This window comes from Heptranchias perlo, chromosome 40, assembly GCF_035084215.1.
Source record: "Heptranchias perlo isolate sHepPer1 chromosome 40, sHepPer1.hap1, whole genome shotgun sequence".
Lineage (NCBI taxonomy): Eukaryota > Metazoa > Chordata > Chondrichthyes > Hexanchiformes > Hexanchidae > Heptranchias > Heptranchias perlo.
The window spans coordinates 13,460,834-13,532,112 of record NC_090364.1 but is presented as its reverse complement, the minus strand read 5'-3'; the positions used below and the strand labels follow the sequence as shown (position 1 = coordinate 13,532,112).

The 71,279-nt window shown below is 47.7% G+C and overlaps 3 protein-coding genes across 5 annotated transcripts in view; 1 reads left to right on the top strand and 2 right to left on the bottom strand.

The window, feature by feature from the left end:
* csdc2a (cold shock domain containing C2, RNA binding a) overlaps positions 1 to 14,878 on the top strand; it is a 54,169-nt gene extending 39,291 nt beyond the window's left edge. The window contains exons 2-4 of the mRNA XM_067974634.1: positions 5,221 to 5,421; positions 7,132 to 7,254; positions 9,118 to 14,878. Coding sequence (XP_067830735.1) covers positions 5,243 to 5,421; positions 7,132 to 7,254; positions 9,118 to 9,280 — 465 coding nt within the window. The 5' untranslated portion in view covers positions 5,221 to 5,242 and the 3' untranslated portion in view covers positions 9,281 to 14,878. The remainder of the gene's footprint in view (positions 1 to 5,220; positions 5,422 to 7,131; positions 7,255 to 9,117) is intronic.
* Positions 14,879 to 15,686: 808 nt separating this feature from the next.
* On the bottom strand, positions 15,687 to 53,108 carry LOC137305709 (phosphomannomutase 1-like). Of its 3 annotated transcripts, XM_067974631.1 has the most exons (9): positions 52,832 to 53,108; positions 47,995 to 48,112; positions 47,658 to 47,734; positions 43,323 to 43,403; positions 40,972 to 41,063; positions 36,895 to 36,994; positions 25,261 to 25,336; positions 21,020 to 21,135; positions 15,687 to 19,118 (listed from the first exon to the last, which is right to left on the bottom strand). In XM_067974631.1, exons 1-9 carry the CDS (start codon positions 52,904 to 52,906, stop codon positions 19,011 to 19,013), a joined length of 843 nt encoding a protein of 280 aa, XP_067830732.1. In that variant the 5' UTR covers positions 52,907 to 53,108; the 3' UTR covers positions 15,687 to 19,010. The 3 variants fall into 3 exon arrangements, with proteins under 3 accessions (XP_067830732.1, XP_067830733.1, XP_067830734.1); XM_067974632.1 differs by lacking the exon at positions 43,323 to 43,403; XM_067974633.1 differs by lacking the exon at positions 15,687 to 19,118 and having other exon boundaries at positions 21,026 to 21,135; positions 25,257 to 25,336.
* Positions 53,109 to 61,022: 7,914 nt separating this feature from the next.
* LOC137305708 (desumoylating isopeptidase 1-like) overlaps positions 61,023 to 71,279 on the bottom strand; it is a 19,848-nt gene continuing 9,591 nt past the window's right edge. Inside the window, exons 3-7 of the mRNA XM_067974630.1 lie at positions 71,051 to 71,072; positions 70,869 to 70,938; positions 68,548 to 68,657; positions 65,283 to 65,405; positions 61,023 to 64,784 (exon numbers count right to left, since the gene is read on the bottom strand). Coding sequence (XP_067830731.1) covers positions 64,694 to 64,784; positions 65,283 to 65,405; positions 68,548 to 68,657; positions 70,869 to 70,938; positions 71,051 to 71,072 — 416 coding nt within the window. The 3' untranslated portion in view covers positions 61,023 to 64,693. The remainder of the gene's footprint in view (positions 64,785 to 65,282; positions 65,406 to 68,547; positions 68,658 to 70,868; positions 70,939 to 71,050; positions 71,073 to 71,279) is intronic.

The window sequence follows — 71,279 nt, the reverse complement described above, 5'->3', positions numbered from 1 at the left end:
TTTGTGTGTGTGTGTCTCTCTCTGTCCTTTGTGTGTGTGTGTCTCTCTCTGTCCTTTGTGTGTGTGTGTCTCTCTCTGTCCTTTGTGTGTGTGTCTCTCTCTCTGTCCTGTGTGTGTGTGTGTCTCTCTGTCCTTTGTGTGTGTGTCTCTCTCTCTGTCCTTTGTGTGTGTGTGTCTCTCTCTGTCCCTTGTGTCTAGCTCTCTCTCTCTCTCTCCTTGTGTCTATCTCTCTCTCTGTCCTTTGTGTCTATCTCTCTCACTCTCTCTCTCTGTCCTTTGTGTGTGTGTCTCTCTCTCTGTCCTTTGTGTGTGTGTGTGTGTGTGTGTCTCTCTCTCTGTCCCTTGTGTGTGTGTCTCTCTCTCTGTCCTTTGTGTGTGTCTCTCTCTCTGTCCTTTGTGTGTGTCTCTCTCTCTGTCCTTTGTGTGTGTGTGTGTCTCTGTCTGTCCTTTGTGTGTGTGTCTCTCTCTCTGTCCTTTGTGTGTGTGTGTGTCTCCCTCTCTCTGTCCTTTGTGTGTGTGTCTCTCTCTCTGTCCTTTGTGTGTGTGTGTGTCTCCCTCTCTCTGTCCTTTGTGTGTGTGTCTCCCTCTCTCTGTCCTTTGTGAGTGTGTGTGTGTCTCTCTCTCTGTCCTTTGTGTGTGGGTCTCTCTCTCTGTCCTTTGTGTGTGTGTGTCTCTCTCTCTCTCTCTCTGTCCCTTGTGTGTGTGTCTCTCTCTGTCCTTTGTCTTTCTCGCTCTCTCTCTCTCTCACTCTCTTTGTCCATTGTGTCTATCTCTCACTCTGTCTCTTGTGTGTGTGTGTCTCTCTCTCTGTTCTTTGTGTGTGTGTCTCTCTCTCTGTCCTTTCTCTCTCTCTCTGTCCTTTGTGTGTGTGTCTCTCTCTCTCTCTGTACTTTGTGTGTCTTTCTCACTCTCTGTCTTTTGTGTCTATCTCTCTCTCTCTCTGTCCATTGTGTGTCTCTCGCCCTCTGTCTCTCTCTCTGTCCTTTGTCTGTTTCTCTCTCTCTCTCTACCCTTTGTGTGTGTGTCTCTCTCTCTGTCCTTTGTCTCTCTCTATCTCTCTCTCTCTGTCCTTTGTGTGTGTGTCTCTCTCTCTGTCCATTGTGTCTAGCTCTCTCTCTCTCTCTCCTTGTGTCTATCTCTCTCTCTCTCCTTGTGTCTATCTCTCTCTCTCTCTCTCCTTGTGTCTATCTCTCTCTCTGTCCTTTGTGTCTATCTCTCTCACTCTCTCTCTCTGTCCTTTGTGTGTGTGTGTCTCTCTCTGTCCTTTGTGTCTATCTCTCTATCGCTGTCCTTTGTGTGTGTGTGTGTGTGTCTGTCTCTCTCTCTCTGTCCTTTGTGTGTGTGTCTCTCTCTCTATGTCCTTTGTGTGTGTGTGTGTGTGTGTGTCTCTCTCTGTCCTTCGGGTGTGTGTGTCTCTCTCTGTCCTTCGGGTGTGTGTGTCTCTCTCTGTCCTTTGTGTGTGTGTCTCTCTCTCTCTGTCCTTTGTGTGTGTCTCTCTCTCTGTCCTTTGTGTGTGTCTCTCTCTCTGTCCTTTGTGTGTGTGTCTCTCTCTCTGTCCTTTGTGTGTGTGTGTCTCTCTCTCTGTCCTTTGTGTGTGTGTCTCTCTCTCTCTGTCCTTTGTGTGTGTGTGTGTGCCTCTCTCTGTCCTTTGTGTGTGTGTCTCTCTCTGTCCTTTGTGTGTGTGTGTCTCTCTCTCTGTCCTGTGTGTGTGTGTATGTGTGTCTCTCTCTCTCTCTCTGCCCTTTGTGTGTGTGTCTCTCTCTCTGTCCTTTGTGTGTGTCTCTCTCTCTCTGTCCTTTGTGTGTGTGTGTCTCTCTCTCTGTCCTGTGTGTGTGTGTGTCTCTCTCTGCCCTTTGTGTGTGTCTCTCTCTGTCCTTTGTGTGTGTGTCTCTCTCTGCCCTTTGTGTGTGTGTCTCTCTCTCCTTCTGTCCTTTGTGTGTGTGTGTCTCTCTCTCTGCCCTTTGTGTGTGTCTCTCTCTGTCCTTTGTGTGTGTGTCTCCCTCTCTGTCCTTTGTGTGTGTGTCTCTCTCTCCTTCTGTCCTTTGTGTGTGTGTGTCTCTCTCTGTCCTTTGTGTGTGTGTGTGTCTCTCTCTCTCCTTTGTGTGTGTGTCTCTCTCTCTCTGTCCTTTGTGTCTATCTCTCTCTCGCTCTCTCTGTCCATTGTGTCTATCTCTCTCCCTCTGTGCTTTGTTTCTATCTTGCTCTCTGTCTGTTCTTTGTCTATCTCTCCCCCTCTCTCTGTCCTTTGTGTGTCTCTCTCTCTCTGTCCTTTGTGTGTGTGTGTGTGTGTGTGTCTCTCCCTCTCTGTCCTTTGTGTGTCTCTCTCTGTCCTTTGTGTGTGTGTGTGTGTGTGTGTCTCTCTCCCTCTCTGTCCTTTGTGTGTGTCTCTCTCTGTCCTTTGTGTGTCTCTCTCTCTTTCTCTCTGTCCTTTGTTTCTGTCTTGCTCTCTCTCTCTGTCCTTGTGTCTATCTCTCTCTCTCTCTCTCCTTTGTGTCTATCTCTCTCTCTCTGTCCTCTCTGTATAAAAAATGGATTAAAAAAAAAATTCTCTTTGTACACTTTTATTTATTAGTTATAAAAATACCAGACATTGGGATAAAAAGGCTGTTTTGATGATTCTTTACTGTCAGTCAACCAGGTAATGAAGAATCTGTTCACGTTCCCATCGGCCGTGGGAGGGCGGGGCAATGCGAGGATGGACATGTCGGGCGAGTGTGGGGGGGCGGGGCGAACACACGAACAAAGAGCAGGAGTAGGCCATTCGGCCCCTCGAGCCTGCTCTGCCATTTGATAAGATCATGGCTGATCTGATTGTGACCTCAACCCTACTTTCCCATCTACCTACTATAGCCTTTGACTCCCTTGTTAATCAGGAATCTATCTAACTCAGCCTTAAAAGTATTCAATGACCCTGCCTCCACCGCTCTCTGGGGAAGGGAGTTCCACAGACTCATGTCCCTCTGAGAGAAAAAATTTCTCCTCATCTCCGTCTTAAATGGGAGACCTCTTATTTTTAAACTGTGGTCCCTAGTTCTAGTCTCTCCCACAAGGGGAAACATCCTCTCAGCATCTACCCCTTCAATCCCCTCAGGAAAACCTTCACCACACGGACTGCAGCGGTTCAAGAAGGCGGCTCATCATCGCCTTCTCAAGGGCAATTAGGGATGGGCAATAAATGCCGGCCTCGCCCACATCCCATCAACGAATAAAAAAATAGGATTTTATATGTTTCAATAAGGGCAGTTGGAGGTGAGAGGTCATGTGATGAAACCTCCAGGAATACGTCCAACCGGAGTTGGCAACCCCTAACATCACTGGATTTGAGTGTATCTGGGTCAAGGCAGAACCGTTTATGTTCAAACCCCGCCCTCCAGAAGAAACTTGTCCCTGATTGTGTCAGAGCTGGTGGAGTCATGGAGTGCTGCTAGGGGACTAACCTCCAATTTGTCCCCATCTGGATGGCAGGTGGCCTCAGATGGAATGAGCATCTAGGCCCTTTATTAAAGACATGTGGAGCTCCCCCTCATAGTTCAGTTGGATAAGTGTGCTGCTCTGTGCAGAAGTGAGCCATTGCAGACCGGGAGTGAGCCATTGCAGACCGGGAGTGAGCCATTGCAGACCGGCAGTGAGCCATTGCAGACCGGGAGTGAACCATTGCAGACCGGCAGTGAGCCATTGCAGACCGGCAGTGAGCCATTGCAGACCGGGAGTGAGCCATTGCAGACTGGGAGTGAGCCAGGTTCAGTTCCTGTCTGAGCCAAGTCACTTAGGCAGGGAGGAAAATAGCATCCAGGATTCCTGCTCCTAAAGGATGTTGAGTGAGAGCAGGTTTGGACTTGTCCGTGATCCTGCCCGTCACTCTCAGGTGTCTCACACATGATGAATGACCATTTGAGCAAGGTACGAGATGGTGACTGGTACGTGTTGATCTGCAGCTTAACATGAGTCTGCACTTTGGGACATGAGTGATGGGCAGGGTTGCCAACCCTCCAGGATTGTCCTGGAGTCTCCAGGAATTAAAAACTAATCTCCTGGGCACTGCTGCGAGCAACATTTAAGGAGAAAAATATCATTAGGGCATTAAAAAAATTGTGTGCTTTGTTTGTTTTCTTTTAACACCTTTATTTATCAGTCATAAAAATATTGGAGATGAGAAAAAAGGCTGTTTGACCGGGTGGGGCTATTAGAGGTGGGAGGTCATGTGATGAAACCTCCAGGAATAAGTCCAACCAGAGTTGGCAACCCTAGTGACGGGAGAAAAGGAGAGTGTAATACAGTGACTGAATTGGTCCTCTCACCTCTGGGAAATGAGTTTCAACCGAGCTCAGACCAAGGGATGAAAGTCACTTTGCTTTGTAGGTGGCGACATGTGTTTGAGTACGTCCCAGCCCGCTGGGCACATGCCCATCGCACAAATTGTCAGTCTGACTCGAGGGGCATTTACCTTTTGGTGGGTTCCTGGTCTCGGCAGATCGACCGACCGACCGACGTGTACCGCTTTCCGTCGTGGATGCACTGAACCGGTTCTGGCCTTTGTGCAGGCTCTGAAAATCAAAACCCGCTGCTCCGGGCTTGCCCAGTGTTGGCACCGAGGCCACGCTGTGCCAGCGTCGGGCCCACGCTGTGCCAGCGTCGGGCCCATGCTGTGCCAACGTCAGGCCCACGCTGTGCCAACATCAGGCCCACGCTGTGCCAATGTCGGGCCCACGCTGTGCCAATGTCGGGCCCACGCTGTGCCAATGTCGGGCCCACGCTGTGCCAACATCAGGCCCACGCTGTGCCAATGTCGGGCCCACGCTGTGCCAATGTTGAGCCCACGCTGTGCCAACGTCGAGCCCACGCTGTGCCAGTGTGAGGGAATCTGGGGTTGAGCTGGTTTGGTGCCTCGCTGTGTTTTTACATCATGACGTTGCCACGCGGCAGATTGGGGCAAATGGATCTCCACCACATTTGCCAGTGCCGGTAACGGTGTAAGACTTGCACACCGGGAGCCAAAAGCATTGGCAAGAGTGTCAGAGAGACCACAGGGAGAACGGGATTGGGAAGGTGAATAAGGATTTGGGCAATTGGTGGACATGGCACTCGAGCACCTCCTGGTGGCCAGTTACGGGACAGCCGTAGCAGAGAGCCGGGAACCACTTGCCTCTTGAGTATGAATGTTATGTGATTGGGTGGAGAGGAAATTGGATTCTAACATTGGCCCCTCTCGTTCTTTCACAGACAGGAATCCTCACAAGGCACCATGTCATCGGACCCGAGAGAGAATTCGCCCACACAGCCACTCCCCTCACCCCGATCTCCGGGGTCCCCGCCCTTGTTATTCTTTCGCGACAGCATCAAAACTTGGGAGCGGAGCAACTCTCTCCTCCTGGGGGATTTGCCCAGCCCGCTCCCCACCAAACGTACCCGCACCTACTCTGCGTAAGTACCACCCCCTCCCCGAGCACTGCCACTTTGGGGCTTTGTTAGAGATCGGTATAACTCCCTTACTTTGCCATCTGATCAATAATTTTGCTCTTGTTCCATAAAATTGCTATCTCACCAACTGAAACCCTTAATTATAAGTCTGTCACTGATTCTGAACCAGTCAATCTCCTGATTCTGCAGAGACCCCAAATTAAAAAGATGATGTATGCCCAGATGTTTTCTTTTTGCAGAAACTTAGGAACCAGTTTGCAATGGCAGGTCTTTAATTCCCTCGTTACTCGGGCGGTTACTTCATGCTGAAACTGGCCATTGGTGTCAGGTCAACCTCAGGTCAAAACCTCAATGATCACGACTTTGAAAATTGAATCATACTCCCCTCCTTAACCAAGGCCGAAGGCTAACATTATTGCGATATAAAGGAAAATCAATATAGCATTAGTATAACATTAGCAGACTTCAGGGCAGTCTGATTAACCCTTTCCTTACAGTTAGGCAAGGAGAGAGGAGATATGGCCCTTATTTAACTCTCCTCTCAGTGTTTGTATTAACAGCCCCGATTGTTGTGTGGTGCCTCGTGCATGGTGCACCGACGGGCCTGTTGTGTTGTTGCGGTTTCTGTACCCCCTCTAATCTTCTCTCTGTCTCTTTCCCCCCCTTGCCCAGAAGGTGCTGAGTCACCATGAGGTCCAGGCCCACAGTCCCTCACACAAGTACAATCCTTTGGAGTGAAAATTAGCCTGACTCCGCTCTGCGCGAGCAGCGTGCACCTGAGCCAAGGCCTGAAATTGGGCCTCCGGCCTCATCTTAATATTCCGGGTGAGCCTGTCGTGCTACTACAGAAGGCTCCGTCCTTCAGGAGGATTGAATTCCAGGCCACTTACCCCGCCGGCAGTAACTCCTACTCCTCCTGGGCCCACCTTTAAATTTATTATTCGTTTTAACTTCCCTTTTTGGTGGCGGCCGCTTGTTAGGCCTCAAGCACGCCAACAAAGCCTTAGCGGAGCAGGCCCGGCCCAGGCTCTGCCCAATTTCCCTCAGGAGTCCTGAATTGACATTAGGCCCCCCCCTCGCTAGCACAGGCAAGTGGCCCAGCGCCTGTTTCAGGCCACCGCCCCAGACGCCTGAAAATTGGCCAGGGCCAATCTAGCACTGGACGTTTTTCAGGCATCCTTGGCCCTGCGAAACTGGTCAAATTTGCCTCAGATTCCCACTCGGAAAACAGGGGGCATCGACGATCAATTTCAACCCCTTCGTTGTGCAGGCCCGGACAGAGAGTGAGAGGCAGGCGATCCAGTCCTGACCCAACACCTGTACACACACCACCCCCTCTTAGCAGGGGTGACTGGATTGTAATCAGGAGCAGGAACCGTGGCTGATTTCCCCACCTTCCCAGCCCCACTCAACCCCAAGGAGCACTGAAGCCAGTGAAAGCACCTCTGTTGCTACCTGCGCTGCCATCAGCTACCTCCAGCACAGCCCTGGGCCCACGTCGAGCGGCCCCTTCACCCACTGGACTGTCGGGAGGGGTTCAGCTCCCGCCTTCTACAAACTAACGGGACTTGCCAGTTCTGGCGGTTCATCGGCGGTCGATTGTGTAGCTGTTGCGTGATCTTCGCTGGCGTGTGAAACGTGAACTAATTATTTTGGCTTTAATACAAACAAACGTTCTTACTGCGGATGTTTACACTGGCTTTCCTGTTCCAGCACTGCCCGGGCAACACTTGGTCCCCTTTCTAAGGGAAAATGCAAATGCTTCTCCAGATCACAGGGGCATGGGTTCATCACACCCAACGACGGGAAAGAGGACATCTTTGTACACATCTCCGAGTGAGTAAATACAGCGTCAGATCTTTTGAAAGAAAAAGGCATCCTTAAAATAGGGGCAACTTTGGAGCTTTGTGCACTGGGGGTGGGTGGGGGTTCTCTGTCGGTGGGGCTAACTGGAGGTCTTATCAGGGTCTGGAGTTTGTGGCTAATTCCTCCGCCCAGTGTGAGAGGACATTTATGGTATTTTACAGGTCAGTTGTACGCCAAAGTTTGCATCGACATGACGGAGACCACCAGTAGGAGGCAGTCTTGTGCAGATTTTGGTTTCACACCCAGTGCGGCCTGGTGCAAAAGCCACACTTTCAAGGCAGATGCTGGAGAGACCACAGTGGGCAGTAGGGAAACGGCAGACGTGTTAAATTAGTAGTTTTTGTCCGTTTTCACAGTGGAGGAAGAAGACAAAATACCTAAAAAAAAAATAAGTCAAGGGGAGGATGACTCAGCCATGATGGCCCCCCCATGACAGAGTAAGTTGCCAACATTCTGGCCTCAGACACGAAGAGTGGTCAAGTTGGAAGAGGTACCAGAGGACAGTGTCTCAGCAAGGGTCAGCGCTCTTAGGAGAGGGGGGAGTGCGGAATATTGGCCAAAAGACCCAAAAAGACCTCTGGTACATCTCGGTTTTCAGGGCAGTACAAGAGTTTCACAAAAACAAAAATTTCTGGGTACCAAACAAAATCTAATGGATACCCAGGAGACTCCAGCAGCATCTTGTTGCTAATAATAGCTTGTTTTTAATCTCTCCTTCTGCACGGTAAAACCGTGTTTCTGAGGGAATGTTTTGCACTCCCTGAGAGTGGCAGCTAACTGCTGTGGGCCCACCATTTGTGTGAAGAGAGGCCCAAACCTTTATAAAACTGGTTAGGCCTCAGCTGGAGTATTGTGTCCAATTCTGGGCGCCACACTTTAGGAAGGATGTCAAGGCCTTGGAGAGGGTGCAGAGGAGGTTTACCAGGATGGTACCAGGGGTGAGGAACTTCAGTTACGTGGAGAGACTGGAGAAGCTGGGGTTGTTCTCCTTAGAGCAGAGAAGGTTAAGGGGAGATTTAATAGAGGTGTTCAAAATTATGAGGGGTTTTGAGAGAGTAAATAAGGAGAAACTGTTTCCACTGGCAGGAGGGGCGGTAACCAGAGGACACAGATTTAAGATAATTGGCAAAAGAGGGGAGATGAGGAGAATTCTTTTTATGCAGTGAGTTGTGCTGGCTCCTTCCAGCCCATTTAAATTGTTTTTCTCCCCTTTGATGATGGGGAGGCAGAAACTCACTGCACTGCATGGCGTTGCCCTTTTATCATAGTCAGCACAGAAGGAGGCCATTCAGCCCATCATGCCTGTGCCGGCTCTTTGAAAGAGCTGTCCAATTCATCCCACTCCCCCTGCTCTTTCCCCATAGCCCTGCAAATTTATCCCCTTCAATATTTATCCAATTCCCTTTTGAAAGTTACTATTGAATCTGCTTCCACCGCCCTTTCAGGCAGCGCGTTCCAGATCAGAACAACTCGCTGCGTTAAAAAAAAAAATCCTTCTCATCTTCCCTCTGGATCTTTCGCCAATTGTTGTAAATCTGTGTCCTCTGGTTCTTCTGCCATGGAAACAGTCTTTCCTTATTTATCAAAAACCTCTCATAATTTTGAACGCCTCTATTAAATCTCCCCTCAACCTTCTCTGCTCTACCTTTTTAGAGAGCTGGCTTAATGCGCTCTTTAGCGGGGAGATAAGGCCATCACCCATCGAGGCGCTCAGCAGATAAACTGTGCGGCGGAACAAAGTCACCCTTTCGCTGAATAAATATCGACTTTTGTTAATAGATGTCTATTGGAGCCAAACCCCTTAAGACCAATCTTTCCCTATCTTTCTTCAAGCATCGAGGGAGAGTACGTGCCGGTGGAAGGAGACGAAGTCACGTACAAAGTCTGCACCATCCCGCCGAAGAATGTGAAGTCTCAAGCAGTGGAGGTGATCATCACCCACCTGGCCCCGGGCACCAAGCACGAGACCTGGTCTGGGCAGGTCGTTAACTCCTGAGGAAGGGGCAGGGGGGGGCAGAGGAGGGTTTGGGGCCTACTGCGCCCAGAACAGGGCCGACTCCGTGGACGGGACTTTTTAAACCAAGAAAGAAACAAAAGAGAGAGAGAAAAAAAAATTGTGGGGGAGAACGTGTATATTTGTGAGGCGTGTATTGTTATATACTTTAAAGATTACGCATTTAAAACAAAAGGGGATTTCTACAGGGTAGGAGAGGGGGAGTGATTTGTGACTGCCCATTTTATGTTCACTGAAGTTCACTTGCGTCTCTGGTCATGAATCACTCCGACCTAATTTAGGGTTTTTGGTCAGATCATTTAGTTGAATTGACGTCAAGGCAAATAAATTCTACTCTATTAAGGCGGAATCCATTTTTTCCCCCAAGTAACAGAGGGGAATAATTTTATTTTAAAACGACTGCTGCAGCCGAGGAACATTGGAACAGGAGGAGGCCATTCAGCCCCTCGAGCCTGTTCCTTCATTCAATTAGATCATACCTTAACTCCATTTACCCGCCTTGGTTCAGTAACCTTTAATACCCTTGCCTAAAAATCGATCAATCTCAGTTTTGAAATTTTCAATTGACCCCCAGCCTCAACAGCTTTTTGGGGGAGAATGTTCCAGATTTCCATTCCCCTTTGTGTGAAGAAGTGCTTCCTGACATCACCCCTGAACGGCCTGGCTCTAATTTTAAGGTTATGCCCCCTTGTTCTGGACTCTCCCACCAGAGGAAATAGTTTCTCTCTATCTACCCTATCAAATCCTTTAATCATCCTAAACACCTCAATTAGATCACCCCTTAATCTTCTATACTCGAGGGAATGCAAGCCTAGTCTACGCAACCTGTATAAATATAATATAGAAGCCAATAGACACTGGATTCTCTCCGCCCGGTGTAACTTGTGGGAGGGGGGACCCATTTCTTGGTGGGTCTTGCTGGCAGATTAGCCGTCTCTGTTTCTGCCTGATGGAGAACGGCGCTGGAAGGAATCGTAAACGGGTCCTGAGGCTGGAATTGTGAAACCAGAAGTTAATTTGTCCAGTCCCCCATTTATATCACCACTGTAGCCCCAAAATTGGGAAACTCCCCAATGCAAAGCCGCTTTTCCTGTGTTCCTCGAGAGGCAAACCAAAATGGCTGCCACCAGTTGGATAGAACGGCTGCCATTTTGTTCTGGCAGCATTGGGGATGAGTTCTTGTTTCTTCCCCTTCGCCCCCTATTCTCAGGCCACCATTGTGGTTTTTGGATTACTGGTCTGTACGTAACTCCCCCCTCTCTCCACCACCCCCGCAACTAGTGTGTCAAGGCGCGGACATGGCTCTGGAGCAAGTGCACAAGCACGAATGGCGTGCGTGCTGTTGTCCTGGTGAAGTGTCTGTTGCTCTGAGTCCCGTCATCAGGGCAGATTCTGAGCACGGCCGGCCGGCCGGAAGGCATTAGGACATGTCGGTCAATCTCAGTTGGGGCGGGGGTGGGAATGGAGCCTCCCCCCCCCCTCAAGATTAGTGAGGAGGAATATTGGCCATGACCCCTGCCCCTCGTCAATATTCGGCAAACCCTCTTGGCCTCTGTTACGATGCCTCTACGTTCAAACAGTCGTTGTTGAGCCTGACGCATCCATTGGTCCTGTCTGTAAATTGGCACCACCGACTGACTGAAGGTAATCTGATATCTCTGTTATTTTACAAATTAGAGAGTGGGGGGGGGCCGGGAGGAGGGGGTTCGTGAAGTTTGAACTGAGGAACAATGTCCTTTTCTTCCACCTCTCTGCACTTCCCCTACTCCCCCTGTGTCAACCTTGGCTCAGTTGAACTCGCTATCAGGGGTCAAAACCCCACTCAACTGCGCTGGGACTCTTCTACCCTCTCCTTTCTGTGAAGATTTATCAGCGTTTTTGTCGTATTGGTTCAGGACGCTGTGATTTCCCCCTCCCCTCGCACCCTGTCCCTAACACTGTGACCTTGGAGAACTCTCTCTGGTCATCTTTAGTGACGGACTCAACACAACCCGATGGACCCCCCCCCCCCCTAGATCCCAACTGGACAACCTGGGGGCCGGGCCAGTCTGAAAAAAGTAATCGATTGGCCGTGAAGCCCTTTGGGACGTCCCGAGGATGTGAAAGACGCAATAAATAAATGGAAGGTCTTGCTGCCCTTTCTTCTTTACCTTGCTCGTAGAGCAGTCCCTTATTTACGCCAAGCCCAAGGAGCACACGGGAGTGGGTCAAGGCCTCAGCTTTTGGGCTCCATTATTTAGAATAATACTCAATGGCACAGATGATGCAAAGGAACACTTCAGCCTTTGCTTTTTACCCCTATTAAAATCACTTTGACCCCTGAGACTCCAGTCCTGTATAGAGCTGCCTATTGCCCCACTACACTGTCTGTTACATTTAATTGGTGCAAGAATTAAATTGCTGGTGATCCATTTACATTATCCTTGTGGATTGGTGTTACTGAGGGCAGGTAACAAGTGTTGTGATGTAGGCCAGTGAGTGACTAGTCTCCTGATTGTTTCTAAGGTCTATTTAGCCTGTGACCTACCGGGTTACTCTGATGTGCTGCGCATATTCGTAGATGCTGAAGACAACTTATCCCTGGATTCAGCCCGGCGTTCCTTTCCGTGGCCTTTTTTCACTTTTTTTTGCTGCTTTCAAAGGGTGATGCCGTAGAATTCTGAAATGCAGGATAGGGGTCGCCAACCCTCCAGGATTGGCCTGGAGTCTCCAGGAATTGAAGATTAATCTCCAGGTCACTGCTGCGAGCAAAACCCGGGAGAGAATAAAACAGTGGGGAGTCCAAATACTTGTGATTTCTTTTCTCGTTTTCTTTCAGCGCTCTTGTCTATTAATTCTAAAAATATTGAAGAACAGCTGGTCGACCGGCTGGGGCGGTTAGAAGCGGGAGGTCATGTGATGAATCCTCCAGGAATACGCCCAACCAGAGTTGGCAACCCCAGTGCAGGAAGCTGCCAAGCCTGTTGGAGACGGACAGAAAAGAATTTGAGGTCCCCCAATGGCCCAGTGGGTGAATGGACTGCCAGGTGTGGGCAACTGAGCTAAACAAGGCCAGGCAGGACCCGGGTTCAATCTGTGCCAAGAGAGCAGGTCCCAAGCGGGTTGGTAATTGGAGTGCCTACAGTTGGACGAGGTAGCCCTGCTTTTCCTAAGACATCGATAAATCAGCCAGGGTTCCTACTCTTGGTTCCCATCCAACAAACCATAAAGGTGGAAGGTGGGTCAGGAGGCTTTGCCTTTCGGTAACATGAGGCTGGGGTTTGAGGCCGGGCCTAGAGCTGGGGTTTGAGGCCAGGGTTGGGTCTGGGGCTGGGGTTTGAGGCTGGGCCTAGGGTTTGAGGCCAGGCCTGGGGCTAAGGTTTGAGGGCCGGCCTGGGGCTAAGGTTTGAGGGCCAGCCTCGGCCTGGGGTTTGAGGCCGGGTCTGGCTATTTTGTTTCCCAGCACTGAAAGTTCTTGGGGCTGGGGTTTGAGGACGGGCCTGGGGCTGAGGCTTGAAGTCGGGCCTGGAGTTTGAGGCTTGAGGCCGGGCCTGGGGCTGGGATTTGGGCCAGGGCCTGGGGCTAAGGTTTGAGGGCAGGCCTGGACCTGGGGCTTGAGGCCGGGCCTGGCTGTTTTGTTTCCCAGCACTGAAAGTTCTTGGGGTTGGGGTTTGAGGTCGGGCCTGAGGCTGAGGCTTGAGGTTGGGCCTGGAGTTTGAGGCTTGAAGCCGGGCCTGGAGCTGGAGTTTGGGGCCGGGCCTGGGATTTGGGGTCGGGCCTAGGGCTAAGGTTTGAGGGTGGGCCTGGGGTTTGAGGTTGGACCTGGGGCTGGCTATTTTGTTTCCCAGCACTGAAAGTTCTTACCATGAAGAACAGAAACTATTAACTTTCAAAACACACTATTTGGGGAGCTGGTGGTCTAGTGGATTGGACAAACGGGGTCTTGGTTTAAACCCAGCCCCATGTGATCAAAGTTTGCTTTCTGTATCTATCCGATGGACACGGAACAAATTTGGTGTCGGCCCAGCTCCTGGTGGGCATATGCCCACGGTGTAGCAATAAACTGGCACTAAATTGGTTATCTCAAACCTACAGAATAGCTGGTGTGGCAAATTTAAAAACTGTCATAAAGCTGTAGTTGGGGCAATAGTCTGAGATTGGGGTTGAAGTGGGTTGCTGGAGACTTTAATCTCTATCTAACCCGTGCTGTGCCTGACCAGGGAGTGTTTTATGGGGTAGCGTAGAGGGAACTTTACTCCACATCTGACTATGTTATACTTGATCTGGGAGTGTCTGATGCAGAAACAGGGGTGTCTGAAGTGGGTATGTGTTACATTCCCCTGCGCCAACATCCCTTCCTAAAGGAGCTTGAATATGAACTTAAAAAGAATCTTCTAGAACACAGATTCTGGCAGCAGACTGAACCTAAAAAACTCAACGATCATTTCCTGGGTACAGAAAGCGAGTCTCCCAGGACTGCACCCAATTATTTGGTGTACACGCTGCCTACTTCTAAAAGTTTGAAGTAGAATTTTTCAATTTGGTCTGGAATTTGTCGCTGTATGTATTGAGCTGTTTTGTTTCTTGGCGTGTTGGATTCTGTGTTTAACCTTTGTTGGTTGAGTCACCAAGGCCATTGATACAGAGAACGGGAGACTCACTTCTGTGCTTGACTGTCTCGTTGAGATGTGATATGGGTGGAAAGATTTGTTCGATGCCCGTTCACGTCACGTTCCCGAGGAAGGGGACACCACCAACTACTGGATGGTAAAGGCGGCCACTGGTAGGCCTGGTGATCCCTGCTGGAGAGGGCACTACCCACAGTCTTGCTGGTGAGGGTCACGAGCCGTTGGGGGTGCCCGGAGATTGCAACTGTTCTGTTTTGGAGTCTGAGGAGGTTTGCCAACTCTGGTTGGCTGTATTCCTGGAGGTTTGATCACATGACCATCCGCCCGACCCCCACACACCCGCCATTGGTCCATTCTCCAGGCACCACTGGCCAATTGGAAAGGGAACAAACTCTTTTGTTACCCAATTGGATTCATCTTAACTGTTAGTGAAACAGCCCTTTTGCAGGAATGTCCTAGAGATTAACCTTCAATTCCTGGAGACTCCAGGACAATCCTGGAGCATTGGCAACCCTAAGTCTGAGCTACTGCTAAAGGTAATTCTAAGACACAAGTCCAATTGTTTAATGGAGCGTTGCTGCCTTCTTGAAAGCTTCAGTTACCGGGGGAACAAGGGAGGACTGGGAAGGATAAATCACATTGCAAAAACCATGTATTGGGGGTGAGAGGAGGAAAATCAACAGGGAAAATTGTGTTTGAATTCAGAGAGGGTCATCCTCGGACTCTGGATTAACCCTTTCATTAGCTGTAGGACGAATCATTCTCATTTCAGACAGTGCTGTGTAATGTATTTTTTTTTCCTAATCACACTTTTTCTTTTGGGTATATGATCTACGTCAAACTGTGCTAATCTCCTTTGTTAATATTCACTGTTAATGCTGACTGAACATTGGTGTCGGAAGGAATCGGAAGCAATAATGGTTAAAGATGGTTTTCTTGGCAATAACTATCAATAAAATGCAATAATACCCACCCTGATTGTTGCGTCCACTGATTACATGGGCTCTTGCTCTTGTTCTGCTGGTCTGCCCAGGTGGGAACTGAGTTTGAAAATGCCTGAGGAGAAGTCCCAAGAAGGACGCCAAGAAAACCCTTGAATAAAGCCCCACCAACAGGCGTCAAGCAGGGGAGAAGGTCGAGGGAGGGGAGATACTCCATCGACAAGGTGATGAGGTAAGTTCACCCCCCGGACACCGGCATCTCCTCCAAAGCCATGAGAATCGTGAACTCCTTTGTGAATGGTATTTTCGAGCGCATGGTGGGGTGAGGCTTCCCATCTGGCCTCCGTTACCACGAGCGCCTTGACCATCAGCTCCCGGGAGATCCAGACCGCCCTGCGCCCACTGCAGCCCGGGGGAGCTGATCAAACACACGGTGTCGGAAGGGACAAAGGCTGAGACCGAGTACGCCAGCGCCAAGTAAAATTCCACAACTTCCCACCACCTGCTAGGAAGTCGTGGGTTCAACTCCCAATTCAGGGACTTGACCGCAAAATCTGGGCTGACGCTCCCAGCGCAGTACTGAGGGAGTGCTGCACTGGCGGAAGTGCCGTCCTTTGGAAGAGACGTTAAACCGAGGCCCCGTCTGCCCTCTCAGGTGGACGTAAACGATCCCATGGCTAGTCTGCTAATACACAGTCTGAGCTCACACAAGAATGGACATGTGGGTGAGGTGCCAGATGGCTGCCAGTGCACAAGGGTGGTACTTGGCACCAAGCATGGGCACCGACAGGAGAGAAGGGGGGAAAACAAGCCATTTGCAGACGACGCACACAATACCTGCTATTTTTATTGATTTTTAATTCGTTAAGTGATACTTTGATTCATTTCTCCAATGTAACGTAAAGACGACTAACAGGCATTACTTTTCATTGAGGTCCCTGTGTGTTCAGACTGGCAATAATAAAAATAATAATATATTACATATAACTCTACACATTATACACAGTCACATCTGTGCTGCAATGTTAATTCCTGATATTCATGATGAAGATCTTTAGTGTTGGGAGGGATAGGAGACGATGTCATTAAGGACAAGTGACTGTTTCCTTGACAATAACTGTCTGTCACAAAGCAGCAATGCGTCCCCTTTACCTACGCACGCACACGCTCCCACACGCACGCACGCACACGCTCCCACGCACACGCTCCCACACGCACGCACACGCTCCCACGCACACGCACTCACACGCACGCACACGCTCCCACGCACACGCTCCCACACGCACGCACTCACACGCACGCACACGCACGCACGCACACGCTCCCACACGCACGCACTCACACGCACGCACACGCTCCCACACGCACGCACTCACACGCTCCCACGCACACGCTCCCACACGCACACGCTCCCACACGCACGCGCACACGCTCCCACACGCACGCACTCACACGCACGCACACGCTCCCACACGCACACACACGCTCCCACACGCACGCACTCACACGCACGCACACGCTCCCACACGCACGCACTCACACGCTCCCACGCACACGCTCCCACACGCACACGCTCCCACACGCACGCGCACACGCTCCCACACGCACGCACTCACACGCACGCACACGCTCCCACACGCACACACACGCTCCCACACGCACACACACGCTCCCACACGCACGCACTCACACGCACGCGCTCCCACACGCACACACACGCTCCCACACGCACGCACTCACACGCTCCCACACGCACGCACTCACACGCACACACACGCTCCCACACGCACGCACGCACACGCTCCCACACGCACGCACACGCTCCCACACGCATTTAAAAATCTAAGACCGACCACGTCACAAACAGCTCATTGTCATGTTATTCATTCCTGTCCCGGCGGTTACCATGGTGACTTGTGCATTCTGGAACATTCTCCCTTCCTCCCCCATGGATAGCTTTGGCAGTGGAAGACTGTGGTGATTTATATTCTCGAATTCATTAAAATTAAAATTTGATTCAGTCCCCAGGAGACTAACTGCCTTTTCGAGCCAGCCGGTACGGGTATGCCCTGTACTGTATTAAACAGGCAGTACAGACATCGTAAAAGATTAATTTTGCTCTCTATGCACAACAGAAACACTATCCTTTCATTTGCGTCATGAATAATTCGATACTGTTGCACTGAGGTGACCGCATTATGACGTGGTTGGATCTCCCCAGTGACCATGTGGGGTTGGACCTTTCTTGGCTGTGTTTAGCCCTGAGAATAGTGACGATTGCTTTTTAAATGTTTAATTCAAAGCTTTCCCACCGGCTCAGTCGGTAAATGGACAGAACCGCAGACCAGGGAGGTGCCAGGATTCAATCTGAGCTGGGGCACCCGTTGAAATACTATGATTGGCCTCAGTGCTTCCAGAATCGGAGATGGAATAAATAGCCAGGGTTCCTGCTCCTAACCGCGTGTGTGTGTGGACATATACAGGACAAGGACGGCATTCAATCACTACTTTGGGGTTTTTTATAACCCAAACTTGGCATCGGCTAATCACCACCTCTCGATTTACCTCATCTTCTTTCATAGGAACAGGAGGAGGCCATTCAGCCCCTTGAGCCTGTCCCGCCATTCAATGAGATCACGGCTGATCTGTATCCTAACTCCATCCACCTTAATACCTTCGGCTAGCAAAAATCTATCGATCTCAGATTTAAAATGATTAATTGGGCGAGTATCTGCTGCTTTTTGTGGGAGAGAGTTCCACACTTCTCCCACCCTTTGTGTGAAGAAGTGTTTCTAACTTCTCTCCTGAATGGCCTGGCTCTGATTTTAAGGTTCTGTCCCCTTTGTCCTAGACTCCCCCACCAGCGGAAAAAGTTTCTCTCCATCTACCCCATCAATTCCTTTCAAAATCCTAAAAACCTCAATCAAATCCCCCCTTAACCTTCTATATTCCAGGGAATACAGGCCTAGTTTATTGAATCTCTCCTCATAATCTAACCCTTGGAGCCCTGGTAACATTCTGGTGAATCTGCACTGCACTCCTTCCCAGGCCAATATATCCTTCCTAAGGTGCGGTGCCCAGAACTGTACCCAGTACTCCAGATGTGGTCTAACCAGGGCTTTGTATAGCTGTAGCAAAACTTCCTCCCCTTTATACTCTAGCCCTCTAATTATAAAGGCTAACATTCCATTAGCTTTTTTGATTATTTTTTGTACCTGTATTTTAGTGATCTGTTGTCCATGGATCCCTAAATCTCTTTGGACCTCTCCCGTTCCTACTTTTTCACCATTTAAAAAATACTCGGATCGATCCTTTTTTGGTCCAAAATGGATGACCTCACACTCACCTGCGTTGAAATCCATCTGCCATAGTTTTGCGCACTCACTTAATCTATCTAAGTCTCTTTGTAATTTTATGCTCTCGTCTACACCACTTACTAAGCCTCCAATCTTTGTGTCGTCGGCAAACCTGGATATCTGGCTCTCTATTGTGTTATCTAAGTCATTAATAAATATAGTGAATAGTTGAGGCCCCAGCACAGATCCTTGTGAGACATCACTCATCACTTCCTTCCAATTCGAGGTCATACCCATTATCCCTACTCTCTGTCTTCTACACCTAACCAGGTCAATCATTTCTTACTCTGTGATGCTCATGGGCCCTTCACCAAGTTTCTTAATAATCTATAGATTAAGCAAAACCTTGTTTAGGATATGCTCTTCCTACCCTTTACTTCCTGTTGTCACAATTTTTGGGTCGTGCTTTTCTGTCACTACGTATCATTGTGAATGGCTATGTCAACAGTTCCCATTTGATTGTGCTATGTCAACCGTCACGATGTAGTGCCAGCTCTGGCCACTGGGTGGCTCTGTGGAGCGAATTTCTGAAGTCTCTTTCCCAACTCTGTTGCCGTCTTGTACACAAAAAAAAACTTAGATCTGACCGTGAGCAACTTACTAGTGATAAAATAATTCTGGTAATACCGTCATCACATACTGAGAAGGAATTGTATCAGTGCGGTCATGTAGTGACATCCCACAGGCCAGTGGAGTGGACATGACTCAGCTATTTATCCACCAGTACGCACTGTGGCCTGCTCTCCATGAAGTCCAGCAGCAGAAATCCTTGGATGGAGATCTTGGGGCAGATGGATGTGTCAGTGCCTCATTCATGCAGGAAGAGCTCTTTGCATTGTCTGACCGTGTCCTCCGGGGACACAACGGTGTAGCCAATCGTCCTGGGATCGTGAAAGATCTCGTGATCGTTCCCGCCCTGCGTGAAAAGCACAAAGTCCAGTCAGTGCTATTTACTCTCCCTCCTTCTCAGTCTTCTCCCTTGGAGTTGCTGGGTCATGCAAGGGTACAATTCCACAGGGACATCTCACCCAACCACGGAGGGCATCATGGCCTAATCCTGTCCTTACTCGATATCTACGTACATGCTCACACTGGTCACTGGATAGTAATCGGGGGGCAGAAAACCCAGGCTCATTTTGCTTCTCTCAAGCACAGGCTTCCTTCAACCACCCACAGCCCTGCCAGCCGAGTTTAGCAAACAGCACAGACCAGGGATCAAACTTGGCACCTCGCTGGTGGGTGAGGTCCAATTCCGCACTGACCACCACATATTACTGACCGAGCCAGCGAAGGAGCCCACCAGATTTTTTTTGGTGACACTTTTCCCTCATGGGCTCCTTTTTGACAGACTCTTACCTTTTGGTACGAGGAGCCTGCCTGTCAATCAATCAATCACCTGCCTGTCAATCAATCGATCACCCATCTGTCAATCAATCGATCACCCATCTGTCAATCACCTGCCTGTCAGTCAATCAAAGACCCGCCTGTCAGTCAATCACATGCCTGCCAATCAATCAATCAATCATCCACCTGCCTGTCAATCAATCACATACTTGTCAATCACCGAGCTGCCTGTCAACCAATCACTTGCCTGTCAATCACCTGTATGTCAATCAATCAATCACCTGCTTGTCAGTCAATCACCTGTCTGCCTGTCAATCAATCACCTGCCTGTCAATGAGCATGTCTGGTGTCTCCATAACTCAGCAGGAAATTCCCAATATGGAGTCAGAAAAAGGGGGGAGCGCGCATGATGGACTGAATGGCCTGAACCATTCCTGCGATTCGTTGGTGGGGGGTGGGGTTAGAGAACTATTTGCAGTCATAGAGGGGAGTCAGTACTGGGGAATTGAGCACTTTTCACAATGCCACCACTCTTGAATTGGGAAGCCACAGTTACGGTGCAGAAGAGGGTCCCCTTCACTCTGCCCCAAAAATGTCCCTTAACTGCCGCCTCAGATGAGTGACGATACTGTGCCCGAGTGGTATTTACATAGAATGTACAGCACAGCAACAGGCCATTCGGCCCAACTGGTCTATGCCACACGAGCCTCCTCCCGCCCCTCTTCATCTAACCCTATCAACAAATCCTTCTATTCCTTTCTCCCTCATGTGTTTATCTAACTTCCCCTTAAATGCATCTATACTATTCGCCTCAACTACTCCTCGTGGTAGTGAGTTCCACATTCTCACCACTCTCTGGGTAAAGTTTCTCCTGAATTCCCTATTGGATTTATTAGTGACTATCTTATATTAATGGCCCCTAGTTCTGGTCTCCCCCAGGACAGTCACTCTCTGAGTCAAACTGCCAAATTATTGCAGAATTGTGGACAAATTTTGTTCCGTAGACCATTGGGTTGAGACTACAGTCAGAGAGAAGAGATTCATCCCCTCAGTGTCGGGCTGGTTTTGAAGCCAGGCCCCAGCAGTCACTGTTTGACTGATTAATCCCACGTTGAGCTCCTCTTGCGTTGCTGTTGCGCTTGGCACAGTATGGTAGGCCGCACAGTGCCATTCATGTCATCGCACTGCCACAACTGGCGGGCATTGCGGACAGGGCTTCACCCACAACACCCTGAACCCTGGTCAACACTCTGAACCCTCCCCAACCCTGAACCCTCGTCAACCCTGAACCCTGATCAACACCCTGAACCCTCACACCCTGAACCCTCGTCAACCCTGAACTCTGGTCAACACCCTGAACCCTCACACCCTGAACCCTCGTCAACCCTGAACTCTGGTCAACACCCTGAACCCTCACACCCTGAACCCTCGTCAACCCTGAACCCTCCCCAACCCTGAACCCTCGTCACTTACCGGCTCGGTCTCGTTCCCAAAGAAGTGAATGGTTTTAATTCCATCCTTTTCCAAGATGTCCAGGCAATACCGCTTGTCCCAGCCCTCAGGAAAGATATCAAAACTTATCATCCCTCCTGTGGAAAGCAGGGAAGAAAGGGACACTGTCAATAATTATGACTCTTGGAATGACAGAGGCACTGAGCATGTTTTTTCTTTATTCGTTCATGGGATGTGGGCGTCGCTGGCAAGGCCAGCATTTATTGCCCATTCCTAATAAAATAAAACGCTGAGGTGCAGTTCCCTGGACTGAAGGTGCTGATTCATACATTCTCCTACAATCTACGGGATTTTTAAAGCCAAGCTTGAGATCAGCTACCTCCTGATTTACCTCATCTTCTTTCCTGCTCTTTGGTGGCTCAAGGCTGAGAGCACAAGAACATAAGGAATAGGAGCAGGAGTAGGCCATTCAGCCCCTCGAGCCTGCTCCGCCATTCAATAAGATCATGGCTGATCTTCGACCTCAACTCCACTTTCCCGTCCGATCCCCATATCCCTCAATTCCCCTCGAGTCCAAAAATCTATCGATCTCAGCCTTGAATATATTCAACGACTCAGCATCCACAGCCCTCTGGGGTAGAGAATTCCAAAGATTCACAACCCTCTGAGTGAAGAAATTTCTCCTCGTCTCAGTCTTAAATATCCGACCCTTTATCCTGAGACTATGCTCCCCTAGTTCTAGACTCTTCAGCCAGGGGAGACAATCTCTCAACACCTACCCTATCACGCCCCTCAGAATCTTATATGTTTCAATGAGATCACCTCTCATTCTTCTAAACTCCAGAGAGTATAGGCCCATTCTACTCAATCTCTCTTCATAGGACAACCTTCTCATCCCAGGAATCAATCTAGTGAACCTTCGTTGCATCGCCTCTAAGGCAAGTATATCCTTAGATAAGGAGACTAAAACTGTACACAATACTTCAGGTGTGGTCTCACTAAAGCCCTGTACAATTGTAGTAAGACTTCCTTAATCTTATACTCCAACATGCCAACTCTGGTTGGACATATTCCTGGAGGTTTCATCACATGACCTCCCACTTCCAACCCCCCTGCCCACTCAAACAGCTTTTTCTCCCCCCATTTCCAATTTTTTAATAACTAATAAATTGAAGTGTTCAAAGAAAATGAAAAAAAAAACACTTTGCTTAATGTCCCTATGATTTTTCTCCCGGGTGTTGCTCGCAGCAGTGTCCAGGAAATGAATCTTTAATTCCTGGAGGCTCCAAGACAATCCTGGAGCGTTGGCAACCCGGCCCTCATTCACTCTAACTTCTGGCAGGACAATCTGGCGCACAATAGCCGCCAACGGCAGGGCACTGGAGGGGGCGACCCCAACCTTTAAACCCCATGGTGACTGACTGAGCGCCTACGCTGTCGTCCTATTAACCCTGTGAAGACCACACAAGTCACAACCGTCCACCTTCTTCTCTGTGTCCCCAATGCCAAGGGGTTGATGTTCACTGGTTCATCGTCAGGCCCGCCTTTCCTGCAGATCCAACGCAGCACAGGAGGAGGAAAACGGATGAAGACGGTAATGACGGACCAAGCCGCCCAGAAGGCACAGCTGCCTGGTACTGCCGCCTCTCAGAACCGCAGAACATGTCAGGACTCCGACTACCCCCACACCCCCCTCCCCTCGTAGCACAACACCAGAGGAACCAGGGAGGCAACATTGAGCTGCCGAGGAGCAAGGTGACACGGGACCAGGGCCATCTCAGCCCCAAGGACTTTCTGTAGAGCAAAGAGCAGTCAAGCACTTCCCGTGATCCTGGCCCCCGTCAAGGGGGTACCTAGAAGATGCTGGAGAATAGGTAAAAATAAACAAAAATGCAAGTGGTGGCACGGTGTTCAAACAGAGTAGGGTGATTGAGCAGACTTTGAGATTCACTGTGATAAAATGGAACGTGCACCGACCTGCTGCTTTGCTCCTGGTGGAGGTTAGAGTCAGATAGGGAAGGGGGCCCTTACGCGGTGCTGGCGTCTTCACTCAGGTGACGATGATTGGCACGGTCACATGGGGCAGGGAGGGCCGATGTGTCGTCATGTGATAGGATGGGTCGAGGGAATGGGGGAGAAGGAGGTCAGGTGTCAGAAGTAGACTATGTTCTACAGAAGAGTAGACTTCGGTGATGAGATCTTAGTAAGACCACAGTGGGAGGACTGTGCGCCGTTTTGGGCTCCACACTATAGGAAGGAAATGGAGAGGAGGCAGTGGAGATTCACTGGTCTGAGGAGATACAAATGCAAAGAATAACTGGAAAAACTGGGGCAATTTTCTTCAGAACAGAGGAGATCAATGGCGATTTGATAGAGGCGTCTAAAATCATGAAGGGATGGGACAGAGTAGATAGAAAGAGATGGTTTCCAGTGATTGAGGGGTCATAGATTTGTGGTTAAATGTACCGCAGAGAGCAGGAGAAATGTTTTTACACAGAGGGTTGTGGAAAGTACAACCAGAGTTAGTGACTGAAGCAGAGACCATGTGAAGGTTTAAGAATACGTTAGATAGGTGGGTGAAAGAAAGGGGAATAAAAGGATATGGGAGCAGAGCAGGTAAATGGAATTAGGACTACTGTTTGTGTGGAGGATAAACACCAACACAGATCAGTTGGGCCGAATGGCCTGTTTCTGCCTTGTAAGTGCTATATAATTCGATGTAACTCAGTCTTTCTTGGGAATTAGGGGTTACGGGGAGCGGGCAGGAAATTGGACATGAATTTAGATTTGAGGTTAGGATCAGATCAGCCATGATCTTATTGAATGGCGGAGCAGGCTCGAGGGGCCGATTGGCCTACTCCTGCTCCTATTTCTTATGTCCTTATCTCACCTCCCTCAGTCCTTCCTTCTTCCTATAATTTACAAGCTCCTAAAATCTCTTTAATCATTTCTTGTTCATTTAGCTCACCTTCTCTCTTCTTTTCAAACATCCAGGTGCCTTGCTTTATGAGTCTTGCCCTTTCACCCTTAGCTCCCTGTGATTTGTATTCACACAGATAGTACAGAGTGGGAGAGGTAAATCTCTACACAGAGCTGTGCTCTAAAGTCCAACCTGTATCAGACTGAGAATGAGCCACTAGCCCCCGTTATCTGGTTGGAGGGAGGCCCGAGGGTCTGGTTATCGTCAGCCTGTGGTGTGATATGGGTGAAAGTGTGAGCTGTTTTTGCCAAAGGATGACAGCGATTGGCTGGTGCTGGGAATGTTTACGTTGCTGCCAGACCAAAGTTCATTAATTTCCAAATGAGCCAACAGCTGGAAATAAAACGTAATGGAAAAACAAAACTATCAGGAAACACACACAGATATACACAGATACACATACACACACAGATATACACACAGATACACACAGATATACACACAGATATACACAGATACACACACAGATACACAGATATACACACAGATATACACAGATACACATAGATATACACACAGATACACACAGATATACACACAGATACACACAGATATACACACAGATACACATACACACACAGATACACACAGATATACACAGATACACATACACACACAGATATACACAGATACACATACACACACAGATATACACACAGATACACACACACACACACAGATATACACACAGATATACACAGATACACATACACACACAGATATACACACAGATACACAAACACACACAGATACACACACACACACAGATACACACACACACACACACAGACAGATAGACACAGATATACACAGAAACACACACACAGGTATACACACAGACAGATATACACACAGACAGATAGACACAGATATACACACACACAGACAGACAGATATACACACACACAGACAGATATACACACACACAGACACAGATATACACACAGACAGATATACACACACACACACACACACAAACACAGATACAGACACACACATCTAGATACACACATAGACACATATACACACACATACAGATATACACACACTCACAAGCAGATACACACACAGATACATACACACACACACACAAACACACAGATCTAGACACACACACAGATATAGACACACACACACACAGATATAGACATACTCAGATACAAACGCACAAAGACAGCTATAAATACACACGCACAGACACATTTACAGGCACAGACGCACAGGCTCAGATACAGACAGACAAACACAGATACACACACACACACACAGATTGCTTACTTGCCTCTTGTACAGTTCAGCCCTTTGCCAGCGAACTCCTTCTGCAAAGCTGCAACAAACTTCTCTCTGATCTTTTCTTTCTGTTGCAAGGAGGAAAAGGTGAAAATTAACAAAATCTCTAGCCCATGTGAGTCTGTCACCACCCATTGAATCAGAGAAACTACAGCACAGAAGGAGGCCAATCAGCCCATCTAATCAGTGCTGGTGCTAGCTCATCAGGTGAAGCGGTCTACTCTAATCCCATTTTCCTACCCTTCCCCTGTATCATTTTATGTTCTCCCTTTCAACTACTTAGCTAATTCCCTTTTAAATGATTTAGTCTCCGCCTCAGAAGCCACTTTAATGAAAAACATTCCATGTTCTAATAACTGTGTGTGTGGAAAAATATTCTTCCAACCTCCTCCTTGGTTCTGCCAGTGATGATCCTGAGTTAAGCCCCTTGTGACCCTTTCGCTAATCAATCGAAACAATTACATAGAATTTACAGCACAGAAACAGGCCATTCAGCCCAACAAGTCTATGCCGGTGTTTATGCTCCACATGAGCCTCCCCCCTCCCTACTCTATCTAACCCTATCAGCATATCCTTCTATTTCTTTCTCCCTCATGTGTTTATCCATGTTATTCGCCTCAACTGCTCCTTGTGGTAATGAGTTCCACATTCTCACCACTCTCTGGATAAAGAAGTTTCTCCTGAATTCCTTATTGGATTTATTAGTGACTATCTTATATTTATGGCCCCTAGTTCTGGTCTCCCCTGAATTGTTGGATAATCCTTTGCCCTTCAAAGCTTTTCATAAATTTGGAAACCTCCATTAGATTCCCTTAACCTTCTCTATTCCAGTGAAAAAAAACTTCAATTTTTCTAGCCTCTCTTCATAAATAGAAATCTCTCATTTCTGCTATCGTTGTGATGAATTGTCACTATACCCTTTCATTCCTCTAATATCCACCAATAAAGGGAGCCTAGAACTGCACACAATACTCCCAACTGTGACCAAACAATGTAAAAATTCAACATCACTTCCTTGCTTTTATATTCTATGACTCTATCTATAAATCTCATTTAACAAAATTTTAAAATTCTCATCCTTGTATTCAAACCCCTCCATGGCCTTGCCCCTCCCTATCTCCGTAACCTCCTCCAGCCCTACAACCCTCCGAGATCTCTGCGCTCCACCAATGGTCTCTTGAGCATCCCTGATTTCCTTCTCTCCACCATTGGCGGCCGTGCCTTCAGCTGCCTAGGCCCTAAGCTCTGGAACTCCCTCCCTAAATCTCTCCGTCTCTCTCTTTCCTCTTTTAAGTCACCCCTTAAAACCTACCTTTTTGGCCAAGCTTTGGGTCACCTGTCCGAATAAAACTTTATGTGACTCGGTGTCAAAGTTTGTCTGATAGGACTCCTGTGAAGCACATTTTTACTACGTTAAAGGCGCTATATAAATGCAAGTTGTTATCTTCTTATGGCCTTTCCCAGCTGCACTAGCTGTACTCCCTTGACGATTGAGGGGTGATCTGATCCAGGTGTTTAAAATGCTAAAAGGATTCGATAGGATTCTCTAACCAGATAGATTCTGTTTTAGAATCCTCAACCACATCATCCCATTCCACAGCTGTAACAGCATCTTTAATCAATACTGCCACCTCCTTTTTTTCCTTTAATTTGTTCATGGGATGTGGGCGTCGCTGGCGAGGCCAGCATTTATTGCCCATCCCTAATTGCCCTTGAGAAGGTGGTGGTGAGCCGCCTTCTTGAACCGCTGCAGTCCGTGTGGTGAAGGTTCTCCCACAGTGCTGTTAGGGAGGGAGTTCCAGGATTTTGACCCAGCGACGATGAAGGAACGGCGATATATTTCCAAGTCGGGATGGTGTGTGATTTGGAGGGGAACGTGCAGGTGGTGTTGTTCCCATGTGCCTGCTGCCCTTGTCCTTCTAAGTGGTAGAGGTCGCGGGTTTGGGAGGTGCTGTCGAAGAAGCATTGGCGAGTTGCTGCAGTGCATCCTGTGGATGGTACACACTGCAGCCACAGTGCGCCGGTGGTGAAGGGAGTGAATGTTTAGGGTGGTGGATGGGGTGCCAATCAAGCAGGCTGCTTTGTCCTGGATGGTGTCGAGCTTCTTGAGTGTTGTTGGAGCTGCACTCATCCAGGCAAGTGGAGAGTATTCCATCGCACTCCTGATTTGTGCCTTGTAGATGGTGGAAAGGCTTTGGGGAGTCAGGAGGTGAGTCACTCGCCACAGAATACCCAGCCTCTGATCTGCTCTTGTAGCCACAGTATTTATGTGGCTGGTCCATTTGAGTTTCAGGTTAATGGTGACCCCCAGGATGTTGATGGTGGGGGATTCGGCGATGGTAATGCCACTGAATGTCAGGGGGAGGTGGTTAGACTCTCTCTTGTTGAAGATGGTCATTGCCTGGCACTTATCTGGCGCGAATGTTACTTGCCACTTATGAGCCCAAGCCTGGATGTTGTCCAGGTCTTGCTGCATGCGGGCTCGGACTGCTTCATTATCTGAGGGGTTGCGAATGGAGCTGAACACTGTGCAATCATCAGCGAACATCCCCATTTCTGATCTTATGATGGAGGGAAGGCCATTGTAGCAAGAAATATTAAGTGCCCATTCCCCCCCTTGTTTGAGCCAGGTCGCCGTTATTGCCAGGTCTCCGTTAATGCCACTATATCATAGCCCCACGTGGCAGCTCACCAACCTTATTTGCCACCCTCTGTGCATTTATGCACAAGCACTACAAACCCACCTTAGTCTGCTTTGCATTTCTCCCCTGTCTGATCCCTCCTCTTTCTTCTAATGCTGTTTGTCTCTCCCAGTCCTCTGTGCACCTTGTTTCTCCTCTCTGGTGCCTCTCCCCCAGCCAAATTAGTTTACAGCACCAGTGAACCTCCCCGTGAGGACATTGGTCCCAGCCCTGTTCAGGAACAACCTGTCCACCTATAACAGATCCCTCCTGCCCCAGAATTGGTCCCAATGCCCCCAGGAATCAGAAGCCCTCCCTCCTGCACTATTTCTCCAGCCATGCGTTAACCCACTTTTTCTTGCAGTTCCATTACTCACTAGCGTGTGGCACTGGGAGTAATCCAGAGATTACCATCGTTGAGGTCCTGCAATTTAGTCTCCTCCCTAGCTCCTGAAATTCTGTCTGTAGGACCTCAACCCTTTTCTTTCCTATGTCATTAGTTCCAACGTGGGCCATGACTTCTGGCTGTTCCCCACCTCCACCCCACCCTCCCCCGCAGAATGTTCTGCCCCCATTCCGTGACTAATCTACCCTCCAGTTATCTAAGAGACAAAAAGCTCTGAGGAAATTAAGTATGTTTTACAAAAACAATTGGCCAAAGCTGTCCTTGAGATAACACTATCTCAACAGTGATATCATATTCAAATAGCAAGACTGCACTCGAGAGGGAGGTCACAGCAATAGGGAATTTACAATGTATCCAGAGTTCCTCAGTTCAAGGTACATCCCAGAATTTGCAGTGTCTCTGAAACAATGGGAGGATCCCGACAGCTCAGTGGCTAAATTTAGACTACAGCCTTCAGTTCTGGGCCGTGCACCTCAGGAAGGATATATTGGCCTTGGAGGGGGTGCAGCGGAGATTCACCAAATTGATACCGGGGCTAAAAGGGTTAAAATCATAGAATCATAGAAAGGTTACAGCACGGAAGGAGGCCATTTGGCCCATCGAGTCCGCGCCAGCTCTATGTAAGAGCAATCCAGCTAGTCCCGCTCCCCTGCCCTATCCCCGTGGCCCTGCAAATTTTTTCCTTTGAAGTGTTTATCCAGTTCCCTTTTGAAGGCCACGATTGAATCTGCCTCCACCATCCCCTCGGGCAGTGCATTCCAGATCCTAACCACTCGCTGTGTGAAAAAGGTTTCCTCATGTCACCTTTGGTTCTTTTGCCAATTACCTTAAATCTATGTCCTCTGGTTCTTGACCCTTCCGCCAATGGGAACAGGTTCTCTCTATCCAAGGGGAACAACCCCAGCTCCTCCAGTCTATCCACGTAACTGGAATCATTCTAGTAAATCTCTTCTGCACCCTTTCTAAGGCCTTCACATCTTTCCTAAAGTGCGGTGCCCAGAACTTGGACACAATACTCCAGTTGTGGTCGAACCAGTGTTTTATAAAGGTTCATCATAACCTCCTTGCTTTTGTACTCTATGCCTCTATTTATAAAGCCCAGGATCCCATATGCTTTCTTAACCACTTTCTCAACCTGCCCTGCCACCTTCAACGATTTGTGTACATATACCCCCAGATCTCTCTGTTCCTGTACCCCTTTTAGAATTGTCCCCTCTGGTTTATATTACATCTCCTCGTTCTTCCTACCAAAAAGTATCACTTCGCATTTTTCTGCGTTAAATTTCATCTGCCACATGTCTGCCCATTCCACCAGCCTGTCTCTATCCTCTTGAAGTCTATCACTATCCTCCTCACTGTTCACTACACTTCCAAGTTTTGTGTCATCTGCAAATTTGGAAATTGTGCCCTGTACACCCAAGTCTAAGTCATTATTATATATCAAGAACACCACTGTACACCTCCCTCCAGTCCGAAAAACACCCGTTCACCACTACTCTATGTTTCCCGTTACTTCGCCATTTCTGTATCCATGCTGCTACTGCTCCCTTTATTCCATAGGCATCAATCTTGATGACAAGCCTATTATGCGGCACTTTATCAAATGCCTTTTGAAAGTCCACATACACCACATCAACCGCATTGCCCTCATCTACCCTCTCTGTTACTTCATCAAAAAACTCTATCAAGTTAGTTAAACATGATTTGCCTTTAACAAATCCATGCTGGCTTTCCCTAATCAATCCACCCCCATCCAAGTGACTGCTAATTCTGTCCCGGATTATTGTTTCTCAAAGTTTCCCCACCACTGAGGTTAAACTGACTGGCCTGTAGTTGCTGGGTTTATCCTTACACCCATTTTTGAACAAGGATGTAACATTTGCAATTCTCCAGTCCTCCGTCACCACCCCCGTATCTAAGGATGTTTGGAAGATTATGACCAGTATCTCCGCAATTTCCACCATTAATTCCCTCAGCAACCTAGGATGCATCCCATCCGGACCGGGTGACTTATCTACTTTAAGTACAGCCAGCCTTTCTAGTACCTCCTCTTTATCAATTATTAGCCCATCCAGTATCTGAACTACCTCTTCCTTTACTGAGACTCTGGCAGCATCTTCTTCCTTGGTAAAAACAAATGCAAAGTACTCATTTAGTACCTCGGCCATCCCCTCTGCTTCCATGAGTAGATCTCCTTCATGGTCCCGAATCGGCCCCACCCCTCCTCTTACTACCCGTTTACATGCCTGTAGAAGACCTTTGGATTCCCTTTTATGTTTGCCACCAGTCTATTCTCATACTCTCTCTTTGCCCCTCTTATTTCCTTTTTCACTTCCCCTCTGAAATTTCTATATTCAGCCTGGTTCTCACTTGCGTTAGCAACCTGACATCTGTCATATGTCCCTTTTTCCTGCTTCATCTTACTCTCTATCTCCTTTGTCACACAGGGAGCTCTGGCTCCTTTCTCCCGCGTGGGAATGTACCTAGACTGGACCTGAACCATCTCCTCCGTAAAGGCCGCCCATTCTTCAATTACAGTTTTGCCTGCCAATCTTTGATTCCAATTTACCCGGGCCAGATCTGTTCTCATCCCACTGAAATTGGCCCTCCTCCAATTGAGTATTTTCACTTTAGAGTGGTCCGTGTCCTTTTCCATAGCTAGTCTAAACCTTATGACACTATGATCATTGCTCCACTTGGCCCACCTCATTTTTTATTTTTTTTTATTCGTTCACGGGATGTGGGCGTCGCTGGCAAGGCCGGCATTTATTGCCCATCCCTAATTGCCCTCGAGAAGGTGGTGGTGAGCCGCCTTCTTGAACCGCTGCAGTCCGTGTGGTGACGGTTCTCCCACAGTGCTGTTAGGAAGGGAGTTCCAGGATTTTGACCCAGCGACAATGAAGGAACGGCGATATATTTCCAAGTCGGGATGGTGTGTGACTTGGAGGGGAATGTGCAGGTGGTGTTGTTCCCATGCGCCTGCTGCTCTTGTCCTTCTAGGTGGTAGAGGTCGCGGGTTTGGGAGGTGCTGTTGAAGAAGCCTTGGCGAGTTGCTGCAGTGCATCCTGTGGATTGTGCACACTGCAGCCACAGTGCGCCGGTGGTGAAGGGAGTGAATGTTTAGGGTGGTGGATGGGGTGCCAATCAAGCGGGCTGCTTTATCTTGGATGGTGTCGAGCTTCTTGAGTGTTGTTGGAGCTGCACTCATCCAGGCAAGTGGAGAGTATTCCATCACACTCCTGACTTGTGCCTTGTAGATGGTGGAAAGGCTTTGGGGAGTCAGGAGGTGAGTCACTCGCCGCAGAATACCCAGCCTCTGACCTGCTCTCGTAGCCACAGTATTTATATGGCTGGTCCAGTTAAGTTTCTGGTCAATGGTGACCCCCAGGATGTTGATGGTAGGGGATTCGGCGATGGTAATGCCACTGAATGTCAAGGGGAGGTGGTTAGACTCTCTCTTGTTGGAGATGGTCATTGCCTGGCACTTATCTGGCGCGAATGTTACTTGCCACTTATGAGCCCAAGCCTGGATGTTGTCCAGGTCTTGCTGCATGCAGGCTCGGACTGCTTCATTATTTGAGGGGTTGCGAATGGAACTGAACACTGTGCAGTCATCAGCGAACATTCCCATTTCTGACCTTATGATGGAGGGAAGGTCATTGATGAAGCAGCTGAAGATGGTTGGGCCTAGGACACTGCCCTGAGGCACTCCTAGAACCAAGTCCATCAATACCTCCTTCCTCGTTGGGCCGGAAACATACTGGTCAAGAAAGTTCTCCTGAACACATTTCAAAAATTCCTCCCCCTCTTTGCCCCTTTACACTATCACTATCCCAGTCTATATTAGGATAGTTGAAGTCCCCAGTTATCACTACTCTATGACTTTTGCACCTCTGTAATTTCCCTGCAAATTTGCTCCTCTATATCCTTCCCACTAGTTGGTGGCCTATAGAATACCCCCAGTGGCACCTCTATTGTTTCTTAACTCGAACCAAATAGATTCTGTCCTTGGCCCCTCCAGGACATCCTCTCTCTCCAGCACTGCAATATTCTCCTTAATCAATACTGCCACTCCCCCCTCCTTTCTTCCCTTCCCTATCTTTCCTGAACACTTTGTATCCAGGAATATTTAGTCCCCAATCCTGCCCTTTTTGAGCCAGGTCTCCGTTATCGCCACGACATCATATTCCCATGTGGCTATTTGCGCCTGCAGCTCACCAACCTTGTTTACCACACTTCATGCATTTATACACATGCACTGCAAACCAGTCTTAGACTTTCTTGTACTCTCTCTTAGTCTGGTCCCATCTAATACTGTACTATTTCTTGCTCTAGTGCTATCTTTCTCTCACAATCCTTTGTGCACCTTGTTTCTCCTTGTGCCCATTCCCCTGCCGAATTAGTTTAACCCCCCACCCCCACAGCACTAGCGAACCTCCCCACGAGGACATTGGTCCCAGCTCCCTTGAGGTGCAACCTGTCTGGCCTAAACAGGTCCCACGTCCCCCAGAACTGGTCCCAATGTGTTAAATTATGAGGACAGGTTGCATAGACCATGCTTGTGTTCCCTTGAGTATAGAAGATTAAGGGGTGATCTAATTGAGGTGTTTAAGATAATTAAAGGATTTGATAGAGTAGTTACAGAGAAACTATTTCCTTTGGTGGGGGGAGTCCAGAACGAGGGGGCATAACCTTAAAATTAGAGCCAGGCCGTTCAGGGGTGATGTCAGGAAGCACTTCTTCACACAAAGTAAATCTGGAACTCTCTCCCCAAAAAGCTGTTGAAGCTGGGGGTCAATTGAAAATTTCAAAACTGAGATTGATAGATTTTTGTTAGGGTATTAAGGGTTACAGAACCAAGGTGGGTAGATGGAGTCAAGATACAGATCAGCCATGATCTAATTGAATGGCGGAACAGGCTTGAGGGGTTGAATGGCCTCCTCCTGCACCAATGTTCCTAAATGCACTGCCTGTTACGGTACTGAGGTAGCTCAGTAGTTAAAGAGGGCGGTGGGTTCGAGTGGTAATGGGTAACAAAACAGGATTAATGAATGATCTCAAAGTAAAGGATCCCTTGGGAAGCAGTGATCATAACATGATGATTTTCACATCCAGTTTGAGAGCGAGGATCTTGGATCTGAAACTACTGTATTAAACTTAAATAAGGGCAATTATAAAGGAATGAGGGCGGAATTGGCTAAAGTGGACTGGGTAAACAGATTAGATGGTATGATGGTGGATAAACAGTGGTAAACATTTAAAAAGATATTTTATGACTCGCAAGAAAAATATATCCCTGTGAGGAGGAAAGACTCCACAAAAAGGGTGAACCAACCATGGCTAACTAAGGAAGTAAACAATGGTATCAGGTTAAAAGAAAAAGCATACAACATGGCAAAGATTACTGGTAAGCCCGAAGATCGGGAAAACTTTAAAAATCAGCAAAGGATGACTAAAAGAATAATAAAAAGGGAGAAAATAAATTATGAGAGTAAACTAGCAAGAAATATAAAAAATGACAGTAAAAACTTCTACAAGTATATAAAAAGGAAGAGGGTAACTAAAGTAAACATTGGTCCCTTAGAGGATGAGACTGGGGAAATAATAATGGAAAACAAGGAAATGGCAGAGGAATTGAACAGATATTTTGTATCTGTCTTCACAGTCGAAGACACTAATAACATACCAATAATAGTAGAAAATCAAGGGGCAAAGGGGAGGGAGGAACTAAAAACAATCACTATCACTAGAGAAAAAGTAGGTAAACTAATGGGTCTAAAGGCTGACAAGTCCCCTGGACCTGATGGCTTGCATCCGAGGGTCTTAAAGGAAGTGGCTACAGAGATAGTGGATGCATTGGTTGTAATCTTCCAGAATTCACTAGATTCTGGAAAGGTCCCAGCGGATTGGAAAACCGCAAATGTAACACCCCTATCCAAGAAGGGAGTGAGACAGAAAGCAGGTAACTATAGACCAGTTAGCCTAACATCTGTCATTGGGAAAATGCTAGAATCCATTATTAAGGAAGTAGTAGCAGGACATCTGGAGACTCATAATACAAACAAGGAGAGTCAACATGGTTTTATGAAGGGGAAATCATGTCTGACAAATTTATTAGAGTTCTTTGAGGAAGTAACGGGCAGGGTGGATAAAGGGGAACCAATGGATGCAGTATATTTGGATTTCCAAAAGGCATTCAATAAGGTGCCACATAAATGATTACTGCACAAGATAAGCGCTCATGGTGTTGGGGGTAATATACGGGCATGGATAGAGGATTGGCTAACTAACAGAAAACAAAGAGTTGGGATAAAAGGGTCATTTTCAAAATGGCAATCTGTAACTAGTGGGGTGCCGCAGGGCTCAGTGCTGGGGCCTCAACTATTTACAATATATATCAATGACTTGGATGAAGGAACAGAGTGTCTTGTGGCCAAATTTGCTGATGATACAAAGATAGGTGGAAAAGCAAGTTGTGATGAGGACACAAAGTGTCTGCAAAGGGATATTGACAGGTTAAGCGAATGGGCAAAAATTTGGCAGATGGAAAATAATGTGGGAAAATGTGAAGTCATCCACTTTGGGAGGAAAAATAAAAAAGCAAAATATTATTTGAATGGAGAAATACTACAAAATGCTGTGGTACAGAGGGATCTGGGTGTCCTCGTACATGAAACACAAAAAGTCAACATACAGGTGCAGCAGGTAATCCGGAAGGCAAAAGGAATATTGGCCTTTATTTCTAGGGGGACGGAGTATAAAAGCAGGGAAGTCATGCTACAACTGTACAGGGGCTGGTGAGACCACACCTGGAGTACTGCGTACAGTTCTGGTGCCCTTATTTAAGGAAGGACATACTTGCATTGGAGGCAGGTCAGAGAAGGTTCACTAGGTTGATTCTGGGTATGGAAGGGTTGTCTTATGAGGAAAGATTGAACAGGTTGGGTCTATACTCATTGGAGTTTAGAAGAATGAGAGGAGATCTTATTGAAACATACAAGATTCTGAGGGGACTCGATCGGGTAGATGCTGAGAGGATGTTACCCCTCATGGGGGAATCAAAAACTAGGGGGCACAGTCTCAGAATAAGGGGTCGCTGGTTTAAGACGGAAATGAGGAGGAATTTCTTCTCCCAGAGGGTCATGAATCTTTGGAATTCTTTACCCCAAAAAGATGTGGAGGCTGAGTCATTGAATACATTCAAGGCTGAGTTAGACAAATTTTTGATCAGCGAGGGAGTCAAAGGATGTGGGGAAAGGGCGGGAAAGTGGAGTTGAGGTAAAAATCAGATCAGCCGTGAGCTCATTAAATGCGCAGCAGGCTCGAGGGGCCGAATGGCTTACTCCAGCTCCTATTTCTTATGGAGTCCCGTTCTGTGCTGAGTCAGCTGATTTCAGCCAGGGCAAGCGTAAGGTTGTCGCAATGTGCCTCAACGCTGTTGGTCAGGGAGGGTCAAAAGCAGCCAGGGCTCCTGCTCCTGACTGCTGTCCGGTGACCCGTGCTGAGAAACTTAAGTGTGTGATATCAACAACAACAACTTGAGTTTAAACAGCACCTTTAACGCAGTAAAACGTCGCAAGGCGATTATCAAACAAAATTTGACACCCAGCCACGTAAGAAGATATTAGGACAGGTGACCAAAAGCTTGGTCAAAGAGGTAGGTTTTAGGGAGCGTCTTAAAGGAGGAGAGAGAGGTGGAGAGGTTTAGGGAGGGAATTCCAGAACTTAGAGAAGATAAAGGCAGGATTGGGCTCAGCTCTGGTGCTCATCGTGAGAATGATTATTGCAAACGTTCACTGTCAAAGCTGACAGATGAAGGATAAAAAGGGAAGTGATGCTTTAGTTGTACAGGGCCTTGGTCAAACCCTATCTGGAACACTACGTTCAGTTCTGGGCACCGCACCTCGGGAAGGACATACTGGTCTTGGAGGGGCTGCAGCGCAGATTCACCAGAACGATACTGGGGCTTAAAGGGTTAAATTATGAGGACAAGCTGCATAAACTAGGCTTGTATTCCCTTGAGCATAGGAGATTGAGGGGTGATCTGATCGAGGCGTTTAAAATGTTAAAAGGATTTGATAAGGTAGATACAATGAAACTCTTTCCTCTGGCGGGAGAATCCAGAACAAGGGGGCATAATCTTAAAGTTAGGCGTGAAATCAGAGAGCACTTTTTCACACAAAGGGTGGTAGAAATCTGGAACTCTCTCACCCAAAAAGCTGTGGACGCTGGGGGTCAATTGGAGCTTTCAAGACCGAGATCGATGGATTTTTGTTGGGTAAGGGCATCGAGGGATATGGGGTAAAGGTGGGAAAATGGAGTTGGGGTACAGATCAGCCATGATCTAACCAAATGGCAGAGCAGTTCCGAGGGGCCGAGTGGCCTCCTCCTATTGTTATTATATAAAGATATCCACCTGGAGCACAGCCGGTGGTCCAGAAAATGTGACTCACTTGACTCTCCCCACCCAGTGACAGCTCAGGAGAGCTCAGTGCCCGCTGAATCGCAGCACGATCGCACTGTACCCCCACCGTGTTACCTTGTCGATCTGAGAGAATTCAATGCGTTCCGCTAAGGTGCAGCTCCTGCCAATGGGACAGACGTTTAACATCCCGTTCCGGAACTCGATGAAGGTGCCCCTGAAAGAGAGCGTTGCACAGCGCGTCAGTGGCTGAGGGAGGCCGTCTGGTGTCCGATTACTATCCACCCTTAAGAACCGGCGTCGTCTGACCAGAGGCCAAGAGTTTCCGCGCAGAGAGAAAGAGGCAGAAAACCAGGCCCGGGATCACCCTCGCACATCGCCCGGCAACCAGTTAGCACCATGCCAACCGGGTCACCTGTTCACCCCACTGGTGGGGCACCGGTGCCTGGCACTAGTGGGAGGGGCCTAAAGAGAGGGATGAAAAAAAATAAATTGGAGTTGGGGCAAAATAATGACTCAGAAGTTCCCCGTTGGCTCAGTTGGTAAATGAACTTACCAATGTCAGTCTGAGCTTTAGAGAGAAAGAAAAAAGAAAGGCTTGCTTTTATACAGCGCCTTTCATGACCTCCAAAGAAGTACTTTTGAAGTGTAAGTCACTGTTGTAATGTAGGAAACGCAGCAGCCAATTTGCGCACAGCAAGATCCCACAAAACAGCAATGTGATAAATGTCCAGATAATCTTTTTTTTTTGTGATGTTGGTTGAGGGATAAATATCGGCCAGAACACCGGGGAGAACTCCCCTGCTCTTCTTCGAATAATGCGGTGGGCTCTTTGAAGAGTGGGGAGATGCCACATTTCATAGTCAGCCTTTGTTAATTTAGCTGATCTCACCCAGAGTAGCTCTGGAGGTGTAACATTGGCCTCTGCACTCCTGGGTTAAGGGAAGGCCGATATCAGCCAGGGTCCCGGGTCTCGGTCACTATGCACTGACCCCTGTCGGAAAGTCGGGTGAGGTCAGGATCGAGATCATCGGCCGGCGCTCACCGTCCAGGGTCACATGTGAAGAATGGTTACTCGGGTGAGGTAATGGAGGGCTACTGGGGGGGGTCAAGGAACCGCGCCCTTGAAAAGGAGCCAACACCTTCAGGAGAGGAGTGGAGGAAGAGGGAAGACTGGTGAGAATAAATAAACAGACACGAGGGCGTAAAATGGATGCAACTGCCCAATGCACGACCGGGCTCGTTCAGTTCAGACCATTTTGCAAGGTTAACAACCAGTCCAAAACCTTGCAACAGGATTTGCTGATGGATCTGTCCCAGTGAGATAACAACAGTGTCACAGAGAGGCCTTCACTCATCACAGGCTCTGTGTCCGTCACAACTGGGTGGGAGCTGCTGCTCTGAGTTATGGTGAGTCACTCTGTGGTGCAGGATGTGGGAGAGCCAGCTGTATTACCTCATGTTTTTCTCTAACTCTGAGGAGAAGAAAATACTCTGGGGGCAAATTACGGGGACGGGTTTCATAGACTAGGCTTGTATTACCTTGAGTATAGAAGATTAAGGGGTGATCTAATTGAGGTGTTTAAGATGATTAAAGGGTTTGATAGGGTAGATAGAGAGAAACTATTTCCTCTGGTGGGAGAGTCCAGAACAAGGGGGCATAACCTTAAAATTAGAGCTTGGCCGGTCAGGGGTGATGTCAGGAAGCACTTCTTCACACAAAGGGGAGTGGAAATCTGGAACTCTCTCCCCCAAAAAGCTGTTGAGGCTGGGGTTCAATTGAAAATTTCAAAACTGAGATTGATAGATTTTTGTTAGGTGGGGGTATTAAGGGTTATGGAACCAAGGCGGGTAAATGGAGTTAAGGTACAGATCAGCTGTGATCTAATTGAATGGTGGAATAGGCTGGAGGGGCTGAATGGCCTACTCCTGTCCCTATGTTTCTGTCCCTGTGTAGGCAGACACTTATCTTTAAGTGATTGTATCCCTTTCAATCTTTCCACAATGCGATGAGATCTCCATGACCTCACCCCCCCCACATTAAATCAACTGCCCATGTGAGGCACCATGAGTTTGGTGCCCAGTTATAGTGGCAGATACTTCAGAGCCGGGGCTGGACATGTCCCCCCCCGCCGCCGTTGTGGTTTACTCTGTTTCTCAGGTTTACGGAGATTCTGTCCCCTCGGGGTGACTCCAGGTTACAAGGCTGATCCACTGCTGCTCTTGAGAAGCTTTACTGCAGAGGAGATTGACCAGAATGGTACCAGGGATGAGGGACTTCAGTTATGCGGAGAGACTGGAGAAGCTGGGGTTGTTCTCCTTACAGCAGAGAAGGTTAAGGGGAGATTTAATAGAGGTGTTCAAAATCATGAAGGGTTTTGATAGAGTAAATAAGGAGAAACCGTTTGCAGTGGCAGCAGGTTCGGTAACGAGAGGACACAGATTTAAGATAATTGGCAAAAGAACCAGAGGCAACATGTGGAGAAATTTATGATGATCTGGAATGCGCTGCCTGAAAGGGCGGTGGAAGCAGATTCAATAGTAACTTTCAAAAGGGAATTGGATAAATACTTGAAGGGGAAAGATTTGCAGGGCTACGGGGAAAGAGCAGGGGGAGTGGGACTAATTGGATAACTCTTTCAAAGAGCCGGTACAGGCATGATGGGCCGAATGGCCTCCTTCTGTGCTGTACGATTCTACTGATTTTTAAAAATATTATTCAACTCCTCATCCCTCCCGAAAGCACTGAACCCCCCCCTCACCTTCCCCCTTCCTGACTGGGGTACCATCCCACAGGCTGTGCTCACCTTTCCACATCTCTCGCCCGGTCAGCAGCAGTGAACCCAGCTCCCCCCCACAGCCGGGAACATCGCAGGCGGACCTGATTTCATCATCGCCCGATCTCCAGCCACGCGCACTTGGCAGCAGGGGTCTCGCTCTCCGTTTCCCCCCCTCCCTCCCTCAGGTTAATTGTATCACCCCCTACCACCGGCCTGGCCGAGATCAGCTGACTCAGCACTGACCCAGGATTGCGGCTTCCCGGTGGGCGCGGGCTGCTCAGAGACGGAGGGGTAGATTTTCAACATGGCGGCTGGGTGGGCGTAAAACTGGCGCGAATCGGCCGCCCGTTATAGGAACCGCCCGATTTTTCACTCCCACAAAGTGAGCGCAAATGAAAATCGGGCAGTTTGGTGGCCGTGCCTACAGCTGCCTGGCCTCTGAACTATGGAATTCCCTCCCTAAACCTCTCCGCCTCTCTCTCCTCCTTCAAGACGCTCCTTAAAAGCTACCTCTTTGACCACCTGTCCTAACGTCTCCTTATGTGACTTGGGTCAATTTTTGTTTGATAATCGCTCCTGTGAAGCACCTTGGGACGTTTCACTACGTTAAGGGCGCTATATAAATGCAGGTTGTTGTTTCTATAATGGGGGTCGGGGCGATCTATAACTTCTCTTTCTCATGGGGGGGTTGGGGGGGGGCGGTGGGGCTGATCCGTAACGTCAGTTATACACCCATTGGACAAGTTGATAATCGCCCTCGCTCCCCCCCCCCCGAGACGTTACCTCTGACCCCTTGGGGGAGATTAACTCCACTGATTTCAGTCGGAGTCACCGCTTCTGAGTGAGATGTTTCGGCCAGTATTTTGACCAGAACAGCGTTCAAAACCACGAAGGGTTTAGATAAACTAAATAAAGAGAAACTATTCCCATTGGCGGAAGGGTCGAGAACCAGAGGACTCAGATTTAAGGTGATTGGCAAAAGAACCAAAGGCGACACGAGGAAAAACTTTTTTACGCAGCGAGTTGTTATGATCTGGAATGCGCTGACTGAAAGGGCGGGGGAAGCAGATTCAATTGTGGCTTTCAAAAGGGAATTAGATAAATACTAGAAGGGAAAAAATTTGCAGGGCTATGGGGAAAGAGCAGGGGAATAGGACTAACTGGATTGCTCTTGCTGGCATGGGCTCGATGGGCCAAATGGCCTCCTTCTGTGCACTAACCATTCTATGATTCTATCCTGCCACTGGGTCTTCTCGCTCCTTCAAGCCTCCTTAGTTGGCCAAGTGGGATCCGAGTGCAGTGATTAATGAGGAAGGCGAGCAAAGATACACCTCACAATAAGTGAAATAAGGCCTGCAGTCCTGCCCAGTGTCTCCCCTCACATAGCAGCCAGTCGGGCTATCGGTGCCATTACCTTTTCCTAGGGAGTTTGATGAGAGCCATGTAGCTGAGACAGAAGTTAATCAGCTCCTGCAGTAACTCTTCACCCAGGTAGTTCTGGATAGCCTGGGGAGGGAGAGGCGGGGGGGAGGGAGAGGGAGAGGCGGGGGGAGGGAGAGGGAGAGGCGGGGGGGAGGGAGAGGGAGAGGCGGGGGGGAGGGTGAGGGAGAGGCGGGGGGGAGGGAGAGGGAGAGGCGGGGGGGAGGGAGAGGGAGAGGCGGGGGGGAGGGAGAGGGAGAGGCGGGGGGGAGGGAGAGGGAGAGGCGGGGGGGAGGGAGAGGGAGAGGCGGGGGGGAGGGAGAGGGAGAGGCGGGGGGGAGGGAGAGGGAGAGGCGGGGGGGAGGGAGAGGGAGAGGCGGGGGGGAGGGAGAGGGAGAGGCGGGGGGAGGGAGAGGGAGAGGCGGGGGAGAGGGAGAGAGAGAGGCGGGGAAGAGGGAGAGGGAGAGGCGGGGGGGGAGAGGGAGAGGCGGGGGAGAGGGAGAGGGAGAGGCGGGGGGGGGGAGAGGGAGAGGCGGGGTGGAGGGAGAGGGAGAGGCGGGGGGAGGGAGAGGGAGAGGCGTGGGGGAGGGAGAGGGAGAGGCGGGGGGGAGGGAGAGGGAGAGGCGGGGGGAGGGAGAGGGAGAGGCGGGGGGAGGGAGAGGGAGAGGCGGGGGGAGGGAGAGGGAGAGGCGGGGGGAGGGAGAGGGAGAGGCAGGGGGAGGGGGAGAGGGAGAGGCGGGGGGGGGGGGGGGGAGAGAGGGAGAGGCGGGGGAGAGGGAGAGGGAGAGGCGGGGGGGGGGGGGGGGGGAGAGGCGGGGGGCCGGGGGGGGAGGGAGAGGCAGGAGGGGAGCACTGGTTAGAAGAGCGTATCAGAAAATAGATCAACACAACAACAACAACAACAACAACAACAACAACCTTTAACATGGTAAAACGTCCCAAGGTGCTTCACAGGAGCGATTTTCAAACAAAATTTGACACCGAGCCTCATAAGGAGATATTAGGACAGGTGACCAAAAGCTTGGTCAAAGAGGTAGGTTTTAAGGAGCGTCTTAAAGGAGGAGAGAGAGGCGGAGAGGTTTATGGAGGTAATTCCAGAGCTTAGGGCCTAGGCAGCTGGAGGCACGGCCGCCAATGGTGGAGCAATTAAAATCGGGGATGCGCAAGAGGCCAGAATTGGAGGAGCGCAGAGATCTCGGAGTTGTTGTGGGGCTGGAGGAGGTTACAGAGATAGGGAGGGGCGAGGCCATGGAGGGATTTGAAAACAAGGATGAGAATTTTAAAATCGAGGTGTTACCAGACCAGGAGCCAATATAGGTCAGTGAGCATAGTGGGTGATGGGAGAACGGGACTCAGTGCGAGTTAGGATACAGGCAGCAGAGTTTTAGATAAGCTCAAGTTTATGGAGGATGGAAGATGGGAGGCCGGCCAGGAGAGCATTGGAATAGTCGAGTCTAGAGGTAACAAAGGCACATAGGAGGGTTTCAGCAGCAGATGAGCTGAGGCAGGGGCGGAGACGGGCAATATTACGGAGGTGGAAGTAGGCGGCCTTGGTGATGGAGAGGATATGGGGTCAGAAGCTCACCTCAGGGTCAAATAGGACGCCACGGTTGCAAACGGTCTGGTTCAGCCTCAGACAGTGGCCAGGGAGAGGGATGGAGTCGTGCCTGGGGAACGGAGTTTGTGGCGGGGACCAAAGACAACGGCTTTGGTCTTCCCAATACTTAGTTGAAGGAAATTATTGTTCATTGGACAAGCAGCGTGACAAATGAGAGACAGTGGAGAGGTCGAGGGAGGTGATGGTGAGGTAGAGCTGGGTGTCGTCAGCGCACATGTGGAACCTGATGTTGTGTTTATGGATGATGTCGCCAAGAGGCAGCATGTAGATGAGAAATAGGAGGGGCCAAGGATAGATCCTTGGGGGACTCCAGAGGTAACGGTGCTGGAGCAGGAAGAGAAACCATTGCAGATGATTCTCTGGCTACGACTGGATAGATAAGAATGGAACCAGGCGAGGGCAGTCCCACCCAGCTGGACAACGGAGGAGAGGCATTGGAGGAGGATGGTGCGGTCAATCATGTCAAAGGCTGCAGACAGGTGGAGAAGGATGAGGAGGGATAGTTTATCACGGTCACAGTCACATAGGAAGTCATTTGTGACTTTGATAAGGGCCGTTTCAGTACTATGGCAGGGATGGAAACCTGATTGGAGGGGTTCAAACATGGAGTTGAGGGAAGATGGGCACGGATTTGGGAGGCAACAACGCGTTCAAGGACTTTGGTGACAAGGGAGGTTGGAGAACATGCAACTAAACAGAAAAGACCAGCTGACCCCAGGCTGCTGTACCTTGACAGGTTCAGTAATACCACATTTCAGATCCCATATTCCACAGAGATTTTTCTCCCTCTGCTCTGAGAACTCTGATTCCTGGTTAAATACATAGAAATACGTCATAACATAGAAACAGGCCATTCGGCTGAATCAGTCCGGGTCGCCATTCACCCTCCGCACGAGCAAACAGTCCTGATCACATTTACCCGCCCTGTTCTAATATTCCTTCACCCCCTTTCCCTTCATCCACCTATCCAATCTAATCTTCAATGTTGACATGGTTCCTGCCTCAGCCACTAACTCTGGAAGTGAATTCCACAGCCTCACAACTCTGTGTGTGAAGAAGTTTCTCCTGCCCTCTGGTCTAAATCTCTTACATTTAATCTTGTATCCATGGCCCCTCGTTCTAGACCCCTCAACCCCACATCATGTAGGCTACGGGTCGATGGGCGTCGGCTGCTCCTCCAGTACCTCCCCCTTGTGGTCATTATTCCTGTGTGAGCTCGGACAGGGAGCGTTGGCAGGCTATTGCGGTGTGGGCCAGCAGTGAACCCTGACTGGTTGTCCTCTCCCTAGTACAGGCAGCAATTGTAGCCTCACCACCACAACCCCAGCTGAGCCCCGTTAACTCAGCACCGATCATAGATCAAACCTGGGACTCCCCCTGGACTGAACCGATGAGCCACCTCTGTATAGATTTTATACTGGTACAGTAAGTATCCTATAGATTCTACACCAGCTCTGTATCCCATAGGTTATATGCTGAAAGTGTATCCTATAGATTCTACATCAGCTCTGTATCCCTTGGTTCTATACTGATGGCGTATCCTATAGCGTCTACAACAGCTTTGCATCCTATGGCTTCCATACTGACAATATATCCAATAAATTCTACACAAACTCTATGGGTTCCTTGCTTATTGAGTTCTATATTTCCCCATTATTCTATGTTCTATGATGCTGCACTCTATGGAATCTATATTAACTCCGCATCGTATAGGTACTATATGATGTGGAGTTAATATAGATTTTGTGTCCTTAGTTCTATACCGACAGTGGATCTTACAGATTCTACACCAGCTGTGCATCCCATGGGTTCTATATTGATACTGATGATATATCCTGTAGATTCTATTTTCCTTGTGCATCCTATGGGTTCTATACTGATAATGTATCCTATGGATTCCACACTTCCTCTGTATCCCATAGGTCGTATGCTGACGGTGTATCTGACAGATTCTACATCACACTGCATCCTATAAGTTCTATACTGATGATGTAGCCCACAGATTCTGCATCTGCTCTGTATCCTATATGTTCTATGCTGACAATGTATCCTAAAGATTCTGCACTTGATGTAAGCTATAGATTCTAAACCAACTTCACATCCTATAGATTCCACATCAGTACTGTACCCTATAGATGGTGTGCTGACAATGTATCCTATAGATTCCACACTGATGATGACGTATTCTATACTGACTGTATCTTACACATTCTAAATAGCATCTGTATTCAATAGATTCCATGCTGCTTTTGTAACCTACATGTTCTATTCTGGCCATTTATCTTGTAGCCACCAAACTGTCTGTGTCCTATAGATTCGATACAGGCTCTGTATTCCATAGATTGTACATTGGTCAAGTATCCTACAAATTCCATCCTGCCTCTGACATTTGGCTCATCCTGTCATCTGTTTCAGGGTCCATTCTAGCCAGCTTATACCTTTTACTGCCCACTTTTGCAGCAGCTGACTCCTTCTGGGATAAGTTTCCTTGGGTGCTGACTGCCCGCCAGTACCTCACCCAAATGGCCATTCTTTATGTGTGAGCTTTGACAATCAGCTATTCAACAGTGGAGGGCAGTCCAGCTGAGCCCGATATCCACAAGACATGCACTTTCCAGCTGGGGTCATTCAGTGGTGTTCAGAAACGGGACCTCTGGCTGATCCCTCCAGAGGTACTTGGGCCATATCGGGGCACCCTACACACTGCCCCATCTGCTCTCCGCAGCACCCTCTGTTTAAACAGATGCGGCTCTACTCTTTGCTGAATCCGGAATTGATCCAGATTGAAAGCGGATCAGGGTGTCACACTTACAATCAGACATTGTCCTCCTGACTCAGCGCGGGAATTCCTCGGGAGTTCCAAAGGTCTCCTGCCGTGACTTCGGCATAAGATCGGTGCAAACCCCAGGAAAGGGGCAGAGACCTTACGGGTGCGTTGGATGAAACAATTACCTCTGGTGGGGGGGGTTCCAGAACAAGGGGGCATAACCTTAAAATTAGAGCCAGGCCGTTCAGGGGTGATGTCTGGAAGCACTTCTTCACACAAAGGGGAGTGGAAATCTGGAACTCTCTCCCCCAAAAAAGTTATTGAGGCTGGGGGTCAATTGAAAATTTCAAAACTGAGATTGATAGATTTTTGTTAGGCAAGGGTATTAAGGGTTACGGAACCAAGGTGGGTAGATGGAATTAAGATACAGATCAGCCATGATCTAATTGAATAGCGGAACAGGCTCGAGGGGCTGAATGGACTACTCCTGTTCCTATGACTGCTGTTTCCGGGGGAGAGATTCCTGATTGCCTTATACGGGTCAGAACCTCTGTCTGCCTCGTACAAGGCAAATGATAGATAGGGGCTGAGCCAAAACAGGGGCTTCCTATGCCAGGAGCTCCTTAGGCTAGACAGTGAGCCGGTGTATCAGTCGAGATCGGTTCGCCAGGTAAGTTGATGCACGTTGACCTCCACAAGGGTACACATGGGCCTCCCCGCCCCCTCCCCATGCGGCCTGGACCCCCGATTCTTTTTAAAACTGAAGGGTGGTTTGAAAGACGGCTGAGGGGACTATGACAGGAGTTGGGGGGGAGGCCTGGGCAACACCCTCCCTCCGATGGGTGGGAAGGAAACCCAATTTCCACCAGGTGGATGCCCGATGTGACGCCTGCACCCACCTGCCCTACGGTGACGAGATGGCCTCCCACTGACCCAGCAAACTCCAGCAGGGCCGGACCCGGGGGGCACCGGTAACCGTGCAACCGTCGGGGTTGCGAACCTGCGGACATTTCAGCCCCACCGTCTGCGAGCCGTACAGAGCAGGAAGTTTCGAGGTTCAGCTAGCACAGCATTTGGCCGCTTGCTACATAAGGTGGCAGCTCCCTGTGTTGGGGAAGGACAAGTCAGTGGGAGCTTCTGCCCTGGCTCCCTACACATGGACACCGGGAAAGCCCAGGAGTGTCTCGGCTGTGGTGTCCTCCGTAGCCTGCTCGCACTCACTGTCAAGGGTCGCGTATAAATAAAGGCTGCTTGGACAAGGCACTGGAGAGTGACCAAATGCCCATGGAACTCTATCTAGTGAGGGTGTCCATACCTTCACAAGGGAAAAGGAGAAGTTGGACCAAATAATTAATCGATAGACAACATTTAAATAGTTTCCTGAAGTGCGAATGGAGGTTAGGATCTGGTTAGCTCCTGTGAAATTCATTTTCAATATCCTGGCACTGAAACAGCTGAGGTTTAAGGTATTTAAATAGGCCAAGAAAATAAATTTCACTAGATATTGGCTTACACTCCCCGGGGTGGAACAGTCTCTGAGCCGTACAGACCAGTAAGGTTGCCAACTCTATTGGAGGTTTCATCACATGACCTCCTGCCTCTCGCTCCCCCGCCCCCATTGGTTGCCCCACGTGTCCATCCTTGCAGTGCCCCGCCCCCATTGCTTGCCCCACATGTACATCCCCACGGGGCCCCGCCTTCCCACTCTGATTGGGTGATTCTTGACTGTCAGTCAAACGGCCCTTTTTTTTTCCCCATCACCAATGTTTTTATAACTAATAAACAGAAGTGTTCAAAGAAAATGAAAAAAAACCCACAATTTTATTTAATGCCCCTATGATTTCTCTCCCGGGTTTTGCTCGCAGCAGTGGCCTGGAGATTAATCTTCAATTCCTGGAGACTCCAGGCCAATCCTGGAGGTTGGCAATCCTGCAGACCAGAAATCTGAGTTAGCTGATCTCAACTACTAACTGGGTTAGGGGCAATTGGCCTGAGATCCTACTCCAGATCAACATTCGTTGATCCCTACTGGAAGGTACTTGGCGAGGATGTTCTCACAGGGGCCTACTGTCTAGACTCAGGCATGGAGAAGAGACACTGGACTCGCTCCTGATGGACCATGGAAGTCTACCTCAGCGTGAGTCACTGTGTTCAGCGTAGTGCGGACAGGGCAGTAATAAAAACCGGGACTGGGTGCTGCATTAGTGGCTCGTGAAACTAGGCACTGTGCGGTGTCGTAATGGCTGAGACAGTCCTACCTTTACACAGCATTCACTGCCGTGAGCTATGAACCTACCTCCTTTGTGACAAACTTTCCATCTCTGTATTGGACCGTTCCGTTTTCAGCAAAGACGTAATCGAATTTCTGAATGACTGCAAAAAGGAATGGAGAAGTGTGTGTAAATCAGAGGCACAACTCTCCCAAGTTACACAGATCAGGCACATGCTCCTCTGGCTTGGGGGGGCGGGCGGCGGGGAATGTCTGAAGAAGAGATTTCCTTCTTTCTGAATACTGACAATAGATCCGAGAACCAAATAAGAGGTGCCCCAGCTGTCCATCTGGCTAACGTCATAGAGCTGGCACTTGCCCTTGGGACCTTCCTACTCACGTCACCAATGCCCAGCAGCCTCACCTTCTTCTCCTTCCCCCAGTTGCTCAGCTATCTTGACGTAATCTGAGCCTCCCACAACACCAATCTTCACCTTCGTCCTCAGTCCCTGGAAAAACAGGTCCAGCTCAGGTGCGATTTTCTGCAAGTACACGGGAAAGAATGTGAGAAGAGGGGCTGATTCAGAATGGTGACTTCCTGAAGACTTTGAATGGTGGCGGGGAGGAGATGGACAGGGAAGGGGGTCTCTCACGGCTTCTCTGGTTAACGTCCGACTTGGTTGTGGTAGTCGGTCGTACGCTTTGGAAGGGAAAATTCAACCAGGGCTCCTGCTCCTGATCTCAGCTGAAGTGACATCAGATGGGGGTGGGTAGAGGTGGGCAAGGTAGAGGAGCTTCTGCTCCTGATCGCTACATAGTGACTCTCTGCTGAAGAGTTTGCTCGTGTGTGTGTGTGAACGTCAGAACACTCAGGGGGTTGTGAATCTTTGGAATTCTCTACCCCAGAGGGCTGTGGATGCTCAGTCGTTGAGTATATTCAAGAATGAGATCGATAGATTTTTGGACTCTAAGGGAATCAAGGGATATGGGGATCGGGCGGGAAAGTGGAGTTGAGGTCGAAGATCAGCCATGATCTTATTGAATGGCGGAGCAGGCTCGAGGGGCCGAATGGCCTACTCCTGCTCATTTCTTATGTTCTTAACACGATCAGCCTCTGTGACGCTCTCTCCGAGGTGAGCGGCCGGCCTTCTGACGCTCATTTACTTGGTTCACACGTGAAGTGCAATCACACCGAGGATTGCCAGCAAGCGTGGAACTCTAGTCCAGCAAGAGTTCGGGGAGGAGAGGAGGTTAAAGAATTAAGTCTACGTTGTTTAATGTCCTCTCCTCCCCTGGAGGTGCTGACTCTTGCTGGGCTATAGTTTCACGGTGGGGCAGGGGAGTTACACGATGGATGTGAGATATGATCCCCCGGACAGTCCAGTACCTCGCACATGTTGCCATTCCTCCCACGGGAGGCTAGACAGCGAGTGTCAACAGACTATTCAGGCTCAACTGGGCCCAGTCTTGTCATTATCTAACATCCACACTTTCCACAGTCTCAGGATACGGGGTAGTACATTTAGGACTGAGATGAGGAGAAATTTCTTCACTCAGAGGGTGGTGAACCTGTGGAATTCTCTACCACAGAAGGCTGTGGAGGCCAAGTCAATTAATATATTTAAGAAGGAGATAGATAGATTTCTAGACACAAAAGGCATCAAGGGGTATGGGGAGAGAGCAGGAATATGGTATTGAGATAGAGGATCAGCCATGATCATATTGAATGGCGAAGCAGGCTCGAAGGGCCGAATGGCCTACTCCTGCTCCTATTTTCTATGTCCCAGTAGCGAATCACTGCATAGCGATCAGGAGTAGGAACCCTGCCTGATTCCTTCACTCCCTAGCTCGGTGACCCCACCCCACTCCTCTTCCCCCCCCCCATTCTCCTGAAGGTGCTGACTCCTGCTGAGGTACAGCAGCCTCCCCCTCCCCACTTCCCCCCAGTACCACTCCCAATTGGCCATTATTCTTAATCCCCGCACTTGCCAGTAGAAGTTGCAGGAACCAAAACTATGGACAACTTTCTACCCCTAACCCAGGGGTCCTGAGGCCCGTTGCACCAACATTACCGCTGCCCAGGCTGAACTCAGTAGAAATCAAACCTTTGTACCCTCCGAGTCAGCACAGCTCAGATACTCACTGGATGCACTCGTCAAGGCCCCCCGGGGAAAGCTGCTGATTCGATTGTCAATCACAAGTTGAAAAAAAAACCCTAGTTAAAAAAATAAACATTGATGTCTGTATCACTGGGGTCACAGGTTATGATTTACACAACTGGGAGGTGGGGGGAGTTGTAGGACATGCAATTCACATTCAACAGACTGTTCTGATCAACTCCCACCCCCCCCAGGATTGCCTTGCGGGGACCTGTGCAAAGGATCGGGTTTCGGACCCCTCCCTCCCCGCGCCTCTCTCTCTCCCCTCAGCTCTCCACCTCATTCCCCCAACACCTTCAGCTAGGTCATTAATATAGATAGTAAAGAGCAAAGGCCCTGCAGCACACCCCTGGTAATTGGTTTCCAAACAGATCCTCAGCCATTGATAACAACTTTCTGCCTACGGGCAAGCAGCCAATTCATTATCCAATGTAGCAGCTTCTCACTAATTCCACAAGATTCTATGTTGTGCAGTAACCTTTCGTCAGGCACCTTATCAAAGGTTTTCTGAATATCCAGGTAGACAATGTTTATCCTCATCCACTAACCTGGTAACTTCTGCAACAAATTCAATCAAATTAGTAAGACACGACCTTCTTTTCAGAAGCCGTGCTGAGTGTCCCTAATGACTGTCTCGGTGATATTATAGAACATAAGAAATAGGAGCAGGAGTAGGCCATACGGCCCCTCGAGCCTGCTCCGTCATTCAGTAAGATCATGGCTGATCTTCGACCTCAAATCCACTTTCCCGCCTGATCCCCATATCCCTTGATTCCCCTAGAGTCCAAAAATCTATCAATCTCAGCCTTGAAAATGCTCAACGACTGAGCATCCACAGCCCTCTGGGGTAGAGAATTCCAAAGATTCACAACCCTCTGAGTGAAGAAATTTTTCCTCATCTCAGTCCTAGTTCTAGACTCTCCAGCCAGGGGAAACAGCCTCTCAGCATCTACCCTGTCAAGCTCTCTAAGAATTTTATACATTTCAATGAGATCATTTCTCATTCTTCTAAACTCCAGAGAATACAGGCCCATTCTACTCAATCTCTCCTCAGAGGACAACCCACTCAACCCAGGAATTAATCTAGTGAACCTTTGTTGCACCCTCTCTAGGGCAAGTATATCCTTCCTTAGATAAGGAGACCAAAACTGTACACAGTACTCCAGATGTGGTCTCACCAAAGCCCTATATAATTGCAGCAAGACTTCTTTACTCTTATACTCCAACCGCCTTGCAATAAAGGCTAACGTACCATTTGCCTTCCTAATTGCTTGCTGTACCTGCATGCTTACTTTCTGTGATTCGTGTACAAGGACACCCAAATCCCTCTGAACACCAACATTTCTTAGTCTCTCACCTTTTAAAAAATATTCTGCTTTTCTATTCTTCCTAACAAAGTGGATAATTTCACATTTCCCCACATTATATTCCATCTGCCACCTTCTCACCCACTCACTTAACCTGTCTATATCCCTTTGCAGCCCCTTTGCATCCTCCTCACAGCTTACTTTCCCACCTAGCTTTGTATCATCAACAAACTTAGATACATTACACTCGGTCCCTTCATCTAAGTCATTAATATAGATTGTAAATAGCTGAGGCCCAAGCACTGATCCACTAGTTACAGCCTGCTACCCACTGAGCTACGACTGACACATTTACCCTAACATATTGCTTGAAGACCTCAACTTTCTCAACTCCAATGAAAATAATTGTAACTTCTCAAGTCTCTCTTTATAACTGTAAACCCTCTCATCCCTGGGAAGATCCCAGTGAACCAACGCCCCTGTCTGTTGCTCTTGTGTTCGGTCTAAAGTTTTGCAACTGTGTGGCCGTTGAGTTCCTCCTTGTCTTCTAATTGTTTCAAGCAGGTACCAATCAGATTACAAACTAGAGGCAGCAGCAACCCTGACGGTTACTGTTGTGGGGACCAGCAATACAGGGTGCGGTGTGGCCGTGGAGGGGGTTCTTGAGTCGAACCCCCAACTTGAGCAGTAGTGGCTGGAGGTCAGTGAGTGGGTGAATGTCCATCCAGCACAACATCGGAACCCGCCCGTCAGGCACCGCACTAACCGGGAGCAACGCCACGTGAGATCAACTAGTTTCATATTCAATTTACAACAAAAAATAAAATCGGACTCTACAATTTAGAACTTTTTTTTTAAACAATAGGACTGTTCCTTTCAAATGAAGAGAAGACAATATGCAGACGATCTGGGAAGGAACATCGGAACAGGAGGAGGCCATTCAGCCCCTCGAGCCTGTTCCGCCATTTAATTAAACCATGGCTGATTTGTATCTTAACTCCATTTACCCGCCTTGGTTCCGTAACCCTTAATACCCTCACCTGACAAAAATCCGTTAATCTCAGTTTTGAAATTTTCAATTGACCCCCAGCCTCAAAAGCTTTTTTTTTCCCGGGGGGGGGGGGGGAAGAGAGTTCCAGATTTCCACTGCCCTTTGTGTGAAGAAGTGCTTCCTGACATCACCCCTGAACGGCCTAGCTCTAATTTTAAGGTTATGCCCCCTTGTTCTGGACTCTCCCACCAGAGGAAATAGTTTCTCTCTAACGACCCTATCAAATCCTTTAACCATCTTAACCTCAATTAGATCACCCCGTAATCTTCTATAATCAAGGGAAGCCTAGTCTATGAAACCTGTTCTCATAATTTAGCCCTGGTATCATTCTGGTGAATCTGCACTGCACTCCCTCCAAAGCCAATATCTCCTCCATGAGGTGCACGGCCCAGAACTGAAGGCAGTATCTCCAGATGGGGTCTGACCAGAGATTTATATAACTGTAACATAACTTCCACCCCTTTTGGATTACAGTCCTCTTGAGATAAGGGCCATTAACGTTTTAAATTATTTTTCTTGACAGAGACTTAGCTGGGCTCGTAGGAGGATCAATGCAAGTGTTTAAACACAAAGTGTCTTGGCTGAGCTGGGAGGTTTGTGGGTTTTAAAGCCTCCCCGCCCTGAGCAATGGATCCAGCTGTCGCGATCAATGCAGACAGACTAAGGTTCCGAGGCAGGGAAGGGGAACTTCCTTCAGCTAATATTGCAAACCGTCCGATATCTTAAGGGTTGACCTTGCCTTACCTGCCTGGCTGGAGTGAGGGTACCATCCACATCAAAGAGGCAGAGAGTGTGGGGGTCCGGCTGAGCCTTGGCCATGCTACATTAGCTCAAGCGGTTTTGGATTGAGTCGGGGCTCGGGGCTGTGCAAATAAGATTTCGAAAGTAGCACCTAGTCGAAACTGACGACAGTAATCACATGCCAGGTGGGGGAAGTGGCTTCCAGTCACGTAGGAGAGAGAGAGAAAGAGGGGGGAGTGGGTGGCTGGGTGAGGACAGGACTATACTCGGTGTCACTTCTCTGCAGATTACACCCTGGGAAGGTCAATGCTCAAGGAGAGGCTGAAATTACGACAGGGAGGAAGCGATTGGGCTGCAGGAGAACTCCAAGAGAAAGCGGAGCTACAACTGCAATGTTTATGAATCGACAGAGCGCCGAGAATCCTCCAGCCCAAAGCTAATAATGTTGGCTAAAGAAATTTGCTGTTTTATAGATAAGATTTTTTAAAAAGTTTTAAAATAGTGTTTGCTCTTTTATCAAAACCAATAGTCCCCCCTCCCCGGAAGTGTTGATGCCTGGCTGAGGTGTGGTTGCACCGGTGCCATTTACCCTCCAATATCTTGCCCATTATTAACATGTGAGCCTTGACTATTCAACCACGGGCTGCACCACAGCCCAAGCTCGGTCCTGTTCGCACCCAAAGTCCCCTCACACTCACACACAACAAACACACACACAAACATACTCTCACACACACACACCACATACAAACAAACATACACAACACACACACACACCACATACAAACAAACATACACAACACACAAACAAACATACTCTCACACACACACCACATACAAACAAACATACACAACACACAAACAAACATACTCTCACACACACACCACATACAAACAAACATACACAACACACAAACAAACATACTCTCACACACACACCACATACAAACAAACATACACAACAGACACAAACAAACATACTCACACACAACAAAAACACACACGCTTCCAGGAGAGCTCACTGGTTAATTGTCAGGAGCAGGAACCTTGGCTGATTTTCTTTCCCACCTAAAGACTTTTTTTTGGAAAGCTGCAGCTATTGGACTGCAGCCAGCCGCCTCCCTGCACCTCAGTCCTGCCAAACCTTCACTTATCTCCTATCACAGCTTTGTAAAACGTACAACCATGGACTTCTAAAGATTTCCAATATCTACCGAGCAGAACTTCACTGAGAGTTCAAAATCACCCTCCTTCAAAAATGTTTTTATTTTCCACAATGTTACACTGGTTTATATGATTATTTAGCTGTACATCTTGCTTACACTGTAGTTACAGGAGTACCTTGAGCACAGTACCTGTGTTCCCAACTTGCCTTATGTATCAGTCTGTCCCTCACTCGGCAAAGGGAGGCGAGGAGGTTTTGTTGAGTAGATATCGGGGGTGAGTTTAGATGCTTGGTACTTTCTTAATGGTAGGTGGAGCCCATACATCACACATATCCCATAGATATCAGCTTGGTTCAGTGTGTAGCACTCGTACCTCTGAACCAGAAAGTTATGGGTTCAAACCTGACTGCAGAACTTGAGCTAGAAAAGAGAAGGCTGAGGGGGTGACCTAATAGAGGCCTTTAAGATTATGAAGGGGTTCGAAAGGGTAGATGTGGAGAAGATCCTTCCGCTTGTGGGCGAGAACAAAACTAGCGGTCAAAATATAAGATAGTCACTAATAAATCCAATAAAGAATTCAGAAGGAACTTCTTTAGCCAGAGTGGTGAGAATGTGGAACCTGCTACCACAAGGGGTAGTTGAGGTGAATAGCATAGATGCATTTAAGGGGAGGCTAGATAAACACATGAGTGAGAAAGGAATATGATGATAGGGTTAGATGAAATAGGGTGGGAGGAGGCTCATGTGGAGCATAAACACTAGCAGACTAGTTGGGCTGAATGGCCTGTTTCTTGCTGTAAATTATATGTAATCTAGGCTGACATTCAGTGTCAGGGGAGTGCTACATTGTCAGAGGTACTGTCTCGCAGCTGAGCTATTAAACTGAGGCCCTGCTTGCCTGTTCAGGTGGATGTAAACAATCCCATGGCACTCTCTGAAGAATGTGGAATTCTCCTGGACAATTATTATTCTGTAAGCAACACCACAAAACAGATTCGACTAGTTAAGTCATCTCATTTGCTTTTCGTGGGACTTTGCTGTGCATTAAAGGGGCAGCTTGGTTTGTCTACGCAACAATGCTGATGTAGTTCAAAAGTAATTAATTGGCTGTGAAATGTTCTGGGATATCCTGAGGATGTGAAAGGTTCACACTTAAAGAATTATACAGCACAGGAGGAGACCATTCGGTCTATCGTGCCTGTGCTGGCTCTAAGAGCGACTAGTTAGTCCCACCTGCCCCGTTCTTTCCCCATAGCCCTGCAATTTTTTTTTCTTTTTTTATATAAAAAGTAGAGATCCAATTGCCTTTTGAAAGTTACTATTGAATCTGCTTCCACCACCCATTCAGGCAGCGCAGTCCAGGATATCATAACTTGCTGAGTAAAAAAAAAAATTCTCATCTCCCCCCTGGCTTTTTTTGCCAATTATTTTAAATCTTGTTACCGACCCTCGTGCCAGAGGAAACGATTTCTCCCCATCTATACTATCAAAACCCCATATAATTTTGAACACCTCTATTAAATCGCCCCATAAGCTTCTCCACTTTAAGGGGAACAGCCCCAGCTTCTCCACATAACTGAAGTCTGTCGTCCCTGGTACCAATCTAGTAAATCTCCTCTGTACCCTCTCTAAGGGCTAGACATCCTTTCGAAAGTGTGATGCCCAGAATTGGTCACAATACACTTGCTGGCTAATCACTGTTTATAGTGGATGATGTCACCTGATGTGCTCACAGCAAAGCCCTCATGTTACACACGCACTTTCCAGCAGGGGTCACTGGATTAAATCAGGAGCAGGAACTTTGGCTGGTTCTTTTCTCGTTAAGCCTAGGGCCGTGCAAGCTAATTGTATCTCTAACACTGCAGAGCCCCCCCAGGCCACCTCCTCTCCACCCCCCCCTCCCTGCTATGAATGGCTCTGTTACTCACTGGCAGTGCACTTACCAACCCATTGGGGGTTTGACATCACACTGCGGGCATGATTAAAACTAAGGACTGAAAGTTTTTTTAAAATGGTCTTTATTGGCATTTGAAATGGTACCTACACACATGTATTAAAACAAACCTGTACATCAGAGATAGTTACTGTGCAAAAAATTTAAAAAGTTTTTTCCATCAACAAAAACATACAGAACTAATGAAACAAAGAGCCAGCAGCAACTGCATTTTAATGCAATATTAAACCCCGTTTGAAGCAAAAAAAACCACGCAATTTACAAATTGACTGACATTTAAAATGTGCCCAGTTACAAAGGAAGAAACAAATTGGTGATTACTTTTACAATTTAGAGGAAAATTTAGGCAAAACAAAATACCTTGAGAAAGCAGAGACCGATCACACTCAGTGTGAGGTGATGTGGAATGTGCATTGTTTAAAAACACTGCTGTGTAATTGCTGTAACAAGACAGATGTGACTGGGTTGTTCATGTACCCACTCAGGACAAGGTAAAGAGCAAAAGCAGTCAGGGTGCTTCCCAGCAGCTGGTTATAGAGCAGTGGCAGCAGAGCTGTCATGCAGGGTGACTTCCCTTTCTCTCGGCTGGGGTATAGTCTGTACTGCTGGGCGTGGGGAGAAGACGTACCTGATAAATAGGTCTACATTTTTCTCACAGTCTGCACAAGGTTCCTTGGTAATTAGGCAGGCCCTGCAAGATTGGCGCTAACAAAAGAAAAATCACCAGCAGAATCTTTCCGCCAAAGCTGCCTACTTCACATCGGGATTCGGGCAGGGGGCTTCCTTAAACGCAGGTCTATGCCGACCAACCACGTCCCTCCTGTGAGCACTCGAATCAGTCAGAAACACAAGAGGAAACCAAATTTACTTAACTGAAAAGGTGATCAATATTACCAGCTCCAGCTAACTGAACTCAGATACACCGTGTGATACCACCTAGTGCTGGATCCAATGAAGCTGGGATCAAAAACGGGAATGGAAAATAGAGAGAAGCACATTATCGTCTAAAAGCATAAATAAGGATGGCAAGGGAAGGTCAGTGGGATTTGAGCTTGTACTTTCTCAAATAATCACAAGGTTATCAGAACCGTTGAGAGTTGCTAATGATTCAGTCACCGGCCCCACGATTTCCATTCATTAATTTTTATGCTTATGGTTTGTAGGGAATTCCAACACTTCTTTTGCAAATGCTCATTCCCCACGTGAATTGTGAGCATTAAAAACACTGCTAGTCACAGGATTGGAGAGCGTAGAAACACTGTGGCCAAAATGCTGCCCATTTATTCCCTACCATCCCTCACATTCTGTTATCACAGTAATTTTGAAACTCAATGCCAGTAAATATATTTGAGACACATCTATGACGTGCCCACCAGACAAAGATTTGGGTTTTGTTAACCGCTGGTGTAAATCTTGGTTCACTGTAAATTTTATCTTTTTGGGGGAATTTTTTCCCCTTTATGAACCAATGTTTATTTGCATTATATTTATTAAGTCTGTGCTGAGTCCCTGATATTTGACTAAAAATTCTACGAAAAGTAGTCCTACTGATGAGCAAACATATCTGTTCAGGAGCTAATCTATGTTCTCTCCACAATTTGTGTCAAAATGTGATGTCCTTTCCATAGTTCTGCCCAATGCTACGTCACAGCCACCAGAAGCTCCTAGTGTGTAATGTACATGCTAAAAAGCAAACTTCAGTGGCAGAAGCTGGACGCTGCAACACTACTGCAGTCTCGAGTGGCCGAAGCCGGAAGCTGCAACACTACTGCAGTCTCGAGTGGCCGAAGCCGGAAGCTGCAACACTACTGCAGTCTCGAGTGGCCGAAGCCGGACGCTGCAACACTACTGCAGTCTCGAGTGGCAGAAGCTGGACGCTGCAACACTACTGCAGTCTCGAGTGGCCGAAGCCGGACGCTGCAACACTACTGCAGTCTCGAGTGGCCGAAGCCGGACGCTGCAACACTACTGCAGTCTCGAGTGGCAGAAGCTGGACGCTGCAACACTACTGCAGTCTCGAGTGGCCGAAGCCGGACGCTGCAACACTACTGCAGTCTCGAGTGGCCGAAGCCGGACGCTGCAACACTACTGCAGTCTCGAGTGGCAGAAGCTGGACGCTGCAACACTACTGCAGTCTCGAGTGGCCGAAGCCGGACGCTGCAACACTACTGCAGTCTCGAGTGGCCGAAGCCGGACGCTGCAACACTACTGCAGTCTCTAGTGGCAGAAGCCGGACGCTGCAACACTACTGCAGTCTCGAGTGGCAGAAACCGGACGCTGCAACACTACTGCAGTCTCGAGTGGCAGAAGCCGGACGCTGCAACACTACTTCAATGTTTTGCTTGAGGGGCATTTGCAGATGATACAGTCCATTACTCCATGGTGCAGTATGTGAAATTCCTACGTGCCGATCTCCTGATTTTAAATGTGACATGCTGGATAGTTCCCAAGTGAGGGCCAGACACATTCCCCACAGGAAAAGTAAAACAGAATCCAGGATTGACTCTGGTTACTCACCACCTCCGCTTCTTTACGCCATCCCTATGCTTTCTCTCACTGCACAGCATGAGGACAGGAGGAACAGTGCTGTGGCAATAGCTGTATGGGCTATAAATTCAGGTACAAAGACATATGGAACAACAGTGCTGTTGATGGCCCTGGGGGCTGCAAATGGTCTCGTAACTACATATTACGTGTACCTTTGCTCCATAGAGCAAGACAGATTCCCCATTAGTCAATCCAGACATTAGTCTTATTGTTCTTAAGATCTCTCAACAAACTTGAAATGTCAGTTTTTGTGCTCAATCAAGTTTGGGCACTTGAAAATGAGCTAATAATGATGTGTAACAGTTAAGTTCCTGTTAATTCCTATTGACTGAACACAGGCGCAGATGAAACATGCCAGGCAATGCCATGTCATAACCAGCTGACAGCAGGTACCCCTGAATCAGGGTAAGGCTGGTAATGTTCGAAACCTCCTATCCTTCCATCCAAGATAATGCAATGAGAGGACCACTCGCACAAGATTTAACAACTAAACCATTACTGCAAGAAATAATCTACAATTAATCATAAAACCCAACAAAATGCACACTATTAGTGCAAATGATTTGTAGACCAAGCGAGGAGCTACAACCGACAGCCTGGTCAAACATAAATAAAACGAACAGCAGTGGTGGATTTTGAGCAGCAAGCAGTCTCAGAACACGCTGGAGCAACAGGATACTGAGAAACCAGCACTAGTTTTCAAAATCATCAGCCAAATGAGTAAGAGCAATATTAAAGCAAACATTTATATATATGTTAAATAAACATAAAAAGATTCATTTTCACTTAAATAAGCACAAACACAAACTTTTTTTAAAAATGAACTGAACTTCTATTTGGCAGATTTGTAAATGACATTTTAATGGACACTGAGATTTAGTTGTGAATATACATTCCCCCTCCCCTCCGGTCAATTCCTCTTTACAGCACTCAAGTTAAATGCCATTTTGTAGATGTTGGGAAAAAGCACTTCTCTGGCTTATGAACTGGAAGTACAATAGTCCAAATGGATTTATAACACGACTGTGTTTTACTTTAAGCAGCAGTGCTTTGAGTAGGATGAGACTGAAGTAGGAGTAGGCTGAATACTATTATCTTTACCCAGAACGTAGGAACAGCAGGAGGCCATTCAGCCCCTTGAGCCTGAAGCTGATACCAGTTATCCATAAAAACTGCCAATATCTAAACACTGTAAACAGATCTATTTTTAGATAGAAGATGGCAATATTTTCAGTGCATAAAACCCATGCCAGTACAGTGTGACGCTTAGTTTGGAATGCAATCTATCTCATATAATTCAGTTGGTTAATTCGAATGATCCGATCACAAGTTTTGTTTTAGCACTAAATTCCCATTAACATTTTTTTTAATTCAAATTATCAGTTGTTCAATTTGTTTTTTAAAGTGCAACAATGACATTGAATTATCTGGAATAGACCTGATAGTGGACCAGTAGACATTCTGGAGGCTGTGTTTTGCACATACTTCTGCTGGAAGACGAGTTATTTCTGAGCAGGACTCGTACCAAATTAAAAGCCAACCTGAAGGGCAGCTGCACAGTTCTATAATTGAGAGTCCAAGACCATTTCAGATCGCACCCCCCCCTTCCCCCGAAGAACCATTTGTTCCACGGGGGCCAACTGCACTTCACTGTCCCTCAAATTTTTGGATCTTTCCTGAAGGCGGCAACTCACACTTATAGCAGAGTCCCACAGGCACCAGCCGCCCTCTGGTACTTCACCCAAATGGCCATTCTTCATGTACCAGACACCGTCGACAAGCTGCTGAACCAGAGGGGTGAGGCGGCATCACTCCAGACTTGATCCTATCCACGCCTGACACACACACGTTGTAGCAGAAGTTCAGAATGTCAATCCTGGCTGATTTTCTTTCCCCCCCACTTCCAAAGCTCAGGTGCACTGAGGCCAATTGCAGTGCCCCAACTGTGGGCCTGTCTGAGATCACCTAACTCAGCATAGACTGGCCATCAAAACTGGGCCCTCCTGCTCCAGAATTGCTCAGATGCACGTTAAGCAGTTGTTAGCGAGTGAGCTTTTGGTTTAATGGTAGCAATCCCGCCTCGGAGTCAGAAGTTACAGGGTTCGAACCCCACTCCAGACAGTCCCGGCGAGTGGAGACCACAGCTGCGCCTCTGAACTCTGGGTCGACATCCAGCAGGATACTCGTGTACTGGAAGCCCGTAAAACCCTCCCAGTGTCTAGGACTAACTCTATCAGCTGGCACAAAGATGATTATGGCCACGGAAGGAGTGTTCATACTGCGGCCTGTCAAGACTGTTAACCAGCCTCTGAATTCTTCCACTACACACTATTCTCCAAGGGAAGAGCACGAAGGGACAGAAGCAACAACCAACTGAGCCAATGCAGAAGCTGCTATTATAGAGTAACAATGGATACCAAGGACAGATTGCAGGCAGCCATCTAATCACTGGATTCAGAGGCGTCAACTGCAAAATTGAGGTAACTGCAATTTATATCTGGTAACGAACTCCAAGATGGATCACAGCTTTAAAATCACTCCAGGTATTGGTTACTTTTTATTTTATGGATAATCCTAGTTTCACACTGGGTGTGGATCGAGTTTGTTCGGTTCAAAATAGGTGGGGTCACAAAACCAACCCCCAATCAGAGTTTCTGGGCCTAATGGGTTGAACCCCCTGGGATGATGATGATTGCAGGGGAAGGGAGAGTGTCTTGCATCAGCAGTCAGTGACCCTTGGCATAATACCGACACTTGGAGGGGGAAGAGGGCCACTAACTCAAGATTTAACAACTAAACGATTACTGCGAGAAATAAATCGACAACTAATCATGAACTTGAACAACGTGCACATTACTGGGGCAAGTGATTTGTTCCAACTCAGGAGACAACATTCTCACTGTGTCCGGGACACCCCACCCCACCGAATGTTTGCACATGGAGCAAGTTCAGAAATGGTGTGATGTTGAGCAGTGACAAAGCACTTGCCCTACGTATTATATACACAAGTCACGTAATTCTCATTTCGATCGGCCAAACCCAGCACTGGTCACCTGTAGCGCCAGGAAACAAAATGAAAACCCGGTGGAATAAAGCGGATTTGTGGAGACGGGGACCGACTTGCTAGTCAGCTTCGGGTGCTTTGAAGATTAGTTACTGTGGTAACAACAGCACTCACACAGTCGGAAAATGTCAGAAACAAAGTCACAAGGAGATTACAGCACTGCACTCAATTATTTTGTTTTTCTCCCCTCAATTTTCTTCCATCCTGCCAACGTCCTGTTAGCCGTTAGCTTCAAGACTGGGGACACTTGGGAGCAGTTCATCCCCTACCCTCTCAATAGGAGGGCCATAGTGAGACTGGAGAGAGGGGAAGGGGAGAAAATTATTTCAAGAGGGAATGTCACTCTCTTATATTAAAGTCAGTTTGAGGTCCCAGTCAGTCAGTTTGATCAATGAAAACAAGATTACAGTATTTTTCTTTCAAAAAGCACCGTTAAAAATTACTATTAGACTATAATAAACCCAAACTGCATTTTGAGGTTTTACTGAGATTTAGTCTTGAGGAAATTTTGCTGGAACGTTGAAGCCCAGGACAGTTCACCACTGGTGTGAGAATATTGGGGTTATTGTTCCGGTTATGATTCCAGAAGGAGAAGGCATCCAACCTGGGTACAGTTACCCCAACCCACCACTGTTAGGGTTCAAAGTCCTTCCCCAACTCCCACAATGTAGCACCAGCGCAGAAAAACTTTTTACGCCACATTCGTGGCATGGTTGAAAACCCTGCCCCGCACCATGTGGGATCTTTTAGCCGACTTGTTAATGCACCAATCAATTCCAGACACCCCGAGTTTTACAAATCCATCGTCAGAAGCCGAGGGCTCGATGGTTTACTGGCCATTGTGCTGGGGTGGGTTTGACTGTCAGCTGGTCTTTAACTGGTCCCACCTGGCTCTGGGAAACTTAGCAGATATTGTTGGGCAATGAGACAGCAGACCCGCAATCTGGGAGACTAAATTATTTTCACAGAAATCATGCTCCTGGAGTATTTTCAATTCAACAGGTCTTGAGCATGTGTTGTCCAACAGAAATGGCTGTCTTGCTACAGGTGTGGCTATGGCGACACCATTTTAGCTACGTACTAATTTTAGTTAAAAAAAAACACCTTGCATACACTCACACAATACAAGTAAATACACTTCAGGTGTATATTTACTTAAACATACGTCTACCACCATTCAGTAACCAAGGAAGTAAAGCTCTCAACGATCAAAAAACTCGCACTCTCTGCTTTTCCTTTTACCAACAAACGCATAAAAACATTAAAGTACACATCCATACACCGTGCGAATATGAGTACTCAGATCGTACTGTCTTTTGTTCATTTAAAAAAAAACTTACCAATTAGAAATGCAATTTTTCATGTCTGAATTCCCAATTCGCCACACGTGGCTAGTGGCTAATATATTGGACAGCACTGCACTAGACCAGGTAGTGTGCTGTAACACCCCATACCACTGCCCGGGCTAACTGGGTATTGAACACTTGGACCTTGTTGGTCTGTACAGTGGCTTGACCTCAGCCACTGGGGTGGCCTCTGATCTGACTACTTAAAAAAACAGTAGAACGCAAGGTTGCGCTGGCCAACAATGAACTGTACAGAAGAGCCCTGGCTCATTCACTCCCTGGGCAGCGCTGAATTAGCTGGTCTCAAATACGGTGGTTATTAAGGCAGCGCATTCAGCTGCAACCAAGATTAGGGAGGAGAAAGTATATCCAAAGCCCAGGATTCATGCTCCCGACTACTAGCCAGTAACTGCGTGGGAAATAGGTATGTGGGGATACCTGGTGAGAATAGGTTCCTGCCTGGCAGTGATGGCCCCCAAAGTTGGACAGCCTACCGACACTCACCGTGCAATGAGTGACCAGCTGACAACCGAGGGTTTCTGCCCCACCCCCCCACCTCACCTCGTGAAGCCATCCTCCAGCTTCAGTATTGTATTCTGGACAGGAGGGACAAGGGGAGAAAAATCTGAGGGAAAAATAAAAAAGTGGTAGGGATAAATGCTTGAGATTGAGGTAGTCTGAAACTGGGAGACCTCGCTTGACTCCACCCGTAAGCTTTGATGGTGTGCAATACTCTACTGAATCGATCAGGTGGAAGACGGAAGAACCACCCAATAACTAATCAGCTATAATAAAAACAGAAATTGCTGGAGAAGCTCAGCAAATGAGGCAGCAGCTGCGGAGAAAGAAACAGAATTAACGTTTCAGGTCGAAGACCTTTCGTCAGAACTAATCAGCTGTAGCCAAGCGCCAATAGATACTCTGTACAGCACGGGAATTGTGCCATTAACAGAGTGCGGTACTAGGAAGTGCGCTGAGATCTAAAGCACTTGAGTAACATCCGAGAAGCTGCACCAGAAGAAAAGGCGAGCAGAAGGCAGTGCCGCCTTCACTAGAGCGTTATGGTGGGCAAGGGAGGTTCTCCTACCATATCCACCTGAACTGTGGAAAAAAGTTATAGATTTTGTCGTTCCAAACTTGGATGGAGAATGGAGAGAATATCGCAGGCGATATAGCATTAGAGCAAGGTACAGACGGCCAGCAATCTGAGATGAGCAATTAAGACTATCGCACAGCATTGCACGGCATGAAAGTGCAGTGACTGAAGTATTATATTTTTCCCCATATTGTCAATATGCAACATATCTACACTAAATAAACCCAGTGACAACACTGGAAAAGTTATCCCTTACATTGTTCAATGAACTGGCAATGATGCTGGCACGACAGTTGGCAAACACTGACAGATTTCCATGCTGGTGGTCTTTTTTGGGGGGTCCAGGGGGGTAAATACATTGTATAGCAATGATGGAGAGTATTTGATGTCTCATGACTGCTTCTTACTTCAATTCATTCAAAGACAGCTGACAAAGGGGCATGATAACCTGAAATATTGCACTGTAAAAGTTCAGTATTTTTGTATATTATATATATATATATATGCACTTTTCAAATAGATTTTAAAAAAGAAATAATTCTACCACTTTTCAACCGTTCTACGCGTGTTAGATACGACACGAAAGATACTTGTGAAGGGAAATCTTCATTTTTTTGAAAATCATTGCTTAGTTCTGAGAGGCCAGTGACTATACACATCTCCGCAGGCAGCACCTCGCTGAATTGCTTCTACTAGCTCTGATTATGTTCATTGAAGCTGCTTCCTCCGGCTGGCTGAATCTGAACCGAATCCAGGATCGGTTTAATGAGTTGGCCAAAAGGGCTGATGAAAAGAAAAAAGGATATGAACACAGAAATTAGTCATTAAGGAAGTGATTGAGGGACTTACTTCTTTTGCTCATTTTCGTCCTTCCTCTCTTAAAAAGCACTGACTCCTTGTTGGCATATGGGTTCCGTGAACACTGGTGGCTATCCGACACTGTGACCAGTCCGAGTGCAGTTAAACTATGGAGGGCCATCACAGCAGACCCTAACTTTGTCCTTACCCGACGTCTACACGGGCACATTTTCCAGCAGGGATCACTGGACAGCAGTCGGGATTGGGAATCCTGGCTGGCTGTCCCCATCCTAGCCCATTAAGGGCCAATAGCGCAGACTACAGATCAAACCCGGTTCCTTTGGGTCTGCATAGATCGATTACACACTACTTTTACCGACCGAGCCTTCAGGGAATCTTGCTGTACCCCAGCACGGGTCAGTGCATTCAGAAGAGGATGGAGACAACCTTCGGGACAAAAACCTCATGGGCAACGGTACTCACGTTGATAGGACCTCGGAAGGCAGGTCAGTGATATATGGCGGAATATTCTTCCCAGTGAGGAACTGGGAAACTTCATTACTGAATGTATTGCAGTTATGTTCAAAGAGTTTGTAGCACTCTCCCCTGTAACAAAAGGATAAAGTGAGAGATTTGACAGAACAGGTAGATAATGGCATCCAGCAGCTCTTGCAGTAGCAATCTGGAAGCTGTTGAGCTGTCCAGTGAGAGTCCCTTTTTGACAGTGTTTACGACTGCTATGGTATTACATAGAATTTTACAGCATAGAAACAGGCCATTTGGCCTAACTGGTCCATGCCGATGTTTATGCTCCAAAGGGGGCCTCCTCCCGCCCTACTTCATCTAACCCGATCAGCATATCCTTCTATTCCTTTCTGCCTCGTGTGTTTATCTAGTTTTTCCCTTAAATGCATCCGTATTGTTCGCCTCAACTACTCCTTGTGGTAGCAAATTCCACATTCTCACCACTCTCTGAGTAAAACAGTTTCTCCTGAATTCCCTATTCGATTTATTAGTGACCATTTTATATTTATGGCCCTAGTTTTGGACTCCCCCACAAGTGGAAACAATCACTGCCCACAAGTGGAAACATCACAAGTGATAAGTGTTTAAAAAACTCTTGGTGGTATTATTATATTTAAGATAACAAAAGTTTAACGGAAAATATATCAGTGTTTAACATGAACTTTAAAATTCCCTTTTGCATCTGTATCTATCAGCTATAGCAGGAGGGCAAAATAATATTATGCATTAGAGCTCCTCCCAATGGCTCAGCTGGTCATTCCACTCCACACAGTGTTTCTGAGCCATATGCTCAAAGCAGGTCCCAGGTTCAATCGCCAGCTTGTGCTGAGTTAGCTAATCTCTGCTGTGGTAGAAGTAGGGGCACTAGGATTGACCCCAACACTGTAAAACTGTACTTCAGCAAAAATCAGTGGTTTCAGGAGGAGAGGAAACTAAATTGATTTAGGTTTACCTATTTTAATCACCAATTTAGAGTCCATTCCACATCTCAAATCAACACTGGAGTACTCACCCAAATATTAGTGAAAAACTCATTAAATGAGAAGAACAAGGCAGAAAATACCACCTTACGGACAATAAGACATTGTGTCACGTCCATTATAACTTAGGTCTGGGATTCTCATTTAGTGGCCAGTTGCACTTAATTCGCTTATGTGAACATCTGCTTCCCAACATGGAGACGATACAGCCCTCAATCTACAGACTCCATCTACATTGTACCTGTGAACTGAGGATACAGCCCTCGATCTACAGACTCCACCTACACTCTACCTGGGAACAGAGGATACAGCCCTCGATCTACAGACTCCACCTATACTCTACCTGGGAACTGAGGATACAGCCCTCGATCTACAGACTCCACCTACACTCTACCTGGGAACTGAGGATACAGCCCTCGATCTACAGACTCCACCTACACTCTACCTGGGAACTGAGGATACAGCCCTCGATCTACAGACTCCATCTACCCTGTACTTGGGAACTGAGGATACAGCCCTCGATCTACAGACTCCATCTACCCTGTACCTGGGAACTGAGGATACAGCCCTCGATCTACAGACTCCACCTACACTCTACCTGGGAACTGAGGATACAGCCCTCGATCTACAGACTCCACCTACACTCTACCTGGGAACTGAGGATACAGCCCTCGATCTACAGACTCCACCTACACTCTACCTGGGAACTGAGGATACAGCCCTCGATCTACAGACTCCATCTACCCTGTACCTGGGAACTGAGGATACAGCCCTCGATCTACAGACTCCACCTACACTCTACCTGGGAACTGAGGATACAGCCCTCGATCTACAGGCTCCACCTACACTGCACTGAATTGCTAGGACAATTCAATGTAAAACTAAAGACACACTATTCATTCCGTTCAAGGCTTTGGTACGGTCACATTTTTCCCCAGTTTTGGTCCCACACCACTGGAGGATGCTGAGGCCCCGATGAAGTTTTATAGAGGAGGGCAACTACAATGAAACCTAGTGTCAGGGCTCTCAGCTATCAGAATCGCTCCAGATATTGGGGCTTTTTTCTTTAGAGAAACACAGGTTTAGATATAATTGAGGTTTTTAAAATGACGACGCCATTAGATTCTGTTCTGTTTGATAGATCATTTATGATGGCTATAGGTCATTTATGTAGGACTAGGGGGCATGAGAATAAAATCTGTAGGCAAAAATTTAGGTTAGATGTTAGGAAGTTTTTCACTTCACAGAGAGTCATCGCGCTCTGCAACAGATTACCGAAGCATGAATTGAGTATGGATTCCCTTTTAAAGAGAGATCTGAGCAAGTTTTTGAGAACTTGTATATTTCTAATATATTAACATGTCCCGTTATAGAGGGTAAATTGCAGCTGAGCCTAGATTAAGATTAAAGTTACTGGGGTTTCCTGGAGCTTTGCCTTAGGGAGTCGAAAGAGGAAATTTCCAGTTTTTCCTACATTGGTGTCAGCTTTCTTCCCCCCTTCTTTTTTGCACGCCTCTCCCAGGAGATTGCATGATTTTGGGGGGGGGGGGGGGGGGGGCGGGGGGCGGGACGGCATCAGTGGTGTCCGTGCCTGCATCATGTCTGGAGGAGATGGGCTTGAGAATTGTGATCTCTGGACTCCAAGTCATACTGTACCATAGAACTGAACATACTGACTGTAGAACTGGACTCAACGCCTGTTACTAAACAAACCAACTGTGAGGTGACAATTGGCATTGTCCAAGAAAGAGCTCACCTACTCTAAGCAGTGTTACAGGTAGAATAAAATAAGTAAATCTCACCATTAGCACCACTTTTAAAAAGAAATCTACAAACAGATAAGGCCATTCTGGTGGAACTTGTGCAACTTTCCCATGTTGTGATGCAACATCTTCAGGACAGGAAGGTTGGAAATAATTTTTTTTTAAACAAACGCTATTTGATCTTGTGGCACTGCACTGCCTCCACTGGCGGGTGGGTGTAATTACAGAGTGACAAGTTTACATAGGTAGTTTCTGTAATAAATATAGCCCTTGACATTTATAATGGAGTTAAGTTGTCAGCAAGTGCGCGCAGAATCAAGATGTTTAATATATTAAATAGATGGAAGTGCTGGCATTGTTCGTGACTGCCAGTGACCCTAAAGTCTTGAGGTATCCCCACGTTTGGTTCTAGGCAACACAACAACTGGGCTTACCATGTCTGTGCGAGGTAGAAAAAATGAGGAGCAAACAGGAACTAACCTGAAGGCTGACTCTCCCAAAGATGATAAATAATCCATGAACAGCTCCTCAGTCACTTCTGTGGTCCCAAGATCAACGACAGAGTCAGGTGGCCCAAGTAAAGTCCCTCCCTGGGAACCAAAAAATGGAACATTGGAAATTATAGCACGTAAAAAGGTCAATTGGACCCAATGAGGTGCAGACGTTGTGCTAAATGCCTTGCGCCATTACGACACAGCTCCCACATACACTGCCCTTCCAGTGTGTATGGGAAAGATTGCCCAACACAAGAGTATCTCCACAATGCTGGCAGCAAGACTTTAAATGATGCCTTACTGGAAGGCAATGCCACCAGACAGTAAACCAAAAAGTAATGCAAGCAATGAAGACAGCATTATATTAACCACTGCTAAAAATATTAGCTCCCCTGGTCTCTCAGCAAGCACCTGAGCCATATGGAACAGGAAGGTCTTAGACTGAACTCCTGGTTTGTGTTGAATTAGCTGATTTCAGCCAGGGTGGCAGCTCAATTAGCCTCAGTACCCTTAGGTCAGGGAGAAGAACATTAGCCAGGATTGCTGTTCTTGATCATTGTACAGCGTCCCCACTGAAAGTACACACGTGGACACTGGGTGGGGATGGGACCAAGCAAAGTCGTGCCGCTCCTGGACAGGTTGAACAGTCTGTAGACATTGCCTTTCCAGACTCTCATGTACACAATGGCAACTTGGAGCAAGAGGACTGCCTCGCAGCATGAATCAGGAGAGGAGGGGAGGGCAAAAAAAACAAGGAAAGAAAAAAGAAAACACAAGCCAAAAGCATAAAAACCAGGCTGCAAAAAGTTCACAGATGCAGCCGCTCCCCCACGACAATAAATGGAAATCAGGACAGTAAGAAACAATGATTAATTTCAAAAAGGGAATTGAAGTCAGATCTTGCAAACAATCAAAAAAGGAGCCAAACCTTTGTGGTGAGAGTTAACGGAAAGCATCATAACAGATGCAATGAATGAGGATTTAGAACATATAAGGATTATAGGGTTTACCTAACACGGCTCCAGAAAAGGAGTCATGTTTGACAAACCTGATCCTGGTGATCTGTAGACATCCTCTACTAGGACCTCCAAAGGCTTTCGATAAAGTGCACGAGGGATCGTGCAAGTAAATTAGCTCTAATGGTATGGGGGTGCGAGGAGAGGAGGTTGGGGGGGGCGGGGAGAAATGGGTCTATGGATCAAAACAAAATAGGCTAAGGGACCATAAACATAGGGTGGTTTTAAATGTGATCCCAGTAATGCACGGGGTGCCCTAGGGTGAGATGCTGGGTCTCCTCCTGATCATTATATTCGTTGACGATCTGGAGGGGGGCCCAGGCAGCACAGTAATTAAATTTGCAAATGACACTAAATTGTGTGGCAGAGTCACTAACCTGAAAGAGGGACATAGATTACAACTGGATTTGGATATAATGGAGAAGTGGGCCCCAAGACTGGCAATTGTCCTTCAATGTAGACAAGTGTGCAGTTATACACATAAGGCCATGGGATACAACATAGTGGGGTGGGTTACAGGTAAACAAGAGGGAGATATATTTGGGAGTGATCATTGACTGCTACCACAAGGCCATGGCCAAATCAAATCGGGCCCTATCCTAGGCTGTACTGGCCGGACAATTCATTACAAACCTAGGACCACAATGATATGGTAATATAAAGCTTTGATATGATTTCATTTGGTGTACTAGATTTAGATTTGGTCCCCTACCTCAAGAAGGACCTTGTGACTCTGGAGACGGTGCAGACAAGGATCATCTCTATCCTGACATCATTGAGCTAAGAAGATGGAGTTGATGCCTGGGGTTTGAACTTGATTACTTTGAGATTATTAAAAGGCATGTACAATATGCAAGTAGATATTGTGTTTGTTGTGGTGGGGATGATGGAACTGGGGGCCACCTGTACAACAGGGTGAGGTTGGATGTCCGGAAGGAAGTTTTATTTTGCCTCCAGGGTTGATTGACCGGTGGATCAGGATGCCAGAAGAGGCAGTGGAGACTGATTCCTTAAGTTCCTCAAGATGGATTTCTGGAAAATATGGTGGTCACAGCACATGGAAGGCAAGGGTCAATTATATCCTGGAAATGAATTAGCAGGCCTGGGTCCTTCCTGATTGCACAAGTGAGTTGGAGCGGAATTTTGTTTTAAACAGAACTGCTGCATTGGCTACAGGCGTTGGGGAGGAGAGGGTTGGTTTGTGCATGAACATGAAATCGGCAGATGAATGGGGAGAGCGTGTACAGATACATAACTGTTTTTTAAAAAAAGAGAAAGAGCGAGCACTCACTGGCTGACAGTTAGCAATTCCACCGGACCCATAGAAGAACTCCTCTCCATTGACAACAATCGCAGTGTGCCTGATAGAGAAACAAATACAAATGCATTTTAATAATTACCTTTTAAAAAATATGTAAGCCCTTTCCCTACCAAAGGCCAATACTAGTTTTGAAAATACACAGATTAACTCACCATATTCCATCAAGTTGTTTTCCTGTTTAAAAATAAAGGAAAAAAAAGAGATAAGTGTCTAGACAGGAGGTGGTGATGAATAGAACTAGCAGGCTGGATCCTTAACTCTCAGATATTGTCAACTCAAACTTCACAGAAGTAGGGATTACTTTTTATGGTGAATGGCCAAGGCCCATCATACAGGAGACCAAGAATGAAAAAAAAAAGTGGGAGGGTGCTGACGTAAATC

Excerpts from the sequence above, each read along its gene's own strand:
- LOC137305709 (XM_067974631.1), bottom strand. The coding sequence starts at position 52,906 with ATGGCCAAGGCTCAGCCGGACCCCCACACTCTCTGCCTCTTTGATGTG. Across the intron at positions 48,113-52,831 it reads CCCTCACTCCAGCCAGGCAG|AAAATCGCACCTGAGCTGGA; the intron begins GTAAGGCAAGGT and ends GTGTACTTGCAG. Across the intron at positions 47,735-47,994 it reads ACTGGGGGAAGGAGAAGAAG|TCATTCAGAAATTCGATTAC; the intron begins GTGAGGCTGCTG and ends TCCTTTTTGCAG.